At 36.8% G+C, this 60948-nt stretch overlaps 3 protein-coding genes across 3 annotated transcripts; all 3 read left to right on the top strand.

The window, feature by feature from the left end:
* The first annotated feature begins 2409 nt into the window (after window positions 1-2409).
* Window positions 2410-24427, top strand: LOC129278625 (telomerase Cajal body protein 1-like). The gene is made up of 12 exons (XM_064111092.1): window positions 2410-2482; window positions 6823-7402; window positions 8351-8440; window positions 9103-9321; window positions 10938-11028; window positions 12506-12638; window positions 14937-15029; window positions 15886-16004; window positions 16676-16779; window positions 18817-18969; window positions 20092-20268; window positions 20444-24427. Exons 2-12 carry the CDS (start codon window positions 6960-6962, stop codon window positions 20445-20447), a joined length of 1626 nt encoding a protein of 541 aa, XP_063967162.1. The 5' UTR covers window positions 2410-2482; window positions 6823-6959; the 3' UTR covers window positions 20448-24427.
* Window positions 24428-37690: 13263 nt separating this feature from the next.
* Window positions 37691-38161, top strand: LOC135156945 (nematocyst expressed protein 4-like). The gene has a single exon (XM_064110959.1). The coding sequence runs from the start codon at window positions 37691-37693 to the stop codon at window positions 38159-38161; it is 471 nt and encodes a 156-aa protein (XP_063967029.1).
* A 71-nt stretch (window positions 38162-38232) lies between these two features.
* On the top strand, window positions 38233-39622 carry LOC135156944 (uncharacterized). The gene is made up of 2 exons (XM_064110958.1): window positions 38233-38561; window positions 38968-39622. The coding sequence occupies exons 1-2, from the start codon at window positions 38233-38235 to the stop codon at window positions 39620-39622; spliced, it is 984 nt and encodes a 327-aa protein (XP_063967028.1).
* Window positions 39623-60948: the final 21326 nt, after the last annotated feature.

Raw genomic sequence — 60948 nt, 5'->3', positions numbered from 1 at the left:
AATAAATAAAAGTGACTCATCAATGATGTGGCTTAAAGCGAAGAGGCGCTATCTTTTACAGTGCGCGCTTGCGAAATTTCTTCTATCAAATTAATGACCTTATGTTTCTCAAATCTCCTGAAATATAAGGCCTTATCTACTGAAAATAATGATGAAAAATTAAAGTGATATGATAAAATAAATTGTATTGGTTCATATATTCCCTTTTTAGTGAGAGCGCCAATAAAAACCAATCAACATCAAAAAATAAATGAATAGACAAAAAATAAATAAATGAATAAAAAATATAATAAGAAGAAAACAAGTAATATTTGACACTAAAACATGGCTTGAATAGCTTCTCAAATAATCTTAGGCGAGACAAGCTATTTAAAATAGACTGACTCAGAGTTAGATGCATGGGAACACAGTTGGGCTTTTCGGCTAGAATTAGTGACGCAAATCAAATGAGATGGCGCTGCGTATGATACATCTTCATGGCAATGATGATGACGGAGATGATGATTATGGTGGTGGTGGTGATGATGATGAAGATGATGGTGGTGGTGGTGGTGGTGATGATGATGGTGGTGGTGATGATGATGGTGATGGTGGTGATGATGATGATGATGATGATGATGATGGTGGTGATGATGATGATGATGGTGATGATGATGATGATGATGATGATGATGATGGTGGTGGTGGTGGTGGTGGGGTGGTGATGATGATGATGGTGGTGGTGATGATGATGATGATGATGGTGATGATGATGATGATGATGATGGTGATGGTGGTGGTGATGGGGTAGTGATGATGTGGTGATGGTGGTGGTGGTGGGGTGATGATGATGATGATGTGGTGATGGTGGTGATGATGATGATGATGGTGATGATGATGATGATGGTGATGGTGGTGGTGGTGGTGGTGGTGGTGGTGGTGGTGATGGTGATGATGATGGTGGTGGTGGTGGTGGTGATGATGTTGATGATGGTGATGATGATGGTGATGGTGGTGGTGGTGGTGGGGTGGTGGTGATGATGATGTGGTGATGGTGGTGGTGATGATGACAATGATAATGATGATGATGACGGTGATGATGATTATGGTGGTGGTGGTGATGATGCTGATGATGATGATTGAATAAGCGATTATACAACGGTGTGCTGATTTATCTCTTCTCTTGTATTCCAGATTTGAAAAATTTTAGCAAAAAAAAGTAAAATGTCAACCTCTGGGGTTTGGACGATACGAAAAAAACAAACTTATACTGCCCAAAATTACCTTTCTCTCCCTTCTTCATTCTTTATTCTCTTTTCTCCCCCCCCCCCATTTCCTCCTATTTTTACTATTTGAAAAAAAAATGGGGGGAGGGGTGTGCATGGCACTGGGAAGCGGGGGTGCTCAACACCGGCCCGCAAGATTTCGCAGCACCCCTGGAAAATAATGTGGTTGGTATAATATTAAGCTTCATTCTGGAATGAACCCCTCTTCCTTTTGTTTGTTCTTTTAATTGCTTGTCAAATTTTCCTTGATCAAAATCATTTACATTTTGGAGTGACAGTCGTTTTTTTTTACTTGTCAAATATTTCTTTTAAATGCTAGCACCCCTTCTTAGACTCATTCCAAGGCTCTTGGGGCGTCGTCCTCTGTCCCACATGACACTCGCAATCTGCTAAGCATTTTTTTTTTGAAAAAAAACAATTGTCTCGTTTGAGGAGTGAGAGATGAAGGGGTATGTGAGCAGCATGAGGAACTTCTTGGAGTTTAAACCGGGTTAAAACAGTCAGATCCTCAAAGGTAAATCCAATTAAGGACCCTTCAGGCTTGTTCATTCCCCCCTTGCATATTACAATGTCACTGTCCATTACTCATATACAGTGGAAAGCTGATGATTAGGATGCGACAAAGAGATTAAAGTTTGCTGCAATCAGCTGAGCATTAATGTCCGATTGGACAATAATTTCATTTCCTTTCCAGACCATTCATTTTATATATGATTTCTTTTACCATCCCCCAAAAAATTGAATGCACTTATCAGAACATCAGTTAGTGTATTTATTATCATACTTAAAAAAAAATCTTTGATCTGCCTTTTAGGATTTCACATTCAAGCAAACTCAGTCATACATCTATTCTTTATGAAGTGAGATAATAAGTGTATTACACAATGGAGAGCATGGCATTTTCCTCATCCTTCATGATCGAAACCCTTTTTTCTGTAAAATTTATATGTAAATTTATCAATTTTTCATTATATTTTTTTCGTTTTCGCGTTTTTTTGTTTTGTTTTGTTTTGTTTGTTTGTTTGATTATTATTATTGTTTTTTTTTGGGGGGATGACGTCTTATTTTACACTCCCATGCCCCGCTTTGTGCAGTTATTGCCCGTGTGACAATCTGATTTCGTTTTTCTTTTTGCTATTGCTAACTTACAAACAAATATTCCTCCAAGAGCGTTGGACGTTTTGACGACACCGTAATTGAACACCTTGTCTGACTTGGTAAGTTTAATGATATAAATTTATGATATTTACATAGCAAACGTACTAAAATTTAGTGTTTCATGCGAGGAGATTGCGTTAAGTGAATTTGTGTGGTGAATCAAATGGATTTAAAGCTACTCATATATTGTTTTTCGAGCCATGTGACAATTTTCCTGCAGATCTCTTTCTCACCTCAGTCCCATTCGTCTTCGTTGGTGTAAGTTCGTGGCGAGTGAGGCCTGGGGCTGGGGTGCTAATGCAGTTTCGCACCGGCCGACTTTGATCAAATTTCCCCACCAGAAATTGTTCGCAAATGTCATGGCAAGTCTCTTGGTCACATTTCGAGGCCAATAAACAATACACATTTCCACCGTTTTTCAAATATCGTGATCAGGAATGGCTGTACTTCGCTTTGGCTCCGATCTCTAGAGTCTAGACTATATTATATTACTACGGCATATTACTATTAGTATTACTGTATTAGTATTAGCATGATTAGTAAGTACGTCATCAAACTTCTCAATCTCAGTCAGACATCGCTTTTCTTGGCTTCGTTGTAATTTTGATAAAGACTGAAGTTAGCAACAAAGATTGAACTGCGGCAACTCACTCGTTTGCTCGCCAAATGTTTGCACAGTTTTGGTTATTAACTTCAGTCCATATTAAAATTATGGCATAGCCACGGCAATGCGAAGCGTTCACGATCGTGATAATATTCAGAAAAGCGGTGGCCTTGGGTGAGCATATGGGCGTGGTATATCCCTACAGAGTTATACAAGACACAACTTGAATCCCACCCATGGGTGCATTACTGCCGCCGTGCACGGTAAAATCTAGACCAAAAGCTTCGGTCTCTGTTATGTTGGTTGTTCAGCTGAACTCCGTTGGCTTCACTCACCAAATACAGAGACCGAAGTTCTAGCGCGATCTGTACAGGGGACTCAATGGCCATATGTTTATGTGTATTAAGTTCGGATAATACAGGGCAGTGAAGTTGCGCGACAGCCGAGGTAAGTCACTGTTTTTGTTCCTTTTAACTTGCTTTTCCCCGTTTTTTGGCAATTAATGCCAAGAGGGAATATTAATTTGCATTTCGGTCGCGGTAATTTTCAAAAGTTTGATTCATTAAAGACAAAAATTGAAGAGCCCCGACGGGGGGATTTTGCATTGTAAGTCCCCTAATGGTGGCTGCACGATAGCGAGCCGTCTGTGTATGAGGAGAAATAAAATAAAAAAAATGTTAAAAAAACTCCTCGAAACAGACGGCTGCCAGCTGTCTAGGTAAAATCAAGGCACGATGCATGCAACTCTCTATGAGCTGATCCTTCCACAGAATACATTTAATTAGTAGAGTAAAACAATTTTGTGATATTAATGCTTAGTTCTAAGCTAGGGCGGCCCGAATGCGCGTGAATCGAGTCCCAGTTTCCTAACACGGGTAAGTATAGGGGTGTTACCGATTGGGGTCAAACGCGGTTCGGTGTACGAGGTTAGTATAGCATACTCATACTTACTAACCTCGTACTAGTATGAGTACTTTAATCCTTGCTTGCTGCCTGGAGATGGTGTACCAACCTCAAATTCAGTGTTTATTTGCATGAATAATTTGTTGAACAGTAAGTGTTCAACTTAGATAATTTGTATACAAAAAATACATGAATATAAAAGGCTTTCAAATTAAATTGAAAATGAGCTTCTATTCATGAATAAACATTACTTTTTCTAAAGGCTTAAACATTCAGAGTAAATCAACTGAGCCATGGAATCAACATGAAGAAAAGAACATTGCAAATAGTATTGTATAAGGAATGCAAAGCAGGAGATGAAATGATGGCACTGAAGAGGGAATGTGAAGCATGAGATAAGAATGTAAATCAATGGCAAAAAGAAGCTGCTGAAAACTGCTTATCTAATAAAAGAGAGCCAATGGAGTAAATTATAAAGTCAAAAGGGGGCCTAAGCTTTCGATCCTAGCAGAATCTTCGTCGGAGGCAAAATGACAAACATATAAAGTGGAACAACCATAATATAGACCACAAACAAGCTACAGCAACACTAGAAACAAGGAGACAAAAGGGGCATTAGTGAGTAGAGAAGACCAATCAGGTTAGTGAAGGGGATGAAAGAAAAGGAGTAGGCAGACACAAAGGGAAGTTAGTGTAAGTAAGGCCAAGAGGGATTAAGATAATGAGGCAGGCAACATCAAACAGGATCTGGAACAAAACAGTGATAGAGGGATGAATAACTAGAGAATTGGTGAGAGGTGGGTCAAACAGGTTACAAAGAAAGGCTTAATAAACTGGTGCATAAGAGTGGGGGGAAAAAAGAAGAAAAAGAATGGGGAACAACTGATAATGTGCAAAAGACATATAAGTATATATGATAAAGCATTAAACAAACTAAGAGAAGAAGGTAAGTGTAAATATGTATCTATAAGTGATATGTATATAAATATATCCAAAAAAGAAATGTATATGAAAAAATATATAAATATATACACATATGGTGTAACTGATATGGTAATCCGCTAGGTGTGACGGGAAAAAACATAAGACTATATAGTAGGAAAGAAAAAAAATCTGTATATGTGAAAAAGAGGAAGCAAATTGCCTAAAAAGGTAAAAGCAAATATAGAGGAGAGGGGGTGTATTATGAAGAAACCATAGTATACATGTAAATAAGCAAATGTGGTAAATCTAAAAGAGGTGAGTGGAGAAAAAACAAATATATATATATATATATATATATATATATATAATAATAATTATATCGCCTGAATAAGGAAGGAAAAATTGGAGCTGAGCTTGTATGAGATATGGGAGGAAAGTAGAGTAAGAAACTATAATGTAACTATTCAAAAGAGCTGAGGGGAAAAATTATATGTATATATAAATTGAAAGTGGATAGGAAAGAAAAATCAGTCGTTCCCCTCTTGGATGTTCAGGCCATGAGGTTGGGTGGTGCGAAGTCGTCTCATCCAGAGCTTCTCCCTGCTAGTACGGACTGAGTCAGGACGGGTACCTAAAGATTCGATGCCCTGTAGCATCATGTCAGTGATGGAGTGGTTGGGGAGGTTAAAATGGATGTAAATCATGAGATGAATATAGGAGTCAATGTAGAAGTGGTGAGATAAAAGGAAATGTAACATCAAAGGAAATAGAAACAATCTATGCATTGTGTTAAAAATAAACGCCTGCAAATGATAGACTCCTACACTATGATATTCACACAAAAAACTTACTGCTGGGAAATTTGCTTGAAGTTGGCTGGTGCAAAACTGCATTAGCATGAGGCCTTGTTATGAAACAGGGTCTTTGCCAATGAGGCTTTGTTTTTGAACATGTATATTGTCCCACCGCACCCACTCCCACCGCAGCACTAGCGTCCTTTGGCAAGGTGTTATCTACATTTACCACTCTCGACCCAGGTGTAGTAAATGGGTACATGGTAGGAAGAAATTCCTTGAATGCTCGATGCGCCCAATCAGGGTAACCGGTGTAATAGTACGCAGTGCTAAGAAACATTTGTATTTAAAGTGCTATATAAATGTTGCATATTATTATTGTTATTGTCCTTACTCCTATAAAATATTCTGTAATCTGAAATAAGTGAATAGTATGTCTCTAACCAAATTTGTTTTTTTCACCTAGCTAACATGTCACTCCCTGTCCAAATTGCTATAGAAATAACCTTGCAGACTCTAATGTGTATAGATAGACTGGACCACATGGCTTAGAATGCAAAGCCAATGAATGTTGTCTAGTTTACGTACTCGGGGAACTCAGCCTTAGGGGGTAACCATTGGTAGACTCTATGTAGTCTATATTTTAATCATTTGCATTGATTGATTCTTTACTCATCTCTGTAATCTTGAAATTTTTTGGTGGAGATTTTTACCTGATTGCTAAGAAGGCATGAATGCTTGTAAGCAAGCAACCAGAGGACCGATGGCTCAAGGTCCTCACCGAGGGACCTGGTAATAAGGATTAATGCCTTACCAAAGGGCACTAGCGCACCAAGTGGGAATTGAACCCGGGTCATCAGAATCCGAAACCCCTGCTCTACCGACTGAGCTATTATGCCTCCTGACCCCTGTCCGACACAAAAAGTAAAAAGAAAATATTGAAGATTGTTGCTATTAAGCTAGAGATCATTAATGGCATGCACAAGACACAATACTTTTGGTTTGTAATATATGAATGATGCGTGGTATTGAGATGGGGACTACTTATCTATCTTTCCCAATCTCAGTGTCCTGCATATTCTTAAAGATACTTGATATCATAAATATAAAGCATTGTCTCTGAAAATATTCTTATCTATCATTTTATCATTTTATGCTATCTTGTCTTTCACAGTAATTATCGAACATGTATCAGGATGTCGTGAATCACTAGTGTGGAGTACAAATATCAGATGCCACATTGCTGTAAGCTTCAATACCTAGGCTAGTCAAACGAGGACTTGACACACTCTCTGTCCGACTACAAGCACAATGTCTCTTCCTGATGTTGGAGATACTGGTCAGCGAGATGCGCTTTCAGAAACAATCAGCAAATTCTTGGCAGAGGAATCAGAAAGACAGAAAGTAGAGAAATCACCAAGGACAGCTGGCATAGAGAAGGATGTGGAACACCTCAAAGTAATGCAGGCAGAGGAAAAATCATCAGTGATGGATTATGTAGGAGAAGTTGTAGACCACGTTGAAGGAAAGCTGAAAGTGCCGAGCTCACCTGGGCCGACAGATGGAGGGAATGATGTTGATCAAGTGGAGGGAGAGCAGAAGATGGAGGGATCACCAGGCCTTGATAGGATGGAAGAACCTGATGATCATGAAAAGACAGATGAGATTGCTATGGCAACCGAAATGGAACCAGCAGACATCAAGATGGATGCGGTCAGGGAGGAAACGGAGACAGAAGAAGAAAATAATCAAAGGTAAGTGTGATGAAACCAATGCGGAAACTACTAAAAAAGATGTTGATATCTTTAGGGTACGGTCACCTTTTAAAAGGGTACATTTCTATGCTACAGCACTGGCGCACAGGGGGGGGGGGCTTTGGGAAATCTACAAAGAGAAATAGAAAAAAAAAGGAAGTGAAAAGAAAGAAGAAAAAGGGGTGAATTATATAATTTTCTTGATAATATGTCAAAATCTATCATAACATTTGACGTTTGTTTTAAAAAGGTTAAATGTTTTGGTCACTCTCTCACAGCTTTGGTGAACTTTTGCCTCTTACGCCATGTCTGGCTCATCATGATTTTAACCTTATTATGCTACTCTGTTACAGCTCAAATGAGAAAAAATGAAAAATGAAAAGACTTACAAAATATCTAAGGCCACTGAGTCAACAAGAATCTGGTCAAAGTAGGTGTCGGGGGGAAGGCAGACAAATGAGTATTGTTGCTTGGGTGTTGGGAGGAGTAAGATGGCTGGGGGGGGGGGGGGGTTGGCTGAAAAACAGTGAGAAAATAAAAGAAGAAAGATGATTAAATTGAAAGCGATAGAAATAAAAGTAGATTTGGATTACCTCAATAAGAGAAGTCATTGGCACCAAGGCTTTAATAGTTTTGGAAATGGTCACAAATTTGGTGTTGCCCCTGGCATGGGATTTTTGGAGGGGTGCAATTTTGGCATCATCTTAATCAGTGTTTTCCTAAGATTAGGCTGTGTTTTTAGAGGACATTTTATTATAATTGTATAATTTAACAACTGGAAAGAAATTTTTTACAGATGGGATACTAATTTCTTTTTCAACTTTGTGAAAAAGTATGCCTGCATCTCCAATAATCTATTTCAGTGTAAAACTCCATAGAAAAAATATTTGCATACATATGATTGTATAGATTTTCATGTTATTTTTTGTATTTTGTTCTGTATCTTAGCTTGTGCTTTTCTCAGGAGCCTTTCCTAATTGCAAAGATGTCTTCAGAATTCAGCAAGGTCAAAGGCAACTTCCTGAAAGGGTGTAAATGGTAAGTGTTTAGTATAACATGGATGGTATGTGAGAAAGTTAATAGTTGATAATTGCAGCTAAAATTAAAAGAGTTAAATTTGAAAGCAATATTTCTAGAACAGATATCATAGTGAAAAGAGAGGGCATTGCGCAAGTGCAAATGTGGATTAATTTTTTAAAGAGGGAGAGATGTAATTGGAGGCTGGCTTTAAAATTCTAATAATGGGGAATAAATATCGCCACTTCTAACAGGTTAGTGGTTCTGGTTCTTGATTGTTCTTGAGTGAGAGGAATATTTGTAGAAGGCTATTGATGAATTTGATGCAGTGCATGGTTTGTCATATTATTAAGAATGGATTATCAAATAGGCACCTTGTAAAAAGTCAGAGAGGGCGTTGTCTTTTCTGCAGGAATCCTGCAAGCAGCTCTATATAGCACAGTGACCATAGACTAAGCAATGGAGACTGCAGGAAAGCTGCAATGAAAAGACGCATAGTATCCTTATAGGATTCCTGCTAAAATACATGGTACAGTTTTTTGACAAGTTGCTTAAAAATGTACAGTGAAAGCAAGACTATTCATTGCATGAAGAAGAAGAACATGTTTATTCATCCATGGGGGATCAGCTTCAAAATACATGTAGTCCCTACAGAACTTTTATATTTTCATTACTCACTTTAGGTCTCCAGATGGGCTGTGTATTCTAACAAACAGTGAAGACCAAACCTTGAGACTCTTCAACCTTCCACCGCAAGCTTATGGAACAGACATCAGCACTGACGATCAGAGCATTGGCCAAGAGAGGGAGCCAGACTCAGTACTACAGATCCAAGAAGGAGAGCTTATATATGACTACTGCTGGTATCCTAAGATGGACTCTTATCTACCAGAAACATGCTGGTATGAAGTGTTCTCAAATTTAGGTTTTAGGTGTTGGTGTTTGTGTTGGGGTTGGTGTTGATGTTTATGTCAGCAATGACTTCTTACATATGGCTCCCTTACCTACATGTAGTTCCAACTCATGAGTGATTTAAGTTAGGTGTCGGTGTTAGTGATGATAGCTTGCACTAGGCTGTCAAACCTAATTCCAACACCTGAGTGATTTAAAGTTAGTTTTTGGTGTTGAAGTTAGTGATATCATCTTTCCTTAGGCTGCCTAATATAGTTTCTGCACCTAAGTGATTTCAAGTTTGGTGTTGGTATTGGTGTTACTGAAGACAGCTTGTATTTGGCTGTCTAACCAAGTTCCTAGCAATGTTAAGAAAAGGATTACAATTTGTGGTCTTCTTTGCTTGATAGGTGTGCAGTAATATAATAATAATAATACCAACATGCTTATATAGTGCATATCACTGCCAAATGCGTCCCTATGCGCTTCATTGGATATTATTACCCTGGCTTTAGCCCCGCAGCCTTTTACAGCGCGATGGCATTTCAAGGAATAAATTCCTGCCAGGTACCCATTTACCTCACCTGGGGTTCTTGCCGAAGGAAATTACGGGTCATTCCATCTGAATTCACCCAGTGGTTGCACCCTACCCTCTCAGTTTTTGTTGTAAATTGGTACACATAAAGTTCCTCATGGCCCAAGCATAAAAAAAAAAAAAATCAGTACGTCAGTTCTCGTGCTACGGCCCGCCATTTTCTCCTTGTTTTGACAAAAATGGGTGTGAAAAAAAAAAAAAAAAAATGGCCATTCCGTCGTAATATGTTGACCAATTTTCACGAAACTGGTACCATTGAAAAGGAAATTCAGAGAGGAATCCAAAACATGCATCAAATAATGTATTGGAGCGATTTATAAGGTCAATACCTTTATTTTGACCTTGAGTTTGACTCCCGGACAAATAATTTTTAAACTTGATTTTCGTGTATGTTAATTATTAGTATGATATTGACAAAATATGTTAAAACCAATGATGATATTTTATTTCTTCACCTTTTAAAACTCTTCCAAAGATACCAATTATCTGATCTGAAATTTCACTTTAGTCCCACATACTGATATTCATGTTAGTAAAGTGTTTACTAGTCCAATGATGTATGATTTTCTTCCAATCTTAAGTTTAATACAGTATGCAAACAGATAAAATTAAATTAAGCTTATCAGTTGATAAATGAAACATTAAACATTTATGCTTATGAATACATGTAGGTACCTGTTTAGGCATTTTGATATTGGACAATATATAATAACTCAAAAACTGCTCGGAAAATTGCACATTCATTGGGTGAATTGGCATGGAATGACCCTTACGCCATGGCTGGGATTCGAACCCACGACCCTCTGTTTCAAAGTCCGAAGACTAATCCACTGGGCCACAACGCTCCACGTAGTATGAAGAGTTATTACTATGAATCATGTTGAATACATGGATGAAAAATATATCTTCTTAAATGTGATCCAATTCTATTCTAGTCAGAATGAATGTGGATAAGTCACAGCTCGTTTATATTACATTGTGATAGCTTTGAAAGCGATTACATTAAAATCATTTTTTTTCTTTAAAATTTAGTTTGGCAAGCACAAGTCGAGACCACCCCATACATCTATGGGATGCATTCACTGGAAAGCTCAGAGGGACTTATAAGCCAATGAATTCAGTGGTGAGTAGAGTAATGAAAGGGAAAGTTCACATTGACAATGAGTTAATTTGATAATATGGCAGAAAAAAATGAGAAAGATATTGGTGAAGGATTGATGAAAATGATTATAATGATAATGTGACTTATAAAGTGCAAATCCACTCTGTAGAGTAGGGCATAAAGAGCTAATAATTAAATATAAGAGTTTTCAGAAGATTTTTAAAAGTTTCGACAGAAGTTAATCTTTTGATGTCTTCAGGAAGGCTATTCCACAAAGTGGGGCATGCATGAGCAAAGGATCTTTCCCCCAATTTTTTAAAACTTTTGGAATAACAAGGTCGCCAAAGTGGATGAGTGTAAAGACCTTGGTCTGTAGTAATTGATAAATGAAAGACTGTATTGTGGTGCTGATCCATGAATGCTATGACAATGAAGCAATAAAATCTTAAAGATTATCTGATTTTTGATAGGGAGCCAATGCAGCAAATTTAAGATGGGAGTGATATGAGAGCATTTATTTGACAAAGTGACGATGCGAGCAGCTGCATTTTGAAGCTTCTGAAGCTTATATAACTGAGCCTGCAGTGAATTAAACAAAAGGACATGACAAAAATTAAGACAGGGGGAAATCAAGTCATGGACTATCTTTTCGATGGCAGACTTAGACAAATATTTCCAGATAAACCCCAAATTACGAAGATGGTACCAACTTGATTTACAGATATTTGAGATTTGGGAAGACATTGTCATATGTGAATCCCAAAATTACTCCAGGATTGCGGCGAGTCTGAGACAAATTAATTGTGTGGCCAGAAAATGAAAAAGAATTGACATCAAGAATTGACATCAAATACCTCAAAGAAAAACAAAAGATTCATTATGTCTGCCCTCATAGAGGTTACTTCCCCTTAAATCATTTCTCTGGTGAAGTTGAATTATTTGAAAGTAAGTTTATTCATTTCAAAGTTTACTAATATAAGCGACGAAGTAAGTAAAAAAAAAAATCATCAGATTAATGTAGAAAGTTATCAGGTGAATTCTCAAAGTTTATTCCTTGGTCTTTGTATTTAGAGTTTCAAATTATTACGCTTTTGCTGTAATTATTACCCTATTTGCAACAAAATTATGGCATTATGTTGCTTTCTTCATAACTTTGATTTTCTATTGATCCCCCCATGTATTTTATTAACGAAAAATGCTTGATATGTCTCTTTAGCAATTAGATCAATGTAATTACAGATAATTAGACCAAGGTCAAAGGTCATTTTTTGGTGTGTGTGTGGGGGGGGGGGGAGGTTCAATACTTTATAATCCAGTTTGGGGGATTTAGGAATACAGTTTCTCCTTCCTAGAGGCTGGCAGGTCTAGTTTTAGTGTTCTTGTTGACAAATACCATTTTTTTTATCCCTCGCTGAATTTATTTTCATTTATGACTGTAATCTCGTCAGATTTTGACTGATTTGACCTAAAACTTCTGACAATTTATTTCTTTGATTAGGATGAGCTTACCACTCCACATTCACTCTGTTTCTCTAAGAATGGACGACGTTTGTTTTGTGGTTTCAACAAGACAATCAGGATCTTCTATACGGATAGACCAGGATCACAATGTGAAGTCGTACCAACAAAAAGTAAATGATATATAATTTTACTCTCAATCTTAATACCATAGTGTTAGGGTTAAGCTTTGGTAAATGGTCAGTTATTTGAATTTTTTCTGAAGAAACTTCTAATAATCCAGTCTTAAAAAGTTATAGTGGCCTTCAATTTTTTTTCACCTTAATTCTTTATGAAAATGAGAAATTGTATGTAAAAAATAATTTGCAACCAGGTATCAGGGAGCAAAGTTGGCTCAGTCGGTAAAGCGTATGCATGTCGAACCAAAGGTAGTAGGTTTGAGTCCACCCTTGGTGGATGACTGAATGCAGCATTGTGTGTAAATATATCTTCTTATTCCATAGATGCAGGCTAGTTACAGTGGAAAACACTATTTCCCTTGGATAGGATGGAGGCCCTGTGTAGAGGAGAGTTACCACCTTTGCATGTTAAAAACCCACTGCACTATTCATATAAGAGTAGGGGGAAACCCTGGTGTAGTGGTCCACCTGCACTCCCCAATCAGTTCTATTGAGAGGAGAGACCTGTCCGTCATAGTGATTCATTTCGTTTTTTGCCTCCCAGACACATGTGACACCAAACAAATAATGATAATAATCATCTCCTTGTTTATGAAAACCTCTCACAGTATCTTTTTTTTTTGGGCCTGTTTGCTGGTGTAACATATCTCTTTTAGGGGTATCTCTCATGGCGGAAAATGCTTGTGAATGTGTTAAACTTGGTCTTTTGTCAGGGTTGGTGAAAAGTATGTAAAATTTTCATTCAATGTTACAAGTTAGAAAATACTTTTCATTGTCACAAACAGTGTTTCTTGTTGCAAATCATTACTAGCACTTGCAAAATTTGCACTTTCAGATGGTTGTAAGACAATATTGCTGAAGTTGTCTTTCATTTGTGAATAATAGTGACCAAATGACCACATGGCTCCTATAAAACTTAATTTACTGCTAAAAAATCTTTGTTGAATGTTTACGAACATTTTTTTCTGTTTTGAAGAAGTTCGCAAATAAATTCTGATATCGTAAACATAAGAATTTGCAGCACCCATCAGAAAAGTTGGCGAATTCAAAATTTTCTCATTCGAAGCATTTGCAGCCTAGTGAGATACACACTTTGGGACCTCCCAAAATTATATTGTTATATTAATTTCTTTTTTGAATGTGGGATTTTCGTACATTATATGTTGTAAAATCATTGAAATTATTATGGGCCTCACAGAATTCTGTGAAACTTGGCAAATTTTTGTCTCACCTGCATAGCAGAGCGAGACTATAGGCGCCGCTTTTCCGACGGCGGCGGCGGCGTCAACACCAAATCTTAACCGAAGGTTATGACAGCATAACTTAGAAAGTATATGGACCTAGTTCATGAAACTTGGCCGTAAGGTTAATCAAGTATTACTGAAAATCCTGCTTGATTTTCATGTCACATGACCAAGGTCAAAGGTCATTTAGGGTCAATGAACTTTGGCCAAATTGGGGGTATTTGTTGAATTACCATCATAACTTTGAAAGTATATTGGTCTAGTTCATAAAACTTGGACATAAGAGTAATCAAGTATCACTTAATATCATGTGTGTATTTCAGGTCACATGACCAAGGTCAAAGGTCAATAAACGTTGGCCATAATTGGGGTATCTGTTGAATTACCATCATAACTTTGAAAGTTTATGGATCTGACTCATGAAACTTGGACATAAGAGTAATCAAGTATCACTGAACATCCTGTGCAAGTTTCAGGTCACATGACCAAGGTCAAAGGTCAATGGATATTGGCCATGTTGGGGGTATTTGTTGAATTACCATCATAACTCTGTAAGTATATTGGTCTAGTTCATAAAACTTGGACATAAGAGTCGTCAAGTATCACTGAACATCTCATGCGAGTTTCAGGTCACATGACCAAAGTCAAAGGTAATTTAAGGTTATTGAACTTTGGCCATTTCAGAGGTAATTATTAGATTGCTGTCATAACTTTCAAAGTTTATAGATATAGTGTATAAAATGTGGATTTAGGGGTAATCAAGTATCACTGACAAGTTTTAGGTCACATGATCAAGGTCCAATGTCAATGAACGTAGTATTGTATCATTATATGAATGGTGTTTTTTGTGAATAATTATTTAAATGGTGTTTTTCAAAGTCAGCACTGCTGCTATATTGAATTGCGTGATGCAAGTGAGACCGCCACAGGCATTCCACTTGTTCCTTATTTTTTTATATGTTTGGTAGGATTAGGATTGTCAATTCCCAAGTTGTCATAATTGTACCTTGTAGTTTAAAAATGTGTGTGATTTTTTTTTGCTTTACAGAGAAGAATATGAATGGTCAGACTGGTATAATTTCTTGTTTTGCTATGGCTCCTGAAATCAAGATGTATGCTGCAGGATCGTACTCAAAATCTGGTAAATATCTCTTATTCTTGATACCATGAAATGCCTAAAATACTTAAACCCATAAACATGAATACCAGTTGTGGTATTGAATTGAGTTCAAAGAGAATCCAATAAAATTGCCATCCAAATGTTTACATGTACAGTACCAGTCAAAAGTTTGAGTACACCTCTAATATGATATTGAATTCCTTGACTAGTATTATAATACTCTACCTTTTCACATTTCTACATATATACATACATACACACATACATACATACATACATACATACATACACACATACACACATACACACATACATACATACACCCACACATACATACAAACATGTACATACATACATACAAGTATATGCATACATTTTGGTTTATTAATGTAGCACCTTTCCATACTAACATTTTCAAAGCTCTAAAAAATAAGGAAAAAATAAAGAATATTGCTGGTATTGAACTACTTAATATGTTTAAAGAGGATATTAGGTAGAAGATATATAGGCCCGTATTCTGAAGTCTGGTTTAACTTAAACTCGGTTTAAAGCTGTGGTTTAAGTATGGATAGCCAATTGTTACATAAATCACTAACAGTAGAGATATCATATTTCAGCTCATTTGGCTCTCAAATCATTCATAATTGTCTAGGAAGTGTAAATAGATGATTGTCTTCACCATTGATGAATCAGGAAAGAGCACAGTAAACATAAAAAACATACCACTTAATAAAAATTTTGACACTTTTGGTCTCCCATAATTTTAGCACAGAGTTAGACCATGGTCTAAGTTAAACCTGACTTCGGAATACAGGCCTAGGTGTTTTTAATATTTGTACTGAATGACGTCAGTGATGTTTCTTTTTTCATTTTTTAGTTGGTCTGTATACGAATGACAACAATAATTTGGTATGCCTCCTTGAAGGACAGAGTGGTGGAGTAACCCATCTCATGTTTTCATCAGATATGAATAGACTGTACAGTGGAGGCAGAATGGTGAGAACAGTCTTCAAAATACTGGATGTTGTGATTCTGTTGAAAATGGCTATATTTTTAATGGGTTTGATAATGCTAAAGGAAAGTCATGGAGAGGTTGAAAGAGATGATGTAAATCAATTTATCCTTTGAAGTTGAGCCGTTTGATATGATTTTTTTTCCTATATTACATGATTAGAGTTTGAAAGCTCCTTTTAATCTATTTTGTATTAAATATGCTCTATTTTGGTTATCCTCCCATCCTAAATTAGAATTGCACCATTTGTTAATTTGTTCAAAACTAAACTGAAAACGCAACTTCTTCAAGAGAGTTTCAATCAATACTTCTATTGTAATGCCTTTTGTAGGGGTAGTAAACTTCCCTACTGCCCCTGTGCTATCACTCACCATGATTATATTTATTCATCTCATTAATTGTATTTTCAGATTTTACTTGCTATTTCTTTTTTTGTAATGCATTTTTGAATATATTCATGCACAGCCCTCACTGTAAGCCCTCAGAGCAAGGCAACTAAATGACAAAAATAATTGCCTTAGAACCACTGTTTGTATGGCGGGGAAGGGCACCAAAGGCAAATGCCTTCATCTCCTTTGGTTAACACATGCCCTGCATATAGATATTGTGCAATATGATTCACAATTTTTTTCTTCTTTTCTTATTTTTCTCCCAGGATCAGGAGATTCTTTGTTGGGATGTGCGTAAACCTGGTCAGATTCTGTTTACAGCTCTGAGGGAGGTCTCTACACATCAGAGAGTGTACTTTGATGTAGACAGGTATGTAGTCATAGTAGAAGTAGTGAGGTCTCTACGCATTAGTAGTAGTAGCTGTAGAAGTAGTGAGGTCTCTACGCATTAGTAGTAGTAGTAGTAGAAGTAGTGAGGTCTCTACGCATTAGTAGTAGTAGTAGTAGTAGTAGTAGTAGTAGTAGTAGTAGTGGTAGTGGTAGTGGTAGTGGTAGTGGTAGTGGTAGTGGTAGTGGTAGTGGTAGTGGTAGTGGTAGTGGTAGTGGTAGTAGTAGTAGTAGTAGTAGTAGTAGTAGTAGTAGAACTAGTAGTAGTAGTAGTAGTAGAACTAGTAGAACTAGTAGTAGTAGTAGTAGTAGTAGTAGTAGTAGTAGTAATAGTAGAAGTAGTGAGGTCTCTACGCATTAGTAGTAGTAGTAGGACTAGTAGGCCTAGTAGTAGTAGTAGTAGTAGTAGTAGTAGTAGTAGTAGTAGTAGTAGTAGTAGTAGTAGTAGTAGCAGCAGCAGCAGCAGCAGCAGCAGCAGCAGCAGCAGCAGTAGTAGTAGAACTAGTAGTAGTAGTAGTAGTAGTAGTAGAACTACTACTAGTAGTAGTAGAAGTAGAAGTAGTGAGGTCTCTACGCATTAGAGGGTTTATTTTGATATAGACAGGTGAGCTGACAATGGTGGATTACACCTCTATTTTTATGACTTGTTTTATACTAAACAATCAAAGAATATATTTCTTAGATGTGTAAAAACCAAGATATTCGTAAGAATTTTTGTTTGCCTGAAGTGTTTAAGGAAAAAAAGCAAAAAATGTCAACTTCTACATTGTGCAGGGAGGAAAATACTATGATTGAGCAGCATATGCTTGTAGTTGTCTATAAAACTCACAATTTATGGTATCTTTGCCATTAATAGTATGTACCATGGTAACCTGGCTTGACAGTCATTTAATTTCAAGGTTTTCATGGTTGTTTCCAGTATCATTTAAAATCAACTTAATGATAACACCTGAGATTTGTATAGCGCACTTAAATAATATGATTATATGTACCCTTTTAATTAGAGATATGAGATATGTGCTATGATTTACATCCATAAAAGTCAACTTGCTTCACTTTCCATACTTTTTAAAAGTATAAATTCATCTTCCTTTCTCTTTATTCATTCCTTACATCTGCCTATCATAAATCTATCTTTCCTGTCTCCATCCCTCTTTCTCATTCATCCGAGTTATGCATCAATTTTGGAATAGTACATATCACTATATATGCACCACCAATATTCATTATTATATCCATCATAATAATAATCTGAACAGGTGATTGGTCTAAACCCTGTCATGTGACCAAACATAGTTCCAACCACTGTAACAAAATTTGGAATAATGCCATGAATCCCGACATCTGATGTCACAAGATGGGAATACATGTAGTACCCCGAACTGTAAATAGTTAAAACACTATTTAGAGCTTGTTGGGCGGGGCTTAAATCAATAGCATGGAGATTTTACCAGTGCGCGTACATGTAGTGAGAAATTTATCTAATTTTGTTCATAATTTCACACTTGAAGACCTTGAATACCTTATTATTTATTCAATTGCATTTCCAGCTGTTGATTTTAATGATAATACCAATGACGGATATAAACCAAAAGAAATATATACAGCCTTCGATTAGAGGTTTGGTGAAACTATGGCCCCCTCATTAATGCAACCATATTTTGGGGAGCTGCGCCCCTAAGGAAAATAGTTGCATTCCGGCGTCACTTTTGGGAACCATAGTTCTACTCACCTCCTCTAATACCCGACCATATTTGTTTATCAAATTCTGGGTGTGCTGCAAATGAGAATTAAAAAACAATATTTAATTGAAAGATGAATCCCAGTAAATCTTTAGTGGTTGAACAAAGAGAAACATCATGATTAATGCATAGTGTTGAGTACACTGTGGCCAACCAATCACTCAGGACTAAAGCGAAGGAGTGATGTCACATTAACGGGGCAACTTGTATGCGGGTATTATAAAATGCATGAATCATAAATATCAGGCTTATCTCTACATGTTACTCTTCCACTGCAGTACTGGTCAATACCTAGTATCAGGAAATCAGAATGGTAGTGTGAGTATATGGGACACATCACAGCCTCCTACATCATCCATGAATGACACAGATCCTATACTACTACCATGCTACAAGTACAAGGCTCATGATGACTGTGTCAATGGTATCAGGTAGGTAGGATGAAGTATTCTCACTGTTGTGTTAGACCCCTCCCCCTGCAGGTGGTCCTTAAAACTGCATGTGATTCTGATTTGGCGAAATGGATGTTTTGAGTTTGGTCTAATACCCTGGTGATCTGATTTCCACTTTGTGTATTCAGTTATTTTTATACGCCGGTCCTAGACGGGACGTATTATTCTGTCCGTCTGTACGTCAAGGTCACAGTGACATGTTTTCATCTTACCCTTTTGCAGTCCTTGTAAACAGTGTAACTTCAGTTTAACTTGCCCTAGGCTCATGTAATTGGGTGTGTATGATAAAAGCATTGATACCAGGATGCCTATTGATTTTTAGGTCCAAATGTCAAAGGTCAAGGTCACAGTGACATGCTTTCATCTTACCCTTCTAAAGTCCTAGTAAACGCGATAACTTCAGTTTAACTTAATTTAGGCTCATATAATTTGGTGTGTATGATACTAACATGAATCCCAGGAAGTCTTTTGATTTTGAGGTCAAAAGGTCAAAGGTCAAGGTCACAGTGACATGTTTTCATCTTACCCTTCTGCAGTCCTTGAGCATGCACAGTTCTCCCATGAGAGAACATATCGTGCGGGGCTTTTCTCCCCATGAAAGTATATCAAAAACTATAATGAGCTATATGAAAATTATACAGAGCTATTTGCAGTGATTTATTTTTCCTATTGAAATTATACTTTGTCACATTATCACAAATTGACCAATCATTTATCTAAAATACTCATGAATATTCATAAGAGGGATATCATAATATTTATGATCATTTATATAGCGCCATCCATCTAGAATAATCTATTCAGAGGTGGACTTATTATTACCCCAGCTTTAGCTGTGCTGCCATATATGCATGTAGGCACTGAACCATTCAATGAATTTCTTCCTACCGGGTACCCATTTACCTTACCTGGGTTGAGTGCAGCACAATGTGAGTAAGTTTCTTGCTGAAGAAATCACTCCATGGCTGGGATTCGAAGCCACATCTCTCAGATTGAAAGACGAGAGTCATAACCACTAGACTACAATGCCCTGATGATAATGCCTTTGCAATCAATAAATGGCTTTCTCAACCAAGGTATCATCATTCTTTTTTTCTCTAGCCTTCATCCCCATTTGCCTGTCATGGCAACAACATCTGGTCAGCGTCAGCTGAAGTGTCCAGGGAAGAGCTTGACCAGTACTAGTGATGATGATGACAGTGATGAGGAGATGGATTATCTACGCCCCACTGACCATTCTCTCAAGCTTTGGTCACTTCGTCAGAGGTCTTCAGTCAGGTAAAATTCCATCCTTAAATGTGGTTTTCATCGGGCTCAATGGCAATTTTATTTCAGCATTACAGTTGATAAGACCAATGTTAACTCTAGAAAATCATTTCTTATTTCTTGTTGCAAGAAGCTATGTTTTGTGAAATAGATCTCATCTAAGTGTTCTTAAAATCTTCTGTTTCAGATGATGTCCAGTAATACTACTGTTCAGCAGTGACTGAACATAATTGCAACATGAAGCACCAACCAGACTTGAACAGGATTGCTTCCTCTCAGGTTCTCCACATCGTAAGGGTTGAATCACTGTGAGTTGTTGGAGACCAACGTGATGAGTTGCCTGGATCCTAGCAGTTTCTCCACACCCTGGGAAAGAATCACAGTGATTGAACAGGCCATTTGACAAGACATATATGTTTGAACCTCAGAGTTGCCGGACATCATCATCATGTGTTGCATTGGATCCTTGCTGCTTCTCTGCACCCTGGGGAAGAATTACAATGATTGAATGGACCCTTTCACAAGATATGTATCTTTACACCTCAGCAGAGTTGTTGGAGACTATCATCACGTGATGTCTTGCATTAAATCCAGTTTGTTTCTCCTCACCCTGGGGATGAATGGTCACGAATTAACAGGCAATTCAACAAATTATACATTTTGAACCTTAGCAGAGTTGGAGTCCATCATAACATGTTTCAGTTCATCCTGTTTCTTCACATTCTTCCGAAGAAGAATAACAACAACCTCCTTTCTATCCTCTCTCTCTCGATCGCTCTGTCGATTGTCGATTGACCGAATGAGAGATGTTTACACATGCACGCTGATCAACGGATGTACGCACTCTTACCATAAATTACCTCTCCAAACCATCACGCGTCGACCGGTCACCGTCTGCCATCCCCGCCATGGGCAGCGGTATAGACTGTGCTCAGCATCGCGCTAACTTGCTGTGCTGGCCATGTGATTTGCGACCGTATTTGGTATGTCGCAAGCGCAATGTGTACGAAGGGGCTCGGCCTAATTTTTCTAACTGGGTATTTTTTGTGAACTATCATAAAACTTTTCCATTGAATTTGACATATTTGTGGGAAAATACTTGTGACCATCATCACCAGAGTCTTTGGATTATGATTCTCTGCCACTGCACTGGATATAAACAGCCAAGATGAATACGAAAGTGATAGAGAGGACGGACATTTTCAAGACCTTGGAACTAAACATTATGAACAAATGGAACTGGTCATGGATGGAGGATTAAGATAACAATGGAAATTTTACGTCAGAATATATTTGCAAGATAAACCAACCTGGTGCTGCTTTAATTAGAGAAACTCTTGTTATAGGGAGTTGTCTCTGTCCTTGGGCACTGCCCCTGCCCGCAAAAAAATTTCAGGGTTTTTGGAGGACACCGAGTGGCATGCCTGTTCAATTGAAAAGAAATTGTAATTGAACATTTCTTCAATTACGTAATTGTAATTGAAGAAAGTAATTGAGCCTAACCCTGCTGATTAAATGGACCCTTTCACAAGAGCAACATGTATTATTATAATGTCCATTTGGCATGAAAGAAAAACTGCTGGTTTACTATCTGCACTTTACATCATAGTTCAATTGGACAACTCGTGAAATTCATTCATTTATTCATTTATTTAACAATAAATTTATTAACAAATTTTTCATATCTGGGAGAAGAGATCAAGATTCATTAATACAAGCCTAGCGATTGATCGTGTTTATTTCTATAATAATTGCATTGATGTTTATGTGGAATCAATCTTAAAAAATAGACAGTATGATCAATTGCTGTGTTATGTGTTACTTGGCATTGACAACTGCAATGATTGATCAAACAGATAATTATAATAATAATAATAATAGCGGCATATTTACCCAGGGTAGCCACTTCAGTTCCGAAAACTGTTCTCCCAGCGGGCCCTGCTTTAGCACGGCTACCTTTATCGGGCGCTCGAGCATTCGAGGAATTTCTTCCTACCGGGTACCCATTCACCTCACCTGGGTCGAGTGCAGCAAAATGTGGATAAATTTCTTGCTGAAGGAAATTACGCCATGGCTGGGATTCGAACCCACGACCCTCTCTTTCAAAGTCCGGAGACTAATCCACTGGGCCACAACGCTCCACTAAAGGTGGTACTATCATATATATATATTTTTTTAATTTATTTACATTTTATTCTCATTGACTATTTTTATACAGGAGAGTTAAATGTGAGGAGTGTAAAAGGAGAATTCTAAGTCTTCATGATTTGAACTGCCTTCCTACCTTATTGTTCAGAAAAAGAAATAGTGTACAAACCAATGTATTTAATATAAAATGTAAACTACAGCTATATTCACTACATTTTGTACTTGACATGTTGTGTTTATATGCAGAAAATGACTGCGTACATGTGCATGGGTGCAGTATTCTGAGGCCATTTTATCTTCTTTTTTTTTATAGATCTGTAAAAATTTGGTATTTTAAGACCACTTTTTACCACTCAGATAAAATATGAAATTTTACCCGAGATGAATTTTTATCTTGCGTATGTAAAGATGATACCTAGGAGAGCAGTGCTTGCATAGAAATATCTGTTGCATATCTAACCTTTTGCAACGCAGATGATATTCCTTCGCCCATTTTACTTTGAAGAAAAATAAAGTACCGGGAAAGTAAACTTAAAATAGGGTGGGGGAGGGGGTTATATTATCTCTGCATCAGCGAATTCAGCAATATTTCTAGTTGAATTTGCTTTTGGATGTTGGGAATTGACGCACTCTTACTCCTTTGCCACACCTACTGACGGTAAAAATTTTCATTGCTTTAGTGAGATGAGAGTGCTATAAAACAGCATTTTCATATTTGGACATTGGTCCTTAAATAGGTGTGCTGAACAGAGATAAAAATGAAGATAAAATAGTTCTCAGAATACCAATTTGGAGATAATGTATTTACAGGGTATTTGATATCACAGATTTTAATGGAGATAATTTAATTTTTTTTTTATCTAAGATAAAATGGATCTCAGAATACCACCCCTGTACTTGATGATTCTCTGTGCCAATAGATTAAAGATTTAAAAGAATAAAACTCAATTGAATTTAATTTTCAGAGTATTTTCTCCTGTTTAACCTTTCCATTCACTGAGGCATAAATTCATGAATGTTTGTCCGGATAAAACATGGCTTTAAACAATGAATTAAACATGATTAGCAAAATGTCACAGCATATAATTGCAGATATGTGATTCATTACCAACTGTGCTACTCTTTCAGGCATGAATTCATCTGAAGCCCAGTGCACACCTTTGCAATCCAATATGACATGATTTTTTAATAAATCACGTTTTGTATTAAATCTAAAGGTTCCAAGAAAAAAAACTATTTCATTTCAAGTTCGGCCTATTGTTAGGAGTAATAAAATCCTGTGGTCGGAGTAATGTCCAAATAGGCTTCAAGTCGCAGCCGATGATGACGTCATTACCATTTGGAATTGAATTTGTTTTTATTCCTACAAGGAGGCTTGAACTAGACTGAATTTTGATTTAAGTTTATCTTACCACTATTCTGAACTCTGAACGTTAAGATTTTATTGGTTGGAACATTCATATCAAATGTTATTACACTTTCTTTGAAATTCGGATCGCAACGGATCGTATTGTGCACTGGGCATAAGATTTTACATCATAGGAAGGAAAAACCTGTTCTGTATTTTTCAGTGACAAAACGAAGGATAACGCAATTTTCAACTTGAGAATCCTAGAAAACGTTAGTCTCAGTGCACGGCAAATAAATGATAAACATTGCAAAAACGTTTGATGGTTAGATTTTTTTTTTTTTTTTACAGTTTTCTATTCAATTTCACTTTGATTTTCATGATTTTCACTAATTTTCGTAATTCAAATTTTGGGGCCAAAATTGTGTTTTCTGTGAAATCACATAAATTCTGTGAATTTTTTCTTTTATCATGGAAAACATATTTTTATTACTGTCTAAAGATGGAATCAAGCCACTGTCTTATTGAGAAGCACTGTGGTGTCCCATGTTCTTTGCAAAATAATGCATGTAACATGTTACACCAAGAAGCTTTCTCTGCCTCAGCACCTTCACTCTGGAATAATTTGCCGTTGAATTTGAGAATTATACCATCACTGAAGACCTTCAAATCTAAACTGAAGTCTTATCTTTTCTAACAGTATTAGTTATTGGCACTTTGACACTCATCCAAACTTTCTAATTCTTTCTTTTCTTGTGCACCTCGGAATAGAATATTTCTAGATAGATGGCGCTATATAAATGCCTATTATTATTATTAAGCTCTATTTAACAAAGTTTAGTATGACTGCCTACAAGAACCCAAGTCCTCTAATCAGCATTCTAAAATAGATCTAGTCAGGAGATCTCTTAATTTTCAAGTGACATTTCTTAGTTGTATTCATGAATATAATACAAAATATTGCTTCTATCATAGTATAAAAAGAGCAAAGAAAAGTTACAACTTTTCTGACTAGCTTTGAATTGAATATTAAAGGTCAAGTCCACCCCAGGAAATGCTGACTTGAATAAATAGAGAAAAATCAAACTAGCATAGTGCTGAAAATTTCATCAAAATCGGATGTAAAATAAGAAAGTTATGACATTTTAAAGTTTCGCTTATTTTTCACAAAACAGTGATATGCACAACTAGGTGAGTCAGGCGATGATGTCCATCACTCACTATTTCTTTTGCTTTTATCATTTGAATTATACTATATTTCATTTTTTATAGATTTGACAATAAGGACCAACTTGACTGAACCATATAGTATTATACACTGTTAATTCCACATGTTCAGGGAGGAATTAATCGTTGTATCACTTGACAATGAGGAGAAAATTAGAATGTTTCATATTTCGTTTCATATGATACAATACAAAAGAAATAGTGAGTGGATGACGTCATTGGCTCCTCATTTGCATACCAGCCAGGATGTGCATATAACTGTTTTGTGAAATTAAGCGAAACTTTAAAATGTCATAACTTTCTTATTTTACATCCGATTTTGATAAAATTTTCAGTGTTATGCTTGTTGGATTTTGCTCTTTTTATTCAAATCAACTTTTTGTTGGGGTGGACTTGTCATTTAACTTTGGAGACTGTGTGGTACATGGGGACCAGTTTACACCATTTTTAATGCCGGGCAGATTAAAAACGCCGAAGCATAACAAGTGAAGCACTCCCCCCCCCCCCCCCCCACTTGAGTAAGCTTGCAACATGATTAAATGACTTTGTGGTGGGTGGCAAAGTGCTTAATTGTTTACCACAAGTGCCGAATGCAAAGTCAGAGGCTTGCCCGGCACCGCCCAGCATAGCTACAACACTGTCGGGGACATTAAAAAACAGTCTAACAGTTGAGCGTAAAATTGCTTTTTAGTGCTTAAAGTGTACATAATAATCAGTGTAATCAATCGTAAAAATAAGCCATACAATTAAGTGATAAGCTTTGTGTTAGATGTGCCAAGGTCTTTAAATGGTTTGAAAATATTCAAACTTTATCATTCTTTTATCATCATTCATTGATGTCTTGCTGGAACTTGTAAAATTGGTAGAATGAGGTGGAGGACAACAAAGAGGAATTTATAAAGATGGAAAATGATGAAGATGAGAAACAGAAAGGGAAATATCAATACAGTGTGTTTGAGAGATAAAGAGAAGTAGAGGGGAATGGAGGGGAGAAAGAGAGAGTGAGAGATAGAGATGGGGAAACAGAAATACACATATTAAGAGAGAGAGAGAGAGATGAAATAATTTTCGATCCCCAAAGTTATTTTTAAACAAAGGGAGGGGAGGGGGGCAAGTGCTCTACCTTTAACAATCCATTCATTGAAAGCATCCTCTCAAAGTCCTCTATCAAAATGACAATATTTAGAGGGTAGTGATCGCTTAGCTTGATTGCTAACAGAACTAACAAGATTTAAGAGTTTAATCCAATGCCTCTTGGCTTGAGGCATCATTGTGATTCATAATGTATTTAATGAGGAATATACTGTCTCATACCATTCTAGGGTCATCTACATCATCCAAGAGAGAGCGTTGTGTTTGTATCGGTGGGATATATACCAAGCGAAACTTGAATATTATCAAGTTATTTTGTAAAAAAATTAACCATATCCAATATGAGTTGATATGTTGAATGCTTATGTAAATCATTAGACACTTTAGATCAGGGCCCCGTCTTACAAAGAGTTATGATTGATCCAATCAATCGTAACTCTATGGAAATCCATCAGTGTCATAATTTCTTCTACAGGAAATTTGTAAGATGTCCTTGTAAACAAAGGAGAACACCAAATTGTCAAGAAATCAATGAGTTTATGGATATACATTAATATCTAAAAATTTTATTTTAACAAACATGTATTTTATACGTTGACCTTGCTGGCCGTCCATAGTTGCGATTGATCAGATTAATCTCAATTCTTTGTAAGACGGGGCCCAGGAGACCAGTCAACCATTTTACAAAGGTTTACAGGCCAGTGTCAACTCTGTTCATCTTCTTATTCTTCTTCTTCTCCTCTTCTCCCTCCTTTTTTTGTTTTTCTTTTTCTCCTTCTTCTCCTCCTGCTTCTTATTTTTTTCCTCCTTCTCCTTGTTATTCTCATTTAAATTTTTTTTGCTGTACATGCCATAAATATTTCATTTAATATAAGGATTTATTTCTACCCCTCCAAGACCAACAATAATAGTTCCGTCTTAAATCACAATCGAAATGCTTCAGAGCTTCAACTTCCTCACAGGTAAAAGGGACTGGGAGAAGAAACTAATATCTCCATCACTTAATATGTTTTTCTTATTAATATCAAACATTTTCTTGATTAAACATTTCGATTTTATAATTGAAGAGTACAGAATGATGTATGAATACGCAACTCGCATTCATGCATAATGAATTGCCACCACTTGTTCATTTTCGTGCGCGAGTTGCTGCCACTATCACAGCCGAGCATGCATAATTAATTGTCTTCTCTCGCACCCCCAGCGAAGCTTTCACAACTCAACACCCCGCCCGACACGATACCCTCTAGTCTACGAAAACAGACCAGTTATGGATTTCGATTTTTCAATTTGATTTACCTTCACTACCTGTTTATATTTCGAACTATCTCCCATTAAAACAAGCATTTTCTGTTTGTTGTAAGAACTTAAACTCACATCGCATCTATATTCTGCGTCAAAGAGCTCTGTTTGAAAAGAAAAATGAAAATAAAATGATTTATGAAGTTCAGATGAAACATTCTGAGATCCAATTAGTAGACTATGCTATACATGATGGACATGGATGGTAATTATGAAGAGCGTGATGCCCTTTTGTAACTTTGGACGATGATTGAAAAAATAAAGGAGAAAGGGGCGAAGAGGGAGGGGGGGGGGGCGGGGATGGACGAGGACGGGGAAGAATAACAATACACGTTGTTCCCTAGAATAATAAACAAGCATGACGTGGGTTGTTACAACGTGTGAAATGTTATAGTTACATTTTTTTCTCAAAATTAACATTATTCTAAAAGGACAGAAAGAAATCCGAAATGAATAATGAAGGAAGGAAAGAAGAAAAGATAAAGAAACAAAGGAAATCAAGGAAATTAAACGTTGATAAAGAAATATAGTAAACCATAAGGCTTAAAGACACGCCCATATTTCTCAAATGAATCATCTGCTCAAGAGAAAACCTTGACGAGCATTTATAGGTTAAGGCCATTCATATACACCCGGGGGGGGGGGAGGAAGAGGGGGGGGGGGGGCAAGATGATGTAAAATCTTCATAACGCATGGAAACGACAGAGTCGAATTACGGAGCTTATCGCAAAAAATGTTTTGCTTGGCAATTTAGGGTTGAAAAAAGGATATATAGTGCACATTTCAGGAGATTTTTTGCGCCATATATAAGAATGGACAGTAACGAATATTTATCCCAATATGCCTCCAATTTTCTGTCAAATTTGGAGCACGCATTCTAAGGTCTGTATAGAATTTTGCTAGGAGGCAAAGTTGCATTATGCATCTATCGATCAACTCATAAAACTAAAAAGAAAATATTTCTTAAAGTGACTATAAACTAAACAAGACAGTATACCTCTGAACTTCTTGATCTTCCCTATATATATGTGGAGGAGCCGTGGTGTAAATAGACGGTCGTGTGTTCGAATACCACCGCGGTCTGGCGTCCTTTGGCAAGGCGTTAATCCACACTTTGCCACTCTCGACCCAGGTGCTAAATGAGTACCCGGTAGGATGTGAAAGTTATTATTGTAGCTTGTCCAGTGTTGTGTGCGCCTCACCGGCGACTGACTGGAATACTCCCCAGGGAGTGGAGGATGTGCACACATTGTGTGCGGGAATGACTGATTGAATTCGATGACCGGGGTAATAATAATCTGTAAAGCGCTTAGACGCGTCGTTGCGATGTATTAAGCGCTATATAAAAGCGGATTATTATTATTACATTTTTCCCTCAAACCCCACCTTACTTTCATATCTGTTGTCAATGATTCCCTTGGATTTTTGCAGCAAGTATCTTTAATTTATACATAAGAATATATCATTCGATTTCTATTATTGCCATTAAGGATTTTGTTGCTATATAGCCATTATGATACTTTTGTATATCATTGTTTTCTTAAAATACCAAAAACTTATTATGATGCCCATGATCACATTCTGTATTGCTAATAAGTGATTGTTAAAACGAACGTAACGCACACCAAGATGAACAGGTAGGACTGCATATGAAAATAAAAGCACATCCTTTGAAGCAAGCTTGTGACCTATATTTAACCAAACCTTATTTTCAGCCCGTTTATTCGTGCTTTCTTAAATGGGAAAATGCACACCCAAAGTAAGAGATATGCCAGTTAATTGAAATCGTAAGATATGACGATTATTATCAGGGCGTGACGTCATAAGGATTGCTGTCAAGTTTCAAAAGGAGCTAATTTTAACCCGCACGAATGGAAGCTATGGGTGAAGATGGTCATTAAATATTAATTGTGACGTCATATTCTTCTCATCTTAGAAATTGTCTTATCGACGTCGACGATAGGCTTATGCTGGTTTGTAGTTCGTCAATTCGAGTGAAAATCGAAGGAGTCCGATTCTGAGATGAGGAAAGAAGATGAAATCAGTTTTCTTATCGTGTTAGGCGTTTGTCAAAATCTTTATGCCATTAGTCAAAGCTATATGCTAGTTATTTTCTATTCAGTTTACGAGAATTAAATCTTAAAATAGTTTGTAATAGCGGGAGCAGTACCATGGCATTTTTTCATTATCGGGAAGAGGGGCGACGTTATTTTTCTCAATGAAAATGTGGGTATTATAGCTTCTCAGACCTATAAACCATTTCTGTCAATACCCACTCTCTCTTGTATTTCTGTCCCCTCTCCCCCGTCCTTAAAATAAATACCACTTGAAAAAAAAAATATGGGGGGGTGTAATCACCCCTTGTCTGTATGGCACTGCCCCAGTTTTTACAGATGACATGGAAAGTCTCTATGAAGGGGCGTGGAAGCTCATGACATAAATTCAATGTTTTTGATATAGGCCCTACATCAAAACGTGGTGAAAATATCAGTCAATAGTAAATAGGGGAAGAAACTATTAGGTAGAGGGCAGGGGCGGAAATCTCTCCCAAAAGGTAGGGGGGACAAGGGGCTGGAAAATTTGACAAGCAAAAAAAAAAAAGGTTATCATCCCAAAAGTAAGGTCATCTCGTCCTAAAATACACGTTTTATTTCGATTTTGAATGCTGTATTTTTTACCATTATAAAAGACCACAAATAGTAGGGGGGACATTTGATATTGTGTCCCCCCCCCCTACTATTTGGGATTTCCGCCCATGGTAGAGGGAAAGAGGAAAGGGGTGAGGAAAAAGAAGGAGGAAAGGCGAACAGTGCCTTGTAAAAAGTCAAGAAAATAAAGAAAGGAGATAGAAAGAAAGAGAGGGGGTGTATGGGGGTAATGAGAAAGGAAGGGTCGGGACAAGGGAGAATGGGGTAGGTGAATGAAAGAGGGACGGAGAGATAGAGGGATCGTAAAAAAAAATTATCTGATGGACGATGAAAGCGATTTACTTTTAACTGCGATTAACTGCAGGCCTTGTAATTCTGCAATGCAATGTTTTATTTTGATAAAGAATTGAGTAAAGATGCGACAATTTATTAATAGGCCAACAGAATTACAGGAACTTTAAATTGTCACCTACGTAAATTTAAAAAAAACCTTGAAATTCTGACGAATCAAATGCATCCTATCCAGGTGAACAGATTCACATGCTAGACACGCATTCACACCGCAGCCTTGTGCATTTACTTGTTACCAGTCTTGGATTGGGCGTGGCAAAGATCGACTCCTCCCCAAGCCACGCCCAACAGTGCACATACGCGCATTGTGATCAGCTGTTCTTTGTTTTGATTACACATGCGATTAAACTCGTAAAATGCAAATTCGGTCATATCTAAGGAGAAAATAGATTTGCATGAGAAAACTGTTATTTTTTTTAGATATTCGATTATGAGATTTGTTGCGTGGTATTGAATAAGAGGAAAAGACATGACTTATTTAATTGCGAGCCAAAATGTGAGCGAATCGGAGTAAACAATATGCACGTACTTTGCAATGACATAAATGCGCTGATAAATGCACTGCGTGCTTTTGTGGTTAAAAGCCCCTTTCGCTTGTACTGCATTGCAGATTGAATACATATACGTGGAGCCGAATGAGAAAGGATGTATGTAGTGTATCATGCTTGAGCGAAGCAAGACCACTCCTTCAATGTACGATGAGAATGAGATGAGAAAGCTTGTTACAAATTGTTGATTGTATGAGGGTGGATGGAGGAGAGCAAAAGTGAAGTTGATTGCGAGGCGATCTCAGGCCGTCGTCTAATGATGCAAATAAAATTCATGTACAACTATGATTCGTAAATCCAACTCCTGAACATAAACCCGACATTATTAAAACTAAAATTGATGTTGAATTTGAGAAGAGATGAGGAAATTCATTCCATTGAACAAAGTCAGATTTGGGTTAAAGTTGAGGGGCTTGACGCAATAAGAAGACAATGTTTAAGGTTTATGATTTTGAAGAAAGACGGAAATGATATGCATTCGTGAATTTTAACGATTAATTACGTCTTATTTTCTACACATGATTGGCCTAGCGTGTTCGATGAGTCTTCTTTCAACTATATTCCCCCTATGTTCATGCTGAGTCGTTCGAGCTCCGTCAATTAATTTTCCTTTTTCCGTAGGAGCATGCGCGGTGTAGAGGAATGCGTGAAATCTATCAAGATGGCGACTGTGTTGGTTTTTATGTGAAAAAACACCTCTCGCTTTTTCACGATGTTAACCACGTAAAAACAGCAGAAAACCCAGACTTTTCACGCGGAAGATATACTGGAGATAATCCTCGTTCGACGGTAAGAAATTCAAGCGTTTTGCATGGGTGAATTGGTTGGATTTCGTCCGAGAGAAGACAGGCTGTGTGTTCTGGAGCCGGTCCTAGTATGCAGCCTAGTAAAATCAGTGGTTTGTGCATGGTTTGGTGGCTCCCCGTACTAGTGGTGATCATGCGTCCCCTTATCGTCCATGTCTCCGCTGCAGTATATCGCTGTCCAACAGGATACAAGTCGATTTCAGGTGATTTTCAACAGCAAGACCAAGCTTCAAAGCTATTCCTTGAGCGTAGCCAAGCTGAAAACCACCACCTCTATCGCGCATGACGATCAACACGTTCTCTTGTCTACATGTCTGAAATATGACTTTGAGATTTTACGATGGGGGTTCTTTTAAAATATTGGCGGCGAAAGCCCTGGTTCATTGGTTTTTCTTACTCGCCTGCCTCGTATTTCGTGCATTGCTCCTGCTGCCTTTTGCAGTCGTCATGGACAGCTACGTGGTGCTAGCATCAACAAACTTGACGTCGACATCAATGACGATGACGACATGGGTACCAGCCACAGAGACGCCTCCTCAGTGTATAAGAGACGTCTGTAATGGTACTAGTAATAGTAGTACAAAAATTACTATTAACACTATAGAACCCATGTGCAACGAAGAAGGGAGGACAGAAAACTCATCTTGGGGTACGTACACAATGGGATTTTGTAAATGGAGGACATATCAGAGTTTAGTGGAGGCGCCGCACAAGAATTGTTTTTTACATAAGAGTAATCAGGAGTGTAGCCAATGTTTAAAAGAACTCCTCCAGCTCGAAGCTGACATACAGGCCGTGTATACGGAATATGTGGGTATAATTCTACGATTTGATTGCTCGATTACATACTCAATGTGGACATGCCAGGATTGTAAGGTAAGTGAAACTTCATTATTTCATCTTTCAATCATGTTTATAAGTCATAAAAATCCATCTGTAGTGCATGCATCCTCTTGTATTAATCATGTTTGTTTATATGAATACTACATTTACATGTAGATAGTAGATGTACACGTAAACAGATTCATTTACAGAGCACCCGGTTTTGCAAGGCAGATTTGGCAGCCATCACATGACTTTGAAACCAAGAGTTTATTCAGATGACATAGCTGATGAAGAGCCATGAGGCAGCAATCTTAACACAAGAGATGATGTGATAGACCGGCCAAGACTTCAGTCATCTTCAGAAGATAGGGACATAGTGCTTCACATATAATCTATTGCCCTATAGTAATTCATCCATACAGTGTATGTATCAATGTCACTTTGAGGTATCACATGTAACCAGAAATTCATATTTGTGGAATATATTACATTTATCAAATAAACAATTGCTCAAGAATGTTGTTGTGTGCTTTCTTCATTAGATGTAGATATAGGGTTAGATGTGAAGGTGCCAATGAGTCTGAAAGAGAATAAAGATAAATAAATCAATTTAAATGGTCTAGAGTTCAACAGTTCCCTGTGAGTTTCAGCTTTTTTACGGCACCCTAATCCTAACTCATTTTACATGTATTATGAATCATTATGCACTATCTGCACTAGATGTAGATACAGTGGATAGCAGAGATGATTTAGACGGAGGGTTCAAAACTGAATTTAAGATCATAATCTGAAAAATCAACCAATTTTTAAAGAAGGAACAGGCTCTAACATGTTTCAGATTTTGTTCACTCTAAATACTTGGTATGGATTGTTTGCTGTCATCATTAGAAGTAGAGATATTCAGGATAGACACTGAAGACTTTTACTTGACTTCATTGAATTGAAGACTGATTTGATCAGTGACCTGCTGAAATTCAAAGTATTAATCCTGAACTTTTTATCGTCTCATATATATTTTCAAAGGAATGAATAAAATCATGTTTTGTTGCCAGCATACTATCTTTGGTAGATGTGAAAACAGTTAAAAAAAAAAAATTCATTCAAGTTAACTTTCTAACATGGTGGCTCAGTGGTAGAGCGTCCGCGTCATGAATGGGAGGTCGTGGGTTTGATCCCGGCCGAGTCATACCAAAGACTTTTAAAAATGGGAACTTCTGCCTTGTCAGGTGCTCGACGTATGATAATGGAAAAGAGTAATAAAACATGTGCTTTGCGGGGCCCACTGAAAGAACAGCTTACAGCTTAGAGTGGCTACCCTGGGTATTATTATTCTTTTCACTTATGTACAACACTATGGAGACGAATAGGTTAAGTTTGCATTGATCTCACAGTAAATTATTGGTTATGAAACAAAGTCTTTGACATTGCAGAAGCAACCTAAAACTGAAAAAACATACTTTTCTTTATATAAGTAACAAAATCAAACAAAACTAATTCATCATAGGCCTATAGTACACATCCAACTTCATCCTCATTTGGGTCAGGTATGTCCCAAAAGATCTTAAGATAATTGTTGGACCTTCATTTCTATTTTTCTATAAGAATGATGACTTACATAGATATTCTTAACATTTTCTTCATACATGTCACAGGAAATACATGTATCATGTACATGGTGCATGTCACTGTAATAATTTAGTTTTAAGTTTGTAAAGAGAAAAATACTTGATCTGTCATCTACCATGCAATACCATGATTTCTTGAATAATGTATGTTTCTTCATGCTGGATAAAACTTTTAAAACTGAATGTTAAGCTTGCATTGATCTTACAGTACAATATTGGTTATGAAACAAAGTCTTTGACAGTGCAGAATCAACCTAAAACAGGAAAATTGTTTTTTCTTTGTATAAGCAAGTGAAATCCAACAAAATTATTCCTTCATAGGCCATTAAGACACCTCCAAGGTGATCCTTATTTGGGGCAGGTATGCCCACGTAGCATCTTAAAATAATTGTTGGACCTTCATTTCTATTTTCAATAGGATTGATGACTTACAAATTCTTTTTAGTATCCTTCACTTTTTCAGTCAGATTTACATGTCAGGGGAAATACATGTATCATCACTATCATGTATATGGTGCATGTCACTGATAATTTAGTATGAAGTTTGTGAAGAAAAAATTACTTGATCTGTCATTTACCATGCACTACCAGGATTTCTTGAATAATGTATGTTTCTTTATGCAGGAGAAAACTTTTAAAACTTTTAAATTAAGCCAGCATTGACCCCACAGTACCTTAATGGTGTTAAAACAAAGTATTTGACAGTGCAGAATCAACCTATAACTGGAACACTTTTTTCCCTTTGTATAAGTAAATGAAACCCTACCAAATTAATCCATCATAGACCCTTAGCACACCTCAAAGTTAATCCTCATTTGGGGCAGGTATGCCCATGTAACATCTTAAAATAATTGTTGGACCTTCATTTCTATTTTCTATAAGATTGATGACTTACAAAAAAATATTAATATATATATAAGTACTGTAAATGAAATCATACAAAATTTATCCATGATAAAATAACACAAATTTTTATCCAGGTTAATCCTCATGAGGATCATGTATGTTCAAATTTGGAAATAACCTTTTTAGATGATTTTTTGAGTTTCATTTTTAATTCCTATAAGATTGATGACTTACAAATAATATTTAAATATTTTTGTTCCCATATACTCAGTCAGACATTTTCTTCACATATATTCAGTCAGACATGTACTTTACATGCCTTTTACATGTACATGGTGCATGTAGCTGTTATAATTTAGTTTTAAGTTTCTGAAGAATAAATTACCTAATCTGTCATTTGCAATACCATGATTTCTTGAATAATGCTGGATCTAGGTGTCCATGCCTTTAAGTTTACTCAAAGAGGATCAAAGACATCTGCATGAAGGTACAATAAGTGCTGACTACTGGGCTCCATCTCATAAAGAGTTTCGATTAATCCAATCAATCGTAACTATGGAAATCCATCAGTGTCATAATTTTTCTACAGGAAATTTGCACAATGTGCTTTGTAAACAAAGAGAAGTGCAGTGAATTTTCAAGAAAACAATGAATGCATGAATATACATTATAGCTAGAAAATATTTTGAAAAAACGTGCATAATAGATGTTGATGTTGCTGGCCGTCCTGTGATTGATCAAATCAATTGCAACTCTTTGTAAGATGGGGCCCTTAAATCTGTGATTCACTGGGATTATACATGTGGTTCCAATGGGCAATAAGTTTTACTAAATTTGAGTTGGTTCCTTCTTTTTACAGGATAGTTGATCTCACTTTGTTATTTCATGGAATGCATGGTGATGTATAGATAATCACCTGTTCATAGGTTTCATGACATTTGGTTCACTCTAATCTCACTTACTAATCGAATGAACAACTTCAACCCTGTAACATAAAGCCCTGTTGCAACCATAACCCTAACCCTACAACAAAATTATTTGTTGCAGGAGCAAATGTGGTGTTATCGTTACATACTGTATTCCGCGGTGGTTTGGTAGAATTGGGTATCACATGTGTTTCTTAAACAACTTTGGCACAAAGCCTGTATGCAGCCTGTATTTTTACTGCAAAATTACAGCTTGCTAAGAACAAAAAAGACATAGCCCATCAAAAAGGTGTAATATGTAAGCAGATTCAAACCATCTGTAATTATAAAAGTTTATGGAAATAATATTGTGCTATGCCAGGTGACAAGCCACATATATGCCTCTTTCTACCCGGGTAGATAACCGGTAGGAAGAAATTCCTTGCATGCTCGGATGCTCTGATCATGATAGCCATGATGATATTGAGGTAGTAATATGCAGTGCTTAAATATATGTGTATTAATCACAATATACTTCTAATATTTTCCATCTAACGCACACATGTACTTTCCATCTAACACACATATACTTTTATCAGAATATTCTTAGCAGATACAGAATAGTTGAAGCCTTAATTTTCATGGCCGAAGAGAAATTTGTACTTTAAAAAAAGCCATACAAACAAAGTGTGAGTTCAAAATTGAACTTTTCGGGAGGAGAGACCTGCAGGTCACAGTTCTGTGTGCGTGCCCTTCTAGGCGACCCAGATTGGCTGGCTCCTCCAATGCGCCTTTGAATGTCTTTGACAGATATATGGCGCTATACAAATGCTGTGCATCATCATCATCATCATCATCAACTTTCAAGTATGAATTTAAAACCGTACAAAGTCATGTCCAATATCAATATCAGCAGTATCTGTTACATGTACGTAAAGTGTTCATGAATGAGCAATATGCCTATTGCAAAAGACGCAATGGTTTAACTTGCTTGCTAACGCCATTTTCTAGTTCTGAATTTAAGTTCTCTCAATGAGTATAGAGGATGTGTGGTAACGTACATGTAATGTATCCATTCCGATCTGTATTTAAAGTAAAGCTACTGTTTATATTATTGATATCTTTTATACATTTACATACACATAAGACTTCATTTATGCAAAGTGAAGTAATAGATGCATTAGCTCACTGATAGTATGGCCTATGCACTTTCTACAGTGAAGTACAGTGAAGTACCATTCTCCATTTGAAGCTGTTGAATATATCACCTTCGTGTATTGTAATATCAGTGTGGTGTCTCCGCATACAGGGAAATGAGCATGTACATGTAGCAAGGAAGCACTCATTGGCATGTGTTATTGACTGCTCCTGTGTAGCTACATGTAGAACACTGTTGAGAGTGGATTTACAAATGGGGGATAGGGAAGCCCTATAACAATGCATTTGAAAGAAAGAGAAACTTAAATTATATGAATTGTGTTCGTACGCAACGAGAAAACTCTGATGATCATGTACTTTTGATATGAAGATATTACATTTTTTTATCAAAAGCAATTAATAGAGGTAATTATTTTTTGGGTATCGAATTGCAATTTGCTGTATATATATAGTTCTTAAGGCCTGCTAACAAAAAGCCTGGTGTGGAGCAGATTTTTACACAGGACTACAAAACTTTAATAGTTGAGATCTTTTTACTTATTATTATGACCAAAAATGCTAATTAAATTTGGTAAGCAAAATGCTTCCCTGCAATATTTTCCATGATGAGAAAGAGAAACTCTTTCCAGTTCATATTTAATGCAGACTTGATCTGGGTTCACAAGTCAGTCAGCCTCTCCCCATACCAAACCAGCCTGCCCCTCACCCATTCTAAGCCAGCCTACCCCCATGTCAGCATGCCACTCCCCATAGCAAGCAAGCAAGCCTACCCCTCCCCATACCTAGCCAGCCTATATGTACCCCTCCCACATGCCAATAAAGGCTATCCCTCTCCCATGCCAACCAACCTCTTTCTCATATCAAGCCAGCCTAAACCGATCCCCATAACAAGCTGGCCTTCCCCTCCCCCATACCAAGCCAGCCCAACCCTTTCCTATACCAAGCCAGCCTACCTCTCCCCCATAACAAGCCAGCCTGAACCTCCCAATCCAAGCCAGCCTACCTTCCCACATACCAAGCCAGCCTATCCCTCCCCCGACCAAGCCAGCCTACCCCTCCCTCATATACCAAGCTAGCCCAACCCTCCCCATACCAAGCAAGCCTACATGTACCCCTCCCCCATACCAATACAGGCTACCCCTCTCTCATGCCAACGAACCCCTCTCCCATATCAAGCCAGCCTGAACCTCCCCATAACAAGCTGGCCTTCCCGTCCCCCCATACCAAACCAGCCCGACCCTCCCCCATACCAAGCCAGCCTACCCCACCCCATACCAAGCCAGCCTACCTTCCCCCTACCAAACGTAGCCCACCCCTCCCCCATACCAAGCCAGCCTACCCCTCCCATAACAAGCCAGCTACCCCTCCCCATACCAAGCCAGCCTACCTTCCCCCTACCAAACGTAGCCCACCCCTCCCCCATACCAAGCCAGCCTACCCCTCCCATAACAAGCCAGCTACCCCTCTCCATACCAAGCCAGCCCAACCCTCTCCCATACCAAGCCAGCCTACCTCTCCCCCATAACAAGCCAGCCTACCTTTCCACATACCAAGCCAGCCTACCCCTCCCCTACCATGCCAGCCTACCCCTCCCCCATATACCAAGCCAGCCTACCTTCCCCCTACCAAACGTAGCACACCCCTCCCCCATACCAAGCCAGCCTACCCCTCCCATAACAAGCCAGCTACCCCTCCCCATACCAAGCCAGCCCAACCCTCTCCCATACCAAGCCAGCCTACCTCTCCCCCATAACATGCCAGCCTGAACCTCCCCACTCCAAGCCAGCCTACCTTCCCACATACCAAGCCAGCCTACCCCTCCCCATAACAAGCCAGACTACCCCTCCCCATAACAAGCCAGCCTACCCCTCCCCATACCAAGCCAGCCTACCCCTCCCCAGACCAAGCCAGCCTACCCCTCCTCTACCAAGCCAGCCAACCCCTCCCCCATATACCAAACTAGCCCAACCCTCCCCTACCAAGCCAGCCCACCCCTCCCCATAACAAGCCAGCCTACCCCTCCCCTACCAAGCCAGCCTACCCCTCCCCCATATACCAAGCTAGCCCAACCCTCCCTACCAAGCCAGCCTACCCCTCCCCATAACAAGCCAGACTACCCCTCCCCTACCAAGCCAGCCAACCCCTCCCCCATATACCAATCTAGCCCAACCCTCCCCTACCAAGCCAGCCTACCCCTCCCCATAACAAGCCAGACTACCCCTCCCCATAACAAGCCAGCCTACCCCTCCCCATACCAAGCCAGCCTACCCCTCCCCATACCAAGCCAGACCCCTCCCCATGCCAAGCCATCCTACCCCTCTCCCATACCAAGCCAGCCTACCCCTCCCCAGACCAAGCCAGACCCCTCCCCCATGCCAAGCCAGCCTACCCCTCTCCCATACCAAGCCAGCCTACCCTCCCCAGACCAAGCCAGACCCCTTCCCCATGCCAAGCCAGCCTACTCCTCTCCCATACCAAGCCAGCCTACCCCCCCATGCCAAGTCATCCTACCCCTCCCCCATAACAAGCCAACTTGAACCTCCCCATTACAAGCTATCCTTCCACTTTTCCTACCAAGCCAGCCTGAACCCATACAAGGTATACACATAATTGCAATCCATCTAGTCCCCAGGCATTAAGAGCATAATGAGGCTAAATAAAGATTCTTTAATTAAGCACAAGCCACCCAAAATGGCTAATCAGCAGCGTTACATAATTTCAAGCAAACATTTGGCACGCACAGTAATTGTAGACTCTCATTAATATGGTGGATGAGTCTAGTAGACCCATCTACTTTAACTCTTTGATACCAATGTACATGCTACATGCAATCAAAGTGACATTCACATTAGCTGTTGGTTCAACTTGACTGTTGAGTACATGTAGGTTAAAGAAAAGGAAGGAATTTTGCCTAATAGACGAAATAAACAATTAGACAGGAAATTGAGGAGGTGCTTATGATCTAGAAATCAATGAATTTATGATAAAAGATAACTTTAAATAGAATATTAAAATCCTTGATTTGTTGTTAATTCCAAATTTTCTAAATTTTTTGAATTTCTGGTGTCCGACTGGTCAAATGCAATGAGATTCTGGATATAATCATTTGTGTAATGACTTTGATATCCATACGCATGTATTTGATTTTATTTACCAATATAAAAAAACAATACATATAAAATTACAACATAATATTCTAATACATGATAAAATAACATAGGATGGATCGCCCTACTCAGCTGAGCCATTACAGCACAACTGTTCTGCCGAGGGGTCCAGCTATATTAAATAAACAACATGAAATTCATATTACAAAAATAAATTCATTAACAAATTTGTGTAACATAAAAACAACATCAATTAAAGGGAGAAAGAACAGCAATCCCACCCCACCCTACAGTAAAGACCGAGTACCTAACCCCACCCACCACCCTCCCCAAAAGTGCCCCCAAGTTATATGTGGAAAATAGTTTTCAGGATTTGGTCATTAAAGGAGAATGAAACCCTTGAAACCAGCTGAATCCATATCAAAGAGAAAAATCAAAGAAACATATTGTTGAAAGTTTGAGGAAGATTGAATGAATAATAAGAAAGTTATGAGCATTTTAATATTGAGATCACCAATGCCATGTAGATCCTCCCATTGGCAATGTGACCAAGATCTGTGATGTCACACACGTACAACTCTCTCATTACTTTAGTACTTATTTCGATTATATTCTCACTTTTATAGAGTCTATCACAAGGTGAGGTGTTCTCTTTATGAGAGGACAAGTACAGAGGTTTCACAACATTATATCATTGATGAATCGTTTGTCATATGATTAGAATGAGCAAAAAGAGATGTTTTGGGGTATATTTTCAGCGTCCAAAAGGGGAGAGTTGTTCATCTGTGACATCATAGATCTTGGTCGCATTGCCAATGGGAGGATCTCCATAGCATTAGTGATCTCGACATTCAAATGCTCATAACTCTTCTATTGCTAGTCCTATTTTACTCAAACTTTTGTTGATCTTATTCTTTGATTTTTCTGCTTTCACAAAAGATAACTTGCTCCAAGAACTTCATTCTCCTTTAAGTGTCCTAATAAATGTATTATAATGTACTGTACCAAGCCTGCAGTTGCAATCTACCCTCCCCCAAATAGGACCTACATTCTTTTTGTAGGAATAATATATTTTATGGTCAAAATTGATAATTTCATTATTACTATTTTATTTTAATTTTCATGTTTTTCTTGCTTTATGGCTTTGAATCACAAATCCAAGGTTGCACATTGCATATATACTGAAAACATACCCATTCAAATTTGTTGTATTTATCTTCTCAATGAAAATATGGGGTCTTTCTTCAAGCAATTACTTTTGTGCTATTCCATGTGCTGTATGTATGGTATTTTCACTTGCAAATCATTGTTTAAGCTGAAAATTGAAACCAATCATTTCAAGCTTGTGGTTTCAACCATTACCATACTTCTCTGTGAGATATTCACATAGAGTGAACCTATAGGAGCCTCTTCAAAAAAGCATTTATTGTATGCGGAAAGTATATATCATTCTCCATTACATAAAATAAAATCCTTCTACAGCAATAATGACATATTAAAACACACATGTGATATCAGTATGATTCAACTCCTGTGCTGTACAAATCACAGCAAGAGAAACATATATATACTTCTAATTATCAATGCACAGAATATACATGCGTGCAACCTATACATGTATGGTATACTCCTTGATAATGGTTTTCCCATACCCATATCCATGTAATGCTCTACGTGAGTGGAGCGTGCGTTGTCTCAATATACCCTCTGCCATCAACAGAAGGTTGTATATAAAATGGAAATGACCTCTGGAGGACAGGTGGATTTACCTTCTCACAAGAATTAGATATAGTCTGCTATCCAGCCATGTAATAGTAGAAACTATTCCCCCCTTTCTATGCACTGGTACTGATATTTTACTCTATGCACTGGTACAAATATTGTAGTGTCACACTGTGGTATTAACAAAGGAAACACATATCTCTCATGTGCTTTCCGATGAATAGGTGACTTTCTACTATTAATGCATGTAACAGTAATACTATTCCTACTTTATATGTTGTTAATATTCCACTGTATCATTGCAGTTTTAACTTGCTGAATTTTTCATTAAATATGATCCCTCATTTACATACAGTAGATTAGAAGCTTACTGATCTGAAAACCATGTTAAACACTTTTAAAGGTTTCTTCCCAGACAAACCACACAATTCATTTTATCTGCATCATGTAGAAGAATATGACAAGCATACAAATGCACTTTAAAAAAATATATGGTTAATTAATCTATTGGCACTGTTTTGACGAACTATTCCTAGATGATTTTAGCATTTAACAAACAGCTCAAATACTGACAAATTACTCTAATTTGTTCATAGAATTACAGATTCTGGGGATACGTACTTCATGCAAACATTGGCATTATGAACCTCTCAACTGTTACATGGACATGTAGTTAAATGAATATAGAATGTCTTTTAATAATCATTTGATAATATGTTAGTAAAGTTTTGAGTGTTGGTTGGGAAAAATCTTTCCAAAATACAGAATCATGACCATCTAAATAAGTTTTCATAAAAACACAGAAACGGGAACATCTAATTAAGTATTGTATAAAAAGGGTCTCCATTGTCAATTCTTGTCAATTTATGGTTGAGGTTAGTGCTGATTTATAAGCTTACGTAATCAGGTTCAGGAATTTGGTAAGCATACATAAACACAGATTAGCAAGTTACAATCGAGAAATTGATTTGTCAGTTAAATTTAATAATTTTGTTGATGCTTAGGAAACCAAAACTTCATGTCTCTCTCCTGGATGCCACAGTTTACATGTAGGTTCACATTTTAATGAGGGCAAATTCAAAGGTAAATACCATTATAGCCTAAAAGACACTTTGATCCATAGATGTTAAGGTATTGGTTTAATAGAATTTTTAGGTTGGTTGGTATACAATACTCTACATGTATAAAAAGAGAATTATATAAATCAATGATCTTTTATATATATCTAGGATACCAGCTAGTGCATACAATGCAGACTCAATTGCTAGGCAAACTTCATTGACCTCCGCATTCATTTAACACCTGGGTGGAGAGAGGCTTAAAGTGAATTGAGGCCTTTTCGAAGGATGCTAGGCCAGGGTGGGATTTGAAAACTTAACACTGACTTCAATGACAAAGCCAGAATTGGTACATCAAGATGTTCTTATGTACCAGATACATGTATATTGGAAGGTTTATTCCAAAAGATGTTTTTTTTATAATCAATTTAAAAAGTTTATTCCAGTTCTTAACATCATCCATCAAGAAGGGACTGGATTTTAATGTTCTAACGCCCGACATGAAGGAAAGTCTCTATTCCTGTCATTGAAATTTTAGATTATATTTAATGAATAGACTTGTGTACTACATGTAATACTTATATTCATTGTAGGCCTAAACCTGGTTTACAGAATGGTCTTGAAGTGTGGGAGGGGGGACGGGACTGACCATGCTAAAATCACAATTAGATGGTATTTTTTTATGTTTTTGTAATGTTTATTGAAGATGGGGGAGGGGAGGGGCTGAAACCCCTTTGGTACAATGGCCCCTGTATAACTTGGTTATTATTATAGGATTGAAAACATTAGTCCAAGACAATGGTCTTTGACGCCCTATTGAATGGCGTCTGATACACCTACATGTATTCACTGGCCTTGAATGTTTCTTGCAACCTTCTTGACTATCTCCATCTGTGTTGTATTATATGTACTTATAAAATGTTGCCCTTTCAAAAAGTGGCCTTGCCCTAAAAATTTAGAAATCTGACATGCCGCCGATATCATTGTTCGTTCCGAAATAGAAACAGAGGGCTAGGGTGCATTTCATAAAAGAGCTTGTTATACATTTAATTTGGCAAGTCAACAGTTACCATAGGAACTGTACTTCTCAGCCAATCAATATCAAGGAAAGTTGTCAGATCTGAAAACTTTTCAGACAAGAAATGTTGATGAAGTGCTCCCTGGAACCTTAAATTTTCATCCATACATGTTGTGTAACTGGAAATATATTGATTCAAGAACAAGGTGTGGAACATTTATTACGACTTACAAGCTATCTTCATCCTTCATCTTTAACCTAAAACAAACTTAGTATGATGATATCATTGCCATCTGTGGCACACGATGTTTCATAGAACCAACAATCTCTTGTAAATGTAGAAAACATCAGTAATCAATAAATGTACTTGTAGAAATAATACACTCAAATGCTAATTTGGTATTAATAAGACCTTTTGAGGAAACACTTTTTACAGGTATGGTTTCTTGCACACTAGTTGAGCTTGCCAGCCCCAATTTGCTACATCGAATTACATCTGACCCTACGGGAATAGACCAGTTTCTAGTTACTTCATGGACAATTTTGGTCAAATGACCTTTCATTTCTTTCATTATGATAGGCAGATTTCAAAGCAAGATATTACGTAAGCTTGCCTTACATAGCAGGATGAAGAAATTGAATAGACCAGGTGACTAGAATAGCACACCAATGAACACTTTATGAAGGTATTTGTTGCATTCCTACTTTGAATGCATATCATAGCATGTTGCACAATGTACTTGGCAAACTGTGAAATACCAGTCGTTCGTGGACGCATTGTTGTTTTTTGTGGATGTTAATGAAAACCACAATTCAAAAGAATTTATGAATAATCAAGACATCAAAGTTGGTGCTTATCTCATTAGATTTTAAACCACCATGTCACTTTATTACAAATGACCTTCCTCTGATCATGCGTAGAATCTTTTGATCATGCGCAGAAAGGAACTACGAACTGGCTTATTTGAGCGGCTCTATTTTAGTTTTTCAGGGCTCTAGGGGACATTTTCGGGACCAAACTTACCCTGAGCCCCTGCCTAACTTTTTCCCTGGTAGCATGGGGATGGGAACGGATGGGGCTAAATAGGGTAGAAAAGGTCATGCGATGAAAGGCCGGTGGTGCCATTATTTTGCAGAGTAAATGTCTGCATACCTAACTAGTGACCCCATGTTGTGAGGGTGGCTTTGAAATGACAAATGGCATGTGAATTCACATCTGCAGAAAGTATACTTCTCATACCATACAGCTCACGACCTGGTTTCATTATACCTAACAATAACTAATGATGGATTTGTATTGACAAGATTGCTCCCGACCAATCAAATCCCTCTATTTTAGTGGATTGTAAATAACTGTAGCTTGAAACTTTGCTTGGATAATGAGATTTTTTTAAATACGTGGAATACATGTAGAATGGGTCATATACAAAATACACTGACATCATATTTTTGTAATTTCTGTGGTATATTTTAAAATCTAGATCTAGTATTACAATGAAATTTTTTTTCTTCAAATGTTAATAATGATCTGGGTGTACTTATAAAGAGTGCATAAGGCACAATGAAAGGAAGAAGAAATACAGCAATGAAGAACGGGAACGTTTGATTGAATAAAGTGCAGTCGCGGAGATACAGAAAATTATTTAATTTCCTCGACTTTTAATTTAGAAATGATGAATAAAATTGTTAAGCTTTCTTTTAAAAATGGTGTATATTGACTGTATTCTCTACAAAGCAACAATTGGTTTATACTGCCTTACCGTAAACTGAATCTCCTAACATAAAAATAATAATTTGTTACCTATATTCACTTGTACAGACTACATCCATGCTGATTTAATGAAGCGGATGATTTTACCTAAATTTGATATAAACTTTCCTGAAGAACTTAAGAGGATTAAAAATCCATCAATTATTGCTTTCTCTAATAATAGTAATGTGTTGACAGAGCTGGCAATGGTTGTATGATCAGTATTTGAATACAGTATGCAAGTAATTAGATGTAACGTAGTGAATGCCATATCATGACCATCAATGTAGGCTAATCATATAGATCACTGAATATAACAGTTAAGAGGAAATTGATGAGAAACATTCGCAATATTAACTGCAGAGTCATTGATCTTGGTCGCGTTACATGAAACAGCGATTCCTTGTGGGACTGATTTCAATGAATGATTACATTGATATTTGAGTATGATCCCAGCCATGGCGTAATTTCCTTCATCAAGAAATATATCCACATTTTGCTGCACTTAACCCAGGTGAGATAAATGGGTACCTGGCAGGAATTTGTTCCTTGAAATGCCACCGCACTGTAAAAGGCTGAGGGGCTAAAGCCAGGGTATCCAATTGAGCACCTATAGGGACGCATTTGGCAATGATACACAGCAAAAACTGTGGTGTTAACCAGTGTACATAGAGGACCACACCAGTTATTTTACACCGTTGTTAAATTGACAGTGTGAGTCTTACACCTATAGGTGTTATTACAACACCTTTGGCTGTTTTATTTACACTCTTTGGTGTTATGTTCAATCTCTAGGGTGTCATTTTAACACCTCAGGGTGTGGTCCTCTATTAACACCAACTGGTGTCAGTTTTAACACCACAGTTTTTACTGTGTATGCGCTATGTATGTTGGTATTATTATTGTGTATGATTGAAAAGCAGCCCCACAATCGATTGCTATAAAGCTTTATAGTACAAGGCCCTGTATGTAAATTCATGGATTTTTCCATCAAATGCATTTGATATGATTGAGAACTACAACGTATTGCAGTAATAGGATTATACATGTAGGCCAATTGGTGTAAATGATTGCTCATCTTTTCTAAATTATCAAAATAAAATCTTATATTTTTGATTGATTGAATTGAATTCATTGTGTTATTTTTTTGGGGATTAAAATATACAGAATCAAGATAGGAATACAAACATTAAATAATATCAAAGTAAGCCATAATGCAAATTAGATTTACAGAGTCAAAGTTAACAATGTTTCATGTAAAAAGGACAATTGCATGCCAACACTGCAAAACTCTGGTGTTGATTTAACACCAGCCCGGAATCTATATGTCCACACCAGAAAAGTGTTAAACAACACCAGTTTTGTTTTGGTCTAATACCAGATAGGCGTTTATACAGCACCAATTAGTATTAAAACAGCATCCGTTTGATTCCAAACTGGTGTTGTTTCAATACTTCTCTGGTGTGGACATATATAGATTCCGGGCTGGTGTTAAATCAACACCGGAGTTTTTGCAGTGAATAAAAGATGAATGCATGTGATTCATCCAGGAAAACAAAAATGAAGAAAGAATAATGGAACACATTTCCTTCATATTTTTTTTTATCAGCAATGATGTTTATAATATTCATTGTAAAAAACTGTATATTCTCCAAAGAAGTATCTAAGAAGTAAAAAAAAAGAGAGATAATATAAACACAAAGAGAGAAGTACATCATTATGAAATTAATTCTTTGGTTTCAGTATGTACAGTATATGTCTCTTCATACAAATATTGAAATTTATATTTGTATGATTAAGTTTTTTTATGCCTCAAATGACTGAATTTGCATTAGTATTGTTTGATATAATGGTACATGTATTTGCATGTCAGATATATCAGTATCCAAGTTAAATGGTTAAATGAATTTTTTTTAAAGTGAAACTATGCAATGGTAAGTTACACTGTAACATTCGCTGGGTAATTTTTGTGAGGGAAGTATATTCTGTACCTTTATCGTTTGTTTTAATAGTATTTTATATGAAAAGTAGCATGATGCAGAATAAATAGAATCCTTGTACTTTATTTCAGATTTTTTAAATGATAATAGCTTAAGGTATACATGCATTTTTGACAATGGGTAAATCTTGTGATGCTTAAATTTTCATATCTGGCATTTTCTCAGATAAGATTTTTATTATAGAAAGTTGCAAATGGAAAATTTGTTGAAAAAATCAAAGCTGAACACTAAAAGACAAATAAGCACAACTGCTGACTGCTAACATAATAAACCTTGTAAATATTAAATATTGATTAAATCCTGTATCATGTATGTATATGGTCTTGCCTCGCAGTAAAAGATGGCTACTATAGCTTGTACATGTATACCACAGAGCATAGAGTGTACAGTCCACTATGCCTCGGTACAGGGAAGCCAGTAGATAAATAGACTGGGATATATATATTGACCGGCCGTACAGCGAAGATCCCACTTAGATCGTGGGAGAGAGAGGGGAAGTGGAGGAGAGAGGGAGGAAGAGAGACGGAGATGGGGAGAGAGAGGGAGATTGCTGCATCATAAATCTACATGCATAGCTTACATGGGCATCCTCATACAGTAGTATAGGTTACCAGGAGGAGGAGGAGGATGAGGAGAGTGATGCGTTTTGTATGAGAATGGCATGGCGATGGTTTACATGTATTACATCTATAGATGCACTCCCAAAGATTCCTGGTATAGGCATACCAAACGCATTCAAATATGCTATTTCAAATATGTAGGATTAATCCCCTTTCCTTGCCTCATCTTCTGCATCCTCTGACGATATTTTGTCCCCTTCCGTTTGAATTGCTTCCTGCTCCTATTCCTGTATGTATTTATTTTTATTTCCGAGAAAACATAGCGTTGAGGAATTAAGCTTTAATTTGAAGCATTCATTGCGGAGCATGAAAGCTACACATGAAATATTCACAGATGTTTCAAGAAAATGCAAAATTAATTTTATCTATTTAAGTATTGATACCAATAAAATAACAAATGGGAAAGGAAGGGTTAAACATAAAAGATTCACAACTGTGTAAATTATCATTTGTTCTAAATTTGATTATTACAAATTTAAGAATAATTGGAAAATGGAGCAATATGAATAATGTAAATTCAAAAGAAGACTGGGTGGTGAATATTAGATTGCTATTTAGAAATTCAATGCAACCTGATTTTCATCCTATCAGAGAACTTGATTTTAATAGACCAATATCTTCATCTCATTTAAGAAGTTGTCAGCTTGTACATTGTATTATTGTATTTGTTACATCTGGGCCCCATCTTACAAAGAGTTGTGATTGATCCAATCAGTCGCAACTGTGGCTGGCCAGCAACCCCAGCATCTAAAATGCAAATATGAACAAAATATTTTCTAGATATGATGTATATTCATACATTCATCATTCTCTTGAAGATTCAGAGTGATTTTCTTTGTTTACTGAGGAGATTTCCTGTAGAAAAAATTATGGTATAGATGGATTTCCATACAATTGCAATCAATTTTATCAATCGTTACTCTTTGTAAGACCGGGCCCAGTAATATTGGTTAATTCCATAATAAGCAAGTGGTGTGATTAAACTCTTTAAACCCATCCACGCATGATAACTAAACATGCTGTAATAAAAGCAATGTACATGTAAAGGAAAACCTAAGAAATGATTGGACTTTGGATTTGTATCATAAAGAACATAATTTAACTTCAAAATGTATGTCCTAAAGATGAAAATACTAAATATTCTCTCAAAGGATCAAGGAATGTTTGTGCTATTAATATGTCAGAAACAATATTTTCCATGTGGTAGGATTAGAGGTTTGATAGCATTAATTCTAAAGATTAAGCAAGGGAACATTCTCTGATGATCCTATCTGTTAAAATGTCTAGTCAGATATTGTTTTATTCCAGCTGTTTGTGGTCTCTTATTTCTAAGTTTGAGATTTAATCAATTGTTTACTAGAACCAGGAAGTCCCTGTATAAAGTATATGGCAAATAAGAAATCAGTAGTCAACCACTTAATATAATTGAAAATCATGTATACTTTATCTTTAATGCACATTAAGATAATCTTCTTGTAATTTCTTTAAATAGCAAAAATAGCGATCAGAAATTCGATTCATGACTTTTAATATATAATTCAAATAAATAGAAGATACTAATTGATAGTAGTAACAAAAATCTTTCAAGTAACTCTGTTCTCTTGCCCTTTAAATGACCTCACATTTCGTCATTTTGCTTCATTTTTGTGCACGTCACTCTAATCTTTAAGGTGATAATAACACTATTGTGTGCTACCACTAGTTGATCAGTTGTTATGATTCCAGTTAATTTATCGCAATTTAATCAATTGAGCATGAGAGAGATGAAAGAGCGATCTCAGGAATTAATCAATTTGATTCGGTTATGTGTGGACAAGGCCGTGTGTCATTGATTTTTCATATCTAATTGGATATGATGCATTCATTATTAGTTGAGGAGTAGCGGAATACAATGGGAATTAATCGCTCCAGTGCTCCAACTTACTCGGAGAGTGTCCAGTCTGATTACAGACATCCATTGTTCTGATGGAAAAAGGAATTTTAACAATTTTTGAAAATGGTTGATTAAGATTCTAATTGGCTAGCAATGAATAATAGTAATCAAGTCCATGATTTTTATTTGTCATCTGAAGAGAAATTGATTCATGATTGAACACAACATTAATTATTTTGATGGAAGGAAGGAATTTAACAATAAAAAAAAACATTTTAGATTCTAAATGACTAGCAATATCTCATTCATGATTTTGATTTATGATCTTAAGAGAAATTGATGCATGATATTGATTACAAAATTTATTATTTTGATTGAAATTATTAGAATTCTCAAAATTTAATCTGTATTTAAAGTGAACATAATGTATGTAAACAAATCTTCCTTAGATCTCGGGGCACACAATTAATGGAGCGATAACATTAATAAAATAAAAATCCAATGCAACTGATTTTTCTTTAATTGATTTGCTTTGTGATGTTATGTACATTTGATTCCAACCAAACAGAATTCATTGAAACATTAAAGAAAATGGATTCTGCTTTTTCAAGAAGAGAAAAAAACAGGACTTTTGATAAAAGCATTTGAGAATGTAAAGCTAACAAAGAATTCTTATTGTGAGATCCATAGTTTGATATAATTTATTGATATCCATGTTGATGTCAATTTGATGTTTTTACTTCAAGATTATTGGCTGGTCAGATGATTTTACTCTGTCAAAATTTTACTCTGTCAGTTAGATTTTATACAAAAAACCCCTCATACTTCAAGAGCAATATAGAGATCAGATGGTATGGTGATATGAAGATTATTCTTATATTTATTAAGATTTTTTTTAATTCACACTAATTGGATGGGGGGGGGGGGGGTGGGACTAGATGGAATGTAAAAAGTTTTTATTTTTGGGGGGTGGGGAGGAAAGGGCTACCCACTGAATATAATTCAAGAACAATATAAAGAGAAGATGCGATGTAGATTTGAAGAGATTATTATTACATTTATAAAGAAGTTATTCTTTGTAATTCGTAATAATCATATTTCGTGCACAAGTACATGTACTTGTATGGATGACCCTTCAAAATATTTGAAGATCTATTGAAGGATCTATTTATTGCATGCCTCATAAATCTCTGTCCCCATTAACCTAAATTAAAACTAAAAGTACCAAATTATTTTTGTAGCATACATTTAAATTATGCGTATTGATTTTTTGCATCCTAAGATTGATAGAATTTGAGAAAATAAGTTCTGATAATGATCAAGACACTGCAAAATACAGAGCATGTACTGAAGCATACATACATATGCATGTCAAGGGCCCTGTTGCATAAAAGTTACTATTATGGTAACTTTACCATCCAATGGTATCTACATGTACCATGGTAACACTGCTCATCAGCCAATCAAAATCAAGGATTCCATGAAAGATATCATTGGATGGCAAAGTAACCATAGTGATAACTTTTATGCAATGGGGCCCAGGTATTCAAGTCTTCTGTAAAAATATTTAATGAGCTAAACAAGAACATTAAAAATGAGCATTAACCCATAACCTACTGGAAATAGATGTTCTCTATGCGAACCCTATAGAATATTACCCAATTCAGTAGTCGATGGGTTAACTCTTTGATTCCAAATCAACCATCATCTTGCATCATCCCTATCTATAGACCAGTCTCCACCCAAATAATGCATGGCAATTGTTTGCACTGGAAAATAAACATGTTCTTCAACAGACCCAGCCCACTTATGCCTCTATTATTTGTACAGTGTACAAATGGCATGCAAGCGATTGTGCTTAACGCTGTGATAATGTATATACCATGCCTTAGTGACAAGCGAGTAGGGTCGGGCATGTACGGGTGTGTATTGGAAAGAGAGAGAGTGCGACTGTGTGTTGGTATATGGTATACATAGATGGGTCTATATATCTGCCTCTTCTTCGTGAGGGTTGGAAAAAATAGAAACTGTTTGGGGAAACTCTAATTAAAGATGATCTTGCAAGACTGCCGGGAAGAGAATTGATCTTGGAATGGAGAGTGGGATGGGGATTTCACCTCGATTGATGAAGGTAGTACTTGTTCAAATAGAGATGGATTCGTGGGGGGGGGGGGGGGGTGCACAGTCGTAGGTTTATGTAGTCATCGAGTATGGTAGCCCTAAGCTGAATTATGATCAGTTTGCAATGAAAGGTAAAATGCAATGTCGAATCAGTGCAATCAAGATTATGCATTTTACAATCACTTTCAGTTTCAGTTAGGTTCACTCTTCATATCTCACAAAATATAAATGAAGTATAATAAAAGTTTGATAAAATAGGACAAACACTACTGATAAAATACAATAAAGTAATTTAGATAAAAATGATACAATTGTAATAACATATGAAGATGGAGATTGCGGGCAAAAATACAAGATGAAAGTATGAGGTGGAAAAATATTTAAAAGCAGGGCTTGAAACTCATTGCTTTCATTTGAATGATCTTATATTCAAAATTGAGGTAATGTATTTGAGATAATGTTCATGTGTATATAAAATTGTATTGTGATTTATGGGAGAGACGATTGGAGGAGGGGGCATTCTTAGAAAATGATGAAGAATAACAACAGTACAGGATTGAATAATTGGGGTAAAACAATAGGAGAAATAGAGAGGGAGAAAGAAAGAGAGAGAGAGAGATGATTGTGTATGAAAGATAAATTCAAATAGAAGAATGAAGCATAGATAAGAGGATAAAGTGAAAATTTTGTATAAAGACTTCATTGGGAAGAAAGATACACATGAAAGACAAATTAAAAAGAAATAAACATACATGTATATAAGATGATAGAATGAAGAATGGACAGACAGAAGAATTCAAGGATATATATGCATATATATATATATATATATATATATATATATACACTTGGGTTTGTAGGCATGAATTAAAAGAAGGGATGTGTATGGAGCAGAGGATATAATGAAGAATGGATAGATTGAGAGAGGTTTGTAGGCATGGATTAAAAGAAGAAAAGGATGTGTACAGAGTAGAGGATATAATGAAGAATGAATAGATTGAGAGAGAGATAACTGCTCATGAAAAACAAATTCAATAGAAGAAAGGAGCATAACGATTAGAGGATAGAATGAAGAATAAACAGAAAAGTTGAGAGGAGAGAAGAAAATATGGGATATGATACTAATGATAATGACAGAGGAAGAAACTAAAGGAGAGGGTTTGAGGATGAGCATTGGATCAGAGGGGAGATTTCCTTCATAAATTTGAAAATATTTTTTTTAACAGAAAGAAAGTTGAATAGACCAGGGATTGTTCAGTAACACCACTATGTTTAAACAATAACATGTGCATCTGCAAAAATGTACAATTATGTAAAATAGAAATCCAATGTTATACGATAACCTGCAATAATAGAAAGACCTTGTAATGTGAAGGATGATCTTGGAATATATCATTTCAAAACTTCAGATCCATATTTGTTTATGTGCTTGGTTTTTAAACATAATGAACTTGGGCTTTAAACATAATCATCACTTCATGAAAACACAAATTTTTATACGATACCACGTGACGCTTTTTCTCAAAAGTGAAGTCTGGATTTTGCATATATTGGCATGATGTTACTTTGCTTAAATTTGATGAAACTGATGCTCTTCAAGGAATTACCAAGTCACAAATCTCACTGATGAAATAAAAATATATATATTAGCCTAATTGTTTGTAACTATAATTTATAAAGCAAAATGAGGTTCAAGCAAGCAATACTGTAAGGTATGATAATATAGCAGCTGCAGATTGTATGTTATCATGATGTTCTGGGTGATGCCACCCTTTAAATCAAGCATCCTCTGAACATATAATGCTAGGATGTATTACTGGATAGGGGACTCCATACTGGTAGGTTTTCTTGTAAGTGCACCATGGATGTCCCTGCTTAGTCTGCAAACTAGACCTTGTCTTCTTCCTAAAAAATATATGTATGAATTACAATGTTTTGTCAATTTTCTTATTTGCTTAAGCTAATAGACTGCATAGAACACATTCCAGGTTTAGTAGGCTTGACATGGACAAGTAAAAAAGAATTCTCAAGACTTTATAGAATTTTGTAAACGTTTCAAGTTAGGGTCTGTACATGTAGACTAACAATCAGTGTTGATAAAAAGACCAAACTCCACTGCTCTCTCTATATTGGCTTCCTGCTGTGTCAGGCATGTCCCTATGCATTCCTGGCATGTACATTTCACATCTACTTAGTCTCTTTACCAGACTTGCTGTACTCCACTGATCAAAAGTGCAGGTGTTATACATGAAGCCACAGTAAAATGATGGAATGTATATAAATCATTTGAGAAATATTTCATTTTTTGATATTTTAATGTTCAATTCTATTCACTTCTTTATACTGAAGGATGAACAACTCAAAATATGAAATTAAGTTTTTATATGAAGAATATGATTAATGCATTATGAATTTGGTACATGTAAGTAGACTGTTGGTATCCCCCTGAACTTTACAATTTTGAAAGATCTTTTGAGAGAAAAAGAACAAAATTGTGAGAATGTCATTGCGTAGCATCCAACCTTCCCTCCACCCCACCCCAAATGATAAATGTACAAATTTTAGTGTTTGCATTTTGACTTACTTGTGGAACGTGTTTTACGAGGGGGGGGGGGGTCCTTAAATCATGGCAGGCACATTAATTTTGTATAATCATAAATGAGTTCATATCTCATGGAGATAACATGCACTTCATATAAAAATGTCAATGAACTTTTTAACTTGAACTTTTTATTAAGAAAATTAAATTGCCTTTGTGTACTCTGTTTTATTCAAGTAGCCCTTTATTACTATATTGTAGAGGTGCTGTGGCTCTAAGTCCCTGGACTTAGAACCACAAGGTCTGGGATTCGAATCCCACCATGTCGCTTGCATCCTTTGGCAAGGCATTTATCTACATTTACCACACTCCAATCCCCAGTGAGGTAAAGGTATAATTATTGATCTTACCTTACATGGAATCCTTTTGGAAGAAGACATATAACATTTTTGCATGAGGGCTAATAGTTTGCTGAAACCTGTATCTTTTCATTTGTGCCCAATTTGCAAGTCATCTATGAGAGGTATTTTATAAATTTTGGAGTGAATGACCTTTTGCTATTATTTGACAATCCCAATCCTGTACTCTCTACAATTTGTTAGATTCGATATCACTCTTTAAGTTTATGGTGGGAACCAATCTTAAATAAGATTAGAATAAATTTCAAATCTATTAGATTGAGATCTTCAATATAGGTTTGAATAGGAACCTTGTAGCAGTGTAAAAAAGGGAAAAGGGAGTAAATTTTATCAAAAGAGGGTCCAAAACTCCTCATCACCATCCTTTACTGTCCCTTTTTCCTATTTTCTTCAACAATAGATGAGAAATTGACCAAAATTGTGAAAAACTTGTTCTAAAACCTCTAATTACAATTAAAGCCTGTTACTCAATTTAAAATAGAAATTTTTGTTACATACTCATAAACAGTTTGTGATTATTGCTGCAAACCAGTGCCTTGGGCCATTTTGGCAAAAGTACTGTGTACAGGGGAGTGGTTCATCAACATTTTTGTCCGACATGTTGTCAGATCTGACAACCTTGATGTTGATTGGCTAAGAAGTACTGTTACTATGGCAACTGTCGGATAAAATGGGATTTGTCCTTTCATGAAACGCTCTCCAGGTCATGATGGGAAACATGTAAAAAAGAGATGATAATGAAAGTAAAAATAATTGATGAAAATACGGAAATTTGGATATTTGGCCCAGAACCACATCCCACCCCACCTCGCCCTTGGCCCCCATGTACAATGAATAAAGAACTAGGTTTCTGGCTTATAATATGAAATGATTGTATATTTTCATTTGTCATACTGTAGATGACTTGCATATATACACATGACCAGTGATGAGGCACGCTCATAATACTCCTCGCTGTGCTACTGAAATCAAGCGTTGAAAATTAATTTTCAATTTGAGAAGAACGCAAGCAAAAAGGAACGGAATGAAGATATATTTAAGATTGAGAGGAGAGAAGTGCAAGAAGGAAGGGGAAACAGTTGAAAAAAAATAGGGTGGAGGGAAGAGGGGTGAGAAAGTGAGAGAGGGGGGTTGGGGGAAAGGGGAATTATTGGATGATAAATGATGATAAAATGAATGTGGAGCTAAGAGAGGTAGAAAGAGAGAGAGAGAGAGATGAAAGTTCAAGGAATGGGCAAACATGTTATAGTGAGAAAGATAATTAGTTTCAAAAGAAGAGGGGAGTGGGGTTACAAAGAGAGGAAATAATTAATGAACTAAAGAAAAAGAGAGAGAGGGTGGGGGAGAATAAAGAGGGAGAGAGGAAGAAAAGGAGAGAGGTCAAAAGGGAGAATGGGGGGGGGGTAGGTTGAGGCCAAGAAATCAAACTAAAAATAGGAATAGCGTTGAAAGAAAATAAGCAAAAGTAAACAAGGACACTGGAAGGAATAAGGCAATATACCAAATACTCTATGGATTAGATTAGAAAGAGAGAGAGAGAAAGCACGATCATGAGCTAAGAGAGACGATGAAACCATAAGGGAGACGACTCCTCATAGACAAGATCGGTGTGCGATATGTGTCGAAGATGACGAGTCTCTCTAGTGAAGCGTAACTGCGGCAGTTCTGATGTATTTCTAACACTGGTAGGAGTACGATTTGGCACCGTGTCGTGGTGTGGTCGGTCGACCGTCCAAGGGTTTTCTTCCTTCGTCTAGATTGACTCTCTTGCTGACTTAAATGGGTGTGAAACAAATCAATTCCCCCAACCACATTCAAATACTGAAATGAGCTTTTTTTCTCGAGTTGCTAACAATTAGTATGGAAAATGCCACATGATTGTTTCTTACTCGAGGATGTTTTACTGATGAATACTATAAGCTAGTCAGTAATCTAATGGTGAAGACTAAACAACTATTGATCTATCTATATGTATATATATATATATATATGTTGATTTTGTTTTGCTATCATTATCATGGGAGTTGTTAAAATAATAATGATAGTACTAGTTGATCATTAACTTATTAAAAATTATTAATGATGTTATTATGCAATTATATAATTATTATTGTTATTGTTATTATTAGTATTATTGTCATGATCACATTATTATTGTAAAAAATGTAATTTGTTGTTGAGTGGTTGTTTATATTCTGCAGAATGCTTATAGGGCATCAAATTTCATTATTTTACAGTATGATTCTCTGCAATATAACTCATCATCATCATCATAGTCACCATTTTCAGCAGCAGCACCACCATCATCTTTAATATCACCCCCACCACCACCATCATCATCATAATCATTATCATCATTGTCATCATCACCACCACCACCACCATCACCATCATCACCACCATCATCATCGTCATTATCATTGTCATCATTATCATCATCACCACCATCATCATCATCACCACCATCATCATCATTATTGTCATTACCACCACCACCATCATCATCAGCACCACCATCATCATCATCATCATCATTATCATCACCGTCATCATCATCATCATCATCATCACCATCATCATCACCACCACCATCATCATCATCATAATCATTATCATCATTGTCATCATCATCACCACCACCACCATGATCATCACCATCACCATCATTGTCATCATCATTGGATTTGTAGTGTGTGACCCAACAACATGCCATTCATTCTAGCACCACCACCGCTACCACACAACATGTTTATAAACCCACCGAGAAGTCTAAAAAAAAAAAAAATCAAATTTTTACCATCATTATCATTACAGCAGTAACAACATCAGTAACCAAGTCACCACCACTTAAAGCAACATCACTAAAACTAAAAAAAATCATCACCACTAGCAACAACATCATCATCATCACTACTGATAACAATGTCATCAACACCAACACATCATCACTAATTCCTCCACCTACACTACCACATTTACCATGGCACTAATAATGTTCAACTCCACCACCTAGGCCAACATCAATATCGCTAACAATCTCATAGTAAATAAGAAAAATGCCTCCAGACACATCATCACCACCACTAACACCATGCATCACCACCACACCACAAACAACACCATCACCACCACTAACACCACCACCACTGTCACCCCACCACTAACAACACCATCTCCACCTCTAACAATACCACCACCACCACTCACATCAACACCACCACCACTATCACCCCACCACTAACAACACTACCACCACCACTCACATCAACACCACCACCACTATCATCCCACCACTAACAACACCATCAGCACCACTAACAGCACCATCACCACCACTAACAACACCACCACCAACATCACCACCACCACCTCTATCACCCCACCACTAACAACATCACCAGCGCCACCAATAAAAACATTACCACCACCATAAACACCACCACCAACAGGAATAAAAAAAAATAATCCCACCCAAATACCACTACAATATTGTCAACATTAACACCACTTAAATCAACTCTCCACCACCAACACATCCATCAAGACAAGTATTAACATGAAAGACCAACAACACTACCATGCAGCACCTATGATCATTATTACCACCATTAATACCACCACCACCACCTAAAACAAGTTTACTACCATCGCTAACAAAAATATAATCACCACCTTAGACTAACATTTCCACCCAACAACATGAAATTAGCTGCCCCTACCTCACCACTGCCACAATTATCATCCTCTATCACAAACACGACCATGATCACCACTAACAACATCAACCACACATGAACCATCATCCAACACATCAACCATCATCCAACACATCACCACAAGCATTAAAACTTTCACTTGTTCATTTACCCCCCCTCCGCAGACCCCTTAGGGAGGGTCCTTATTCTCTACACCCCTAGCGCCCCACCTTGATTGACAGCTCCAGAAAAAGCCGCGACCAGTAGGGTAAACCCTCGTAAATACTGACATGTCTTTAGAATATACTCCCGGTATCTCCCTCTCTCTCCGTGTGCGATTTACACCACACGTAATTATTGGCCGTCGGTTGGACACGGCTTACGATCTGATAGCCTTGGATGGGTCCCAAAATGTCAGGCTCGACTGGGTATGATCTAGTGAATTATTGGACTGAAGCGAGAGAGACCCTCCCTGGTTGTAAATTAAATAACAGACCTGGTGGAAAGAGAGAGAGAGAAAGGAGAGATGATCGCATTTACATCTAAATATTGCTCTTGCATTGTTCTCATAAATGGTTTGCAATGTTACATTTTGAAATTGTTAAAGAGAGAGAGAGGGAGAGGAAGAAAGAGAAAGATGGAAAAAAGTGGAGCGAGTTTGGCAAGAGAGAATATTATTTGAAGGGAAGGTTTGATACATGAAGTAAATTTTGTGTTAAGAAATCATGCAAAAGACAATTTTACAAGGCTTTTAGGATATCTGTAGTAGTTGTACTCAGTAATGTATTGAAATGCTACTATGTGAAATAAGCTTATGTGATACATTATTATTTTTTGTACCATTTATGTGGAGAAAATAGCAAGAGATCAACAATGATCTTGCAATATATTTTTGTGCTGTAAGTACAAGTTTCTTAAATTTTGTTTTTTTAAATTATTAATAATAATGATGATGATGGTAATAATAATAATGATAATAATAAACAGTTCTTGTATAGTGCATCATGTTATGGTTATATTGTCTCTATGCTCTTACAAAGAACTTGGATATTATAACCACTAGCGCACATACATTTCAAGGAATTAATTCCTACCGGTTACCCGTTTACCTTACCTGGTTGAGAGTAGCATAATGTGGATCAATTTCTTGCTGAAAGAAATTGTGCCATGGCTAGGATTTGAACCCACAATCCCCCGTTTCAAACCCACTGGGCCACAATGCTTTCAAGACAAGGCAACTCTTCTATAAAGTACATTTATAGTGTAGAGTGGCTAGGGCATATCCCTGCAGAGTCATAACAATATAAATGTTCCTTCTTTGCTTGCCTGTGGTAATCTTCCTTGAGGTGGTGTACTCACCCTTGGGGCTTATTTGCATACATATTTCTTTGACAATAATTGTGAATGATAAATATTCAAATAAGATGATTTGTATACCAAAAGAAGTTCATGAATATAAATGACTTTCCAATGAATATAAATGACTTTTTGATAAACATTACCACTATAATCTTGAAGCTAAACCACTCAGAGTTAATCAACTTGAACCATGGAATGAACATGAAGAAAAGAACATTGTAGTAGTCAGGTTAAATGAATGTGAAGCAGCAGACGAAGAAAAGGGATTGCAAACGGTAATGGAGAGGGAATGTGAAGCATGAGATAGATAAAGGAAGCATGAATGACTTTGCAATGAATATAAATGAGTTTCTTTGAATGAACATTGCTTTCACTCAAACATGTAAGTGGTGAGATCAGAGGAAATGAAACATCAAAGAAAGTACAAACATTCAATAGTTTGTATTAAAAAAAAAATCCTACAATAGCACAAGTGGTAATAAATGAAAAAGGGCACAACAAACCTGCAAGGCGAATGTGACTATGCATTGTGGGTAATCAAGATGTCATCCTTGATGACGGCCTGTTTTGGATTACTTTTTA

The sequence above is a fragment of the Lytechinus pictus genome, chromosome 16 (assembly GCF_037042905.1).
Source record: "Lytechinus pictus isolate F3 Inbred chromosome 16, Lp3.0, whole genome shotgun sequence".
Taxonomy (NCBI): domain Eukaryota; kingdom Metazoa; phylum Echinodermata; class Echinoidea; order Temnopleuroida; family Toxopneustidae; genus Lytechinus; species Lytechinus pictus.
The sequence above is the reverse complement of the archived record's forward strand: the minus strand, read 5'-3'. Positions and strand labels throughout refer to the sequence as shown.

Bases quoted from the DNA above. Each gene is read 5' to 3' on its own strand.
- LOC135156945 (XM_064110959.1), top strand. From the start codon at position 37,691: ATGAGAAAGAGAAACTCTTTCCAGTTCATATTTAATGCAGACTTGATC.
- LOC135156944 (XM_064110958.1), top strand. From the start codon at position 38,233: ATGCCAACGAACCCCTCTCCCATATCAAGCCAGCCTGAACCTCCCCAT. The intron at 38,562-38,967 runs GCCAGCCCAACC...CCCCATACCAAG, and splicing joins GCTACCCCTCTCCATACCAA to CCAGCCTACCCCTCCCCAGA.
- LOC129278625 (XM_064111092.1), top strand. From the start codon at position 6,960: ATGTCTCTTCCTGATGTTGGAGATACTGGTCAGCGAGATGCGCTTTCA. The intron at 7,403-8,350 runs GTAAGTGTGATG...TCTGTATCTTAG, and splicing joins GAAGAAGAAAATAATCAAAG to CTTGTGCTTTTCTCAGGAGC. The intron at 18,970-20,091 runs GTAGGTAGGATG...TTTTTTCTCTAG, and splicing joins GACTGTGTCAATGGTATCAG to CCTTCATCCCCATTTGCCTG.